The sequence below is a fragment of the Amblyomma americanum genome, chromosome 1 (assembly GCF_052857255.1).
Source record: "Amblyomma americanum isolate KBUSLIRL-KWMA chromosome 1, ASM5285725v1, whole genome shotgun sequence".
In the NCBI taxonomy this organism is placed as follows: domain Eukaryota; kingdom Metazoa; phylum Arthropoda; class Arachnida; order Ixodida; family Ixodidae; genus Amblyomma; species Amblyomma americanum.
In genome coordinates this window covers 190,029,416-190,101,504 of record NC_135497.1, presented here as the reverse complement: position 1 = coordinate 190,101,504, position 72,089 = coordinate 190,029,416, and the positions used below count along the sequence as shown (strand labels likewise).

The 72,089-nt window shown below is 47.1% G+C and overlaps 1 protein-coding gene and 1 pseudogene across 2 annotated transcripts; both read left to right on the top strand.

Moving 5' to 3' along the window:
• Window positions 1-13,850: 13,850 nt before the first annotated feature.
• On the top strand, window positions 13,851-20,930 carry LOC144094210 (uncharacterized). Its single transcript, XM_077628140.1, has 3 exons — window positions 13,851-14,022; window positions 14,723-15,074; window positions 20,688-20,930. Exons 1-2 carry the CDS (start codon window positions 14,011-14,013, stop codon window positions 15,050-15,052), a joined length of 342 nt encoding a protein of 113 aa, XP_077484266.1. The 5' UTR covers window positions 13,851-14,010; the 3' UTR covers window positions 15,053-15,074; window positions 20,688-20,930.
• Window positions 20,931-28,940: 8,010 nt separating this feature from the next.
• LOC144114403 (L-xylulose reductase-like) lies at window positions 28,941-55,314 on the top strand (annotated as a pseudogene). Its single transcript, XR_013311031.1, has 7 exons — window positions 28,941-29,163; window positions 33,034-33,131; window positions 40,045-40,199; window positions 43,179-43,221; window positions 45,468-45,632; window positions 48,278-48,398; window positions 55,144-55,314. The product of XR_013311031.1 is annotated as an L-xylulose reductase-like (transcript).
• Window positions 55,315-72,089: the final 16,775 nt, after the last annotated feature.

Here is a 72,089-nt window from a genome sequence, read left to right as displayed (position 1 = left end):
CACGCAATTTCCCCGGTGGGCAAGACGTTCGACACGTTATCAAGATGAAATGTACGAACCCCTATTGTTCGCTTGCACTGATCTGCGTCGGGCAGAGGCGGTGCCGAACGGCGGGCTCTGGGCAGCGTATTTAGGCCGAACCCGGGGTTGATTTCCCGGCATATACCTTTAACCGCCTTCTTCTCGTGCAAAAATCAGAAAATGCACTATCATTATGCACCCGCCGCGGTGGCTCAGTGGTTATGGCGCTCGACTACTGATCCGGAGTTCCCGGTTTCGAACCCGACCGCGGCGGCTGCGCTTTTATGGAGGAAAAACGCTAAGGCGCCCGTGTGCTGTGCGATGTCAGTGCACGTTAAAGATCCCCAGGTGGTCGAAATTATTCCGGAGCCCTCCACTACGGCACCTCTCTCTTCCTTTCTTCTTTCACTCTCTCCTCTATCCCTTCCCTTACGGCGCGGTTCAGGTGTCCAACGATATATGAGACAGATACTGCGCCATTTCCTTTCCCCAAAAACCATTATTATTATGATTTTTACTATCATTATACGGGACGCAGCTTGAAGTTAGCGATTAACAGTTTGATATTTGTTCTGCACCAAGTAGTAACAACAACAACAACAACAACAACAATAATAATAATAATAATAATAATAATAATAATAATAATAATAATAATAATTGTTCATTTCATGTGCCGCGGGAGCAACCAGGGATAGCACGCAGAGCATGGTAAAAAGTTAAGGGAAAAATTGCACAAAATATGTGATGAAGAAACCAGTATAAAAATCGGGAAAGGTTTAAGAATTTAAGAACGAACAAAAAGTCAATAAATATCCTATACTCACAACTGAAGATTTGAGATGTCAGCCTGTCGTAATAGCTTAATTTTAACGCTGTGCCGTTTTGCCTTTGTTTCGTTGTTTTTTTTATGATACTAATCTGGCCACGTAAAGCCTTATAACTAATCTAATCTATTGAACGTGCTCGTGTTTTCAGATGAATGATGAGTTTTGTGCGCCAATGAAGGACATAGTTAAGTGTGGCGCTATATTCGCTGTCTATTACCTTTCCGTTCTTTCTTGGTATACAGTTCTTGTACCCGACATTTTTTAACGCTGTTGTGCATTTCACCTTCATATGCTTTGCGCCAAATGTGCCGATTGGCAGTATGTCAAACCTCTTACAAGGTTACGCAACGGCAATTTAAGCACAAGGGCTAGACGCCCCGCTTGCCCATCGCCAGGTATTGTGCGCGCTCATATTGTTGCTCCGCGTGTGCTACTCTGGACGATATGCGGCCGGGCGCCCCACCCCGGCCGCTCGGTCAGTGGTCTTTGTGTTTCTTGAGTATAGGCGCAGTGCTCGCTTGCGCGCAGCATTCTTTCGGACAGTGCCTGGACACTCGTGCGCGTGCGGCGCAAGCTTGTTTACTTTTTGACTTTTGTAAAACAGTATACATAGCTCTCTCCTGCCCTTTGTCGATATCGATATCGCTCATCTCTGTACCTCTCCTCGCCATCCTCTCCCTGTCCCTTTCATTTTCGCCGGTCGCAGTTCGGGTGCTTAATAATTGGCAGATATTGCCGCGGCCATCAACATATTTACCTTCTCTTTTGTATTGTTTTTTTTAATAAACTAATACTGTTATCGCTACTAACGGCACTTTACACGGAGGCCGTACAAGAATAACATGGAACAGTGCAGTCTTTACAACACAGATGGAGAAAATAAGCAACAAATTTATGTTATACATTTAAAGATGCCGGGCGATTTAAAAGCACGGTCTCAATAACAAAAGATGAAAAGGCATAGCCAGGACGAGTTCCCACAAAGCAAATTTTACGACAGCGCTTCGGTCCGAGATCACACACAAAACATCAAGAACACGACCCCTACTTAACGTGAAAAAGTTATGTATATACGATCAGAAAAAGCAAACACATATAAGCGTACCGACAGGCAAGTTTGCTGATCAACATTTGAGTGAAAAGAGAAGAAAGGCGCATAGATGAGCAATAGTGTTTGTAAGTGCTGCAGAAACTGGAGAGAAAAAAAAAACAAAGAATACCGCATGTCAAAGCAATTAATGTCAAATGTCAAAGCAATGTAAATGTGCATTGAAGTTGTATGTATTATGTATCTGTCTACTCACAATGATAAGCTGCAAAGGTCAGAAAGAAACACAGAGTTGTGGGTACAGAAAAATACCAAGATAGAAGAAGATACCAAGATAGAAGAAGAAGTGGGCACGACACCACAGTGAACTTGGTCACGAAAATGCCCTTTCTGATGCAGGCTATCCTTTGGAGCATCGCTTTCGTCTGCCACGACAACGTCGGCTATTTCCTGCCGAACCACCACAACGGATCCGCCTGGAACCTACCGGCCAAGCATTATCTTGAAGAAGCCATTGACCGGCCGCCGCTTCCAGCACTTTCCACATCGTTCGTCTGGCAACATCATTCAGCTATCTTCCTGGGAGGTGCTACCCGGTCACTACAAAAGCCACCGACGCCTTGGAACCAGTTGGGGCACGACACCACAGTGAACTTGGTCACGAAAATGCCCTTTCTGATGCAGGCTATCCTTTGGAGCATCACTTTCGTCTGCCACGACAACGTCGGCTATTTCCTGCCGAACCACCACAACGGATCCGCCTGGAACCTACCGGCCAAGCATTATCTTGAAGAAGAAGCCATTGACCGGCCGCCGCTTCCAGCACTTTCCACATCGTTCGTCTGGCAACATCATTCAGCTATCTTCCTGGGAGGTGCTACCCGGTCACTACAAAAGCCACCGACGCCTTGGAACCAGTTGGGGCACGACACCACAGTGAACTTGGTCACGAAAATGCCCTTTCTGATGCAGGTCAGTTACTTACCGCACGCTACTTGCGTTTGCACTAGTGATCCGTTCGTTATAGCGGTGTCGTGCCCCCCTGGCATACGCGACGCCTGTCGTAGGATGTTACGCTGCGCATGCATGTGTTCGCTCAACGCGTGTATTGTCTACTTACAGCTTATTATGTCAGGCGATGTCGAACTCAATCCCGGACCTGTCGACAGTCATGCAGATGTCACACTTGAAACTATTGCCAACGCAATAGCACGATTAGAAGCCACCCAGAACTCCGTACTCGCAGAGCTTACACTCATCCGCACAGCTCAAACGAAATTTGACAAACTTGTAAACGACCTTTCTTTGCGCGTAGACGCACTGGAAAAAAGCGTTGAAAATCCCAAGTCAAGCAGGGCAGACTCAGATTCAATCGTGAAATTGACCACGCACATTAAACAGCTAAACGACAAATGTGATGACGCGGAAAATCGACTTCGCCGATCTAATCTAATATTCTTTGGGATTCCAGATGCCAGTGACGAAACATGGACACAGTCAGAACAGCATATAATATCACTCTGTTCACAGGAACTAGACATCAGTATCAGTGACACCGCGATTGAACGCGCTCACAGACTGGGCCGTTTCAAGCCTGGAAAGAACCGTCCAATTATTGCTAAGTTTTCTCATTTTAAAGATAAGACCAAAATTTTGTCAGCTATACCGCAGCTCAAAACATCAACCTATGCAATACGTGAAGACTACTCTGCCCGAGTCCGATTAGCCCGCCAGAAATTGTACGCTTTTGGCAAGGAATGTAACAGCAAGTTCAAGATGCGTTTCGACAAACTTATCATCGATGAAAAGCAATTTATCTACGATACCGAATCCGATTCTGTTTTAGAGGTCAAATCATAGCGCTCACTGCCGACGGCTACGCTTCCATTTTCCACTCCCCCTCACCAACAGTCTAGCCGGAATAGAATACCTGCTCATAAGGTCATGTCAGTAATGTACACAAACATCTGCAGTTATTTATCCAAAAAAGAGGCCATTGAAACCCTCCTTCATGACAACGACACCGACATTGCCATTTTCACAGAATCGTGGCTGAATTCTGACGTTGATAACAGCGAGTTACTTGACGATGAAAACTTATTCACTATTCATAGGCTTGATAGGGTTGGGCGCAGAGGAGGCGGAGTGCTGGTTTTTGTAAAATCTAGTATACCTTCATTTCCAGTCAAGATTACTTGTAGCCACGAAATAACATGCGTCCGAATATCTCTACCTTCTAGCACTGTTATCCTCACAGCTTGCTACCGTGCGCCTGATTCCGATAGTACCTTTGTTGACGATCTTTGCAGTGTCCTTTCAAACTTGCATTTTCGCTTTCCAAATGCTGAACATGTGGTCTGTGGGGATTTCAACTTCCCAGACATTGACTGGAACAATCTGTATGCACCTTCTCGTCAGTCCAACGAATTTCTTGACATGGTACTCACATTTAACCTCATGCAAACAGTTAAAATAGCAACCCGGGGCACTAATATTCTTGACCTTATCCTGGTATCAAATCCAGATTTTATCCGGTCACTGTCATATGTTGATTTCCTCAGTGATCATAAATTGCTGTTGTGTGATCTTTCTATTCCAATCCCCATGAAACAACCGTCAATAAAATACATCCGTAGTTACAAAAGAGCCGATTTCGCTAAGAATAATTCCGAGCTTAATAAGTATTTTCCGTACTTCCTAAATTCTTCTCCTGCTCGAACAATAGATCAAAACTGGCTACTCTATAAAAATAAAATTTTATCGCTTATTGATGCTTACGTTCCCCTCATACGTATTCGCGGTGATGCTAGGAAACCGTGGTATTCCAACACACTAAGAAGACTATCGAATAAAAAGAAACGCCTCTACCGTGAAGCGAAAAATTCTACTTTCGCTTCTAAATGGCAAAAATACCTGGCATGTCTTCACCAATATACACGGTTATTACGACACAGTAAAAAGAAATTCTTTCATCAGGACTTGAAGAACATTATTCGTAATAATCCAAAGAAATTTTGGTCCATACTGGCACCACACACTCACCGTTCACGAGACATCACCTTGTTTGACGAACGTGGTGCATCTGTTCCCACAGAACTCCGCTCAGATACAATGAATTCATATTTTTCATCGGTGTTCACCCATGAGCCCCCTCAAAATATACCACCAGTTCCCAATTCAAATTTTCCTCAAATGCCCCCCATTCACATTGCAGCGGAAGGCATTGTGAAAATAATTGATGGGCTTAAAACGTCGAAAGCACCAGGCCCTGACGGAATTCCTGCAAAATTTCTTAAGAGCACTAAGGAAAGTTCTAGCCTATTCCTTCAAGTTATTTTCGAGCAGTCATTGACTACGGGTTTGCTTCCGAAAGACTGGAAAATAAGCAAAGTTGTGCCGGTGTTTAAAGCAGGTAACAGATCAGATCCCTCAAATTATCGCCCAATATCTCTTACATGCATTGCCTGTAAGCTTCTAGAGCACGTCATATATTCACATGTTGCATCACACCTCGATCAGAACAATTTCTTTTTTACTAAGCAGCATGGTTTCCGTTCCGGTTTTTCGTGTGAAACTCAGCTATTTGAATTTACCACTGACCTCCACTTAAATATGGACTCTTCATTCCAAACTGACATTATCTTTTTAGATTTTTCTAAAGCCTTCGATCGCGTGCCCCATCTTCGCCTCATGTCTAAACTCTCCGGACTGTCCATTGATCCTCTCGTTTTATCATGGATACATTGCTTTTTAACAGGTCGCTCCCAATACACAGTAATCGACAATCATCCTTCAGGCACTACTAACGTTATCTCTGGCGTTCCCAAAGGTTCCGTTCTTGGCCCACTTCTTTTTCTAATCTTCATTAATGACCTTCCTTCCGGTGTTTCATCCACTATTCGGCTTTTTGCGGATGATTGCATCCTTTATCGTCGCATTGTCACTAACAGGGATCAACTATCGCTTCAGAACGACTTACACATAATAGAACGGTGGTGTTCCGACTGGCTTATGCAGCTGAATGTCTCAAAGTGCCAATTCATGCAAGTATCGCGAAAACGTTCCAACATCAGATCTGCATATTCACTCCTGTCAAACACGGTAACCCAAGTCCAATCATATCGGTACCTTGGAATCACCATCTCCAGCAAATTAACCTGGTCGGAACACATCTTATATCTAGCATCTAGAGCATCAAAATCACTTGGCCTCATCCGAAGATCCCTGTACCTAGCCCCTCCTTCTGTTCGAAAATTAGCATACGAAACATTCACCCGTACCATACTTGATTATGCAGCGGCTATATGGAATCCTCACCAAGCATACTTAATTAACACCTTAGAAGCCGTTCAAAACAGAGCAGCCCGTTTTATATCCTCAAATTACAATAGACACAGCAGTATCACCAGTATTAAATCTTCACTTAACATCCCGCCACTAGAGCTCCGACGGAAAATCGCACGACTCTGCCTCTTTCATAAGTTATATTACAATTTTCCTGATCTTCGTGACACATTATTACTAGCTCCCATCAGAACATCGCGCCGCCTGTTTAACCTCCTCAGCATTCAACGTATACATGGATCGACCTTGGCATTTAATAAATCTTTTCTTCCAACTGCAATAGAAAATTGGAACCTGCTACCCGACTACATTGTTAACGAGCGCGACGCTACTAAATTTCGACAGGCATTAATTAATCACTGTACTGAATAAAAGACACTTCTCAAACTTCACCCAGTTAACTTATTATTTTTCTTGTTGTTGTTGTAGTTGTTACCGCCTAATTCAGCCTTGTGCCCTTCATTATTGACCAACGTTGTATTGTGATGTATCGTTTTTCATTTTATTGTATTGCATTATGTTTTGTTGTATTAACGTATTATTCTTAGTTGCATTTGCTTTGTCCCCCCCCCCCCTTATGTAATGCCTCAACAGAGGCCTTTAAGGGTATAATAAATGATGATGATGATGATGATGATGATGATGAACTCTACGTAGCCTGCGTCGTGTGCAAATACGAGTATGTGGAGTAAAAACGAGGAATGTCAAACCGTCTATGCTTCGTTATAATTTCGTTTCGTGGGCTACGAAAGTGAAGAAATTGGGGGCACATAATTTCCACGTGAAGAAGTTTTGCACAAATCGCGGCCTCAGCTCGAATACGGCAGTATTTAAGCGAGGGCAAACTAAAGTGAGCCAGTCAGGCTGGAAGGAACGAAAACTATAGGGGTCATGCGAGAGAAAAACGTCGAAATATGTGCAACAAATTTTCCAATCTTTTGTCAATGTTCGCTTCACACATGCCGTTCCAGACTACAGATGCATAGCGTAGTTTTGGCAAACATACGAGTGTGCGCAACTCCATAAAAAGTTGTGAACTACATTGGCAGCATATACGAATGAAACCTAGCGTGTGCAGGGCTATATATATAAATGCAGCGCGTTTGTTGTGAGAAGGTGAGCTGTGGGCTATGTGGAAGTGTACACCCTTCCAATCATTTAACATGAACGCGCGATGGTCGACCGCTGAGTGGATAAGCGACGCATCACGAAGCACAGCGTCGAAATGTGCGAGAATACACGCGGACGCGCATTGAACAGTCCGCTGCAAGTGTCCTCTGCTAGGCTGTTTCGGATAACGGAACCAACCCCATTTCATTTTGAGTCCTTTATCGCCTTCTGTGCTGTTTTCTGCAAGCCGCTGTGAAGAGGTTAGAAAAGGCAACGTACGTACGTGGTCGCACCTTCCTTTCTGTAGTGAAGTGTGTAGTGTCAAGCCAAATAATGCGATCAGATGTCGTTGCTACGGCGCTAGCGCGTGGTCTTTTATTTCTAACCTGATGGCAGCGTTCATAAAAAAAAAAAGAATGTAGAAGACGATAACGCGTTCAAAAGAAACGGGTCCGTTTCCTGGAACAGCCTATCAGAGGTCACCTGCACCGGACTGTTCACCGCGCGCACGCGCGTATTTTCGCACATTTCGCCGCGGCGCTCCGTGATACACTTATCGACTAGACGGTCGACGTTCGCACGTTCATGGTCAAAAAATGGAAGAGCGTACATAGATGTTGATTTTCTTAACCCTCGAAAAAAGCAATCATAGGAATAATAATAATAATAACTAACGTCAGTCAGCCGCGTGACTAAATAGTTAATATCCTATTGCGTATTACTTAAACCATTTAAAAAGCAATTACGCATGCATTTCACGCCAGCGCAACCGTATACTACATAACACGTGGTATAGATGGCATTTGCGCAGCTATTGCAGCCTTTTAAGCTAATGTTACGCAGTTTTTTCATGAACAGCCGGCGCAGCCAAATCATAGATGTCATTCACAATTACCCCAAATTAAGCTCCGCCGTAGCGGGCCCGCGGCTGGCTGCGGATGCTCTGGCCAACGATCGGTGACAAATATATGTTTCCTGTGAAAGGATAGAGGGTTAAAGTCTTCGGCATGCGACCGTTTCTGCATGCTTGCAGTCAGGCATAGTAGCGTCATCACGGCTGTACTGAGAATAAGTACAAGCAAGGCCCTTGAATAAACTTCGCGAGCGCCATTAGTTTTCTTACACAAGGGCGAGCGGAGCACTCTCGGCATTCGCAAGATGTAATAGCCCCACTCCACTTCAAACGCCGCTGCGAACACCTGCCTGAATTCGGGGCAGGCTATATATACGGCCCCGGCCGCCGCATCTTCGCTGGCGACGTATTTGGAACGCGATTAGAGAGCGTCGTCTTGTGGAGGAAGTGTCTGGACCGCTTTCCTCACGGCTGCCATGAAAAGGAATTCGGAAAGTATCATCATGACACACAGGGGCGGGGAAAGTTCTGTTGTTCCGGGAGTTTCGGAAGCTCAGTTTTATCCGGATTGAGCAGCCTTTGAACTGATCGGCTTCAGGAAGCATTTAATCACGCAAGGTTGACGAGATCACGTTCCACTCATAAGCCCACAATTAGAATCTCTGTGATACGAATCAAATCTAGAGATGAGTGATAGATTGTTCCAGAGAGAGCATTGATTTACAAGCAAAGCACGTGTGCCAGAAACGGGAACACGCAAACCCCGTAAAACATCCTGGTTTTCAGTTCTCCCAACTGCCGGTGATTCTACTCTCCACTTGTTATGCATTTAGCTTAACTTGCCTAAGGTGTGTATCTAAAGTCAGCCCACAATTTAACAAGGCTACTGTCGAACTAGGTACTTGCGCTCCGGATCCACAATATTTTTTTTCATGGCCATGGCTTCTATACTTTCTCGAACCTTAATATTCTAGATTTAGGGCAGAAAAGGAGCAAAACAAATGAAAATGAATACTCGGGGACAAAACACATCGCTGCTGCATTCACAATTTCGTTCGCAGATGGCGCCCAAGGCGTTGTTAGATCAGCGAAAAAATTCCCCATTATCACTGTTTCAGCGGAAGAGGGGTGAAACGGGCGGAGTGGAATAGCAGGGACCTCTGCGTACGATGCGCTGAACTTGAAAAACAGGCTTATTCAGGCTTATGGGGGGTTTAACTTCCCAAAGCGACTCGGGCTATGAGGGACGCCGTAGTGAAGAGCTCCGGGTAATTTCTACCACCTGGGGTTCTTCAACGTGCACTGGCATCGCATAGTACACGGACCTCTAGGATTTCGCCTCCATCGAAATGCGACCGCGGCGGCCGGGATCGAACCAGCGTCTTTCGGGTCAGCAGCCGAGCGCCATAACCACTGAGCAAGCCACCGCGGCGGCTGAACTTGAAAAACAATCTTTAAATTGCTTTGGTACACTTTTAGCACATTTTAAAGTGGTATGACTGTGTGAAAGCGTATTAGTCCCCGGATGAGCTTTCGGTAAAGGTGATCTTGTGTCTCACCAATTCAGATTTCGTAGAAACACGGAGAGATCAAAGAAAGCTGCACGGCGCTACCTATGGCGAACTCACGTCTCTTCTGAATTTCCTCATCTAGCATTTGCGCAGCGTGGTTTCTTTATCCAGGCGAGGCCACACAGTCACGTGTAAAAAATATATATGTCAGTCTACAGCTAAACGCTTTCGAGCCTCCCCAAGGCGTTACATAGAGCGTGCAGTATTTACAGATATGCCAGGAAGTTCTCTAGCCGTACTGTTCAGCATATGTCCTTTCCAACGTGGCACAATGTGATTCTGTGATAGACATGGCTATTTAAAATTTTAAATGGCGCCAAGGGAGGTGCGAAACAAAAATAGATAGCAACACGCAGCAGCGAACCATTCGCCAGCAGAGGTTAATTCGGTCGTCACTCAAACTTAATTATCAGTGAATAAAACTTAAGGGTAGCACAAGCCTAATATATCTTTAAAACCGGCCGAGTGCCAGTTAGTTGTTGCGCTGAAATATAACGCGAAAGTATTAGCAACAATACGGAATAGATGTTTTTAGCACGTGCTCCACATTCCTTATTTGTATCTGGTCGGCGTGTACCAGATACAGAGATGTCTGATTATGGAACAATGCACAATTACCTTATGAACACTGCAAAGAACAAGCTTTTATCCAATGGCTTTCTCTCCAGCTGCGTGTTTAATTTACACTGACAACACGTTGACTGTCAGAAACAAATTTGAAGTGCAACACGACCTCAATGCCAGTGATAGATAACCATATAACTATCGGTGGTGGTGACGAAACCCATGTAATATCAATCGTATTAATCTCATTAAGCCCAACTACCTTCATGGAAGAAACGTTGGAAAGAAAGTCCCACAGCTCTGAAGATGTTTGCTTTTGCTGAGCCTAACATGTAGCTGGCCACGCAATTCGGCCTGCTGCAAGGGGCAGTGATAGGACAAGAAGCTAGATGGCGCTACTTCTCCAATGTGGCGGCGTCCTAGGAGAAATGATACGCAGCTACACTCAAATTTATGCAAACAGACATTAGAAAAGACTAAAATAAGCACGTTGTTTTCGACAACATGGTCTCAATGGTTTCAAATATGGCTACAACTTGCAAGAGTATGATTCGATAACATGAAAAAACAATCGCATCAAATCGGAGAGAGGGAAAGGGACCCAAATTCTAAACTGACACTTTCAGAGATTCCTGTGTCAATGGCGCGCTCGCTGGCAAAAAAAGAATGGCAGAACATAATTTTATTTCCCCAGAAAACTCGTTCAGCCCCCGAGCGTGTTGATGACAATGGCGAGAGAGCAAGACCTACAGAATTCCTCAGCTTTCTACCTTCTGCCAGGGCGAAGGTATACGCTGGTCTTGGCCACCTGGATGCTTTGGTATACACCGCGTGCTATGAAAGATTGGGTAACAAGTTACTGCAACATGGTACTAACACGAGAGACCTCTGTGTGCCTCTCTCGTGTTCGTCCTATGTTGAGCTAATTTGTTCCTAAGAAAATGCACCAACTAGCCCAGCAGCAAGTTTTACTAGAGCAGTTTGGCACTTTTCAGCGTAATTTCTGTACTGCCTTACATGTGTTATTTACCCCTAGTTCTTCACCTTCATTATTATTTGTACACCGTTATATCCTCCTTCTTGCGCGCCGCAATAACTTCTGTAATGTTTTCCGCCGTTTGCGTATGCCTGCGTGCTGCTTTTTCTGAGTCGCTCAAACGTACTTGTGTCGATGGGTATGCCAGTTTTTGGAAAGACTGTACTGTAAGCCTTCATTCAAGATAATCTGGAGAAAAATTTCAAAGCAAAGACGTTCACTGCCCATCATCCTGAGTAAAGCGACTCACAAGGGACAAGTTTGCCTTCTTGTCCGCACAAGCTGTCATTTACAGAGTTGCGACTATTCCCTCTAACAATGTATCGTTAGAAACTCTCGGTGTCTCAGCTTGCTGTTTCTCTTGAACTCAGTGTAAAGATTTCCTCTCTATCTCGCTTTCTGCCGAACGCGGAGTCCTGCAGCTAGTGCGAGAATAACCGTGCCCGCTACGCGCAAGTTCCAATGTGCTGTCTTGAAGGCACGCTTTCTTGGCAGCTTCAAGCTCCACCTTCTTTTTGTTGTGCATCTGTGCCCATGTTTTGCAAAGTTTTGACGCACGATTTATTCTTTGGCTTCTTTCTTTCAATTCATCAACATATCCTGTAATTAAAGGCGACGCCACACTGTCTCCTAGCTGTGAGCTCTGACGTCCCGACCGTAGTTCCTCGTACATCAATTGGTGGAGCAGCGAAAGAAAGAGTATGGAAAAGTATTGTTTACAGAATAACTTCTCTGGTCTCTTTCAACCTACAGCTGCAATCTCGAAGTATGATTCGGTGATAGAATCATCATCATTTTTCATCCCTTAAAGGACCCAAGTGGGGTATTACATAAGGGGGGGAGGGGAATCGATAACATTTATATCAATGGCCAGTAATAGAAAAACGACAACAGGCAATACAATACAAGAATACACAAGGATACAATAAATTGTAACAAAGCAAAATTCAAAAACTCCTAAAACAGACAATAAGCAGTATAAGAGCAATATTATCCCTCATTCATCCACACAAAAATAAAACACTGAGGTATTTACTGTTGTCTGCACCGCATATGTACTTAAAAACCAACTAATAAAACAGATCGGTACTTCCTTCCTTGAGATTTAAAGTCAGAACATCGTGACAAGTCACGTGGAACGTTCCTCCACGAAGTGGCCCCCACATAGTGTACCTCCGCACAGAGTGGCTCTCATACGAAACATATCCAACCTGACCGCACGATGAAAACGCGTTGCGGGGGGATAGGGGCGGGGCCCCCTGAAATCAAGCTTTTTCTCTCCCCCCCCCTCCCCCTGGTGTAAGATATCACCTTAGTCTGTAAGTGATAGTTTTCCCTGTCCTTCAGGCTAAGCTCTGCCTAACCTCAGGTTTCGTTGTCGCGCGCGAATTTTTCCGCCTGTATGAGGAGGAGGTGGAGGTGGAATTAATTTATTTCAACGCAGTCTAAATGCCTTCGATGATGGGGTCAGCCGAAACGGGGATTTCCGCTTTACCACGCACGTCCCCAGACCCCGAACTTCCCCTTGTTCATGTAGAAGTCGGCAGCCTACTGTAAGCCCGGCCTTTGCATGAATTACTGGCCGATTGGCAAGTGCGTGGAGTAAAACACTTGCGTCAGTAGGAAGCGGGTCCGAGATGGCGCGTAGCATCCCGCGCCTCATTAGGCGCACATTTGAGCCCGCAGTCGTGCCGCGGTCACGGCTGAGAGAGCCTGCAGGGACGACGCTCGTGCCGCGCTTTAATCGCGCTCTTCCTGGGATCTTCATTCCCGTGGGCCGCCACGCATGCCGTCTCCGGGGGGCCCAACAATGGAGGACTTCCCGTCGCGCGTCCGCAGTGCATCCGCACACTGTCCGTGGCAAGTTCCTGTGCTCGCGGCCAGGGAAGCCGCAGTCGGCCCACGCTTGGCCTGCATTAGCATGCGCAGTGCACTGAACAACAATCGCGCGCGCTTTTCCTCGGGCTCCAAAAATATACGCAGCGCGGTCTCTCCAAGGAAACGGCGGCGCCACGCGGGCCAATGTGTCTGCGGCTCGCGCGGCTTTCCCGGGAAGCCAAACTGGCCGCGCGGCAAAACGAATCAGTGCGCCTCAATAGCGCAAGCAACGCCCATCGCACGCAGGCCTGATACGGCCGTCGGGATGTAGGGCAATGCCCGGCGGTTCTTCGCTTTTGCTTTCCCCTCCTCCGAGTCTGGTCTCGATAACCGGAGACAGGCGCGCCTGCTTAAAAATAGGGCTCTGGGCGGCCGTCTCCCGCGCCTTCTTCCCCGTTCATTCCGTTTAATGAAGGCCCCGCTCGTCTTTCGCACTTTCTCTTTCAGTGTCCGCTCTCCCGCTCCGCTGCACGTGCTGTTCACGGCCAACGCACGGCGCCGGTCAAGGCAACGCGGCCTTCCCTTTCTTCTGCTCTGCAGACGGAGCGGCGGCGGCGATTCAGGCCAGGAAGGCCGGTGCAACAGGGAAAAAATGCCCGCGAATCAAAGAGCCGGCCAAAAACAAAACAAGCCCCGCAGTCAATCCGCGTCGAGTCCCTCTTTGCAAACGAGGAGGGGGAAGGGAGACGTCTATAAAAGAGCGATCGGCCCCAGCTGGCTGCTGGAGATTCTCCGTCGTTTCTCAGGGACGAGCCATGAAGGTCCTGGTACGTCCCCGTGACCTTGAACAATTACGCAGTCGTTGTTTTTTTCTCTTCTTTCTCTCTTCTTACCTCGATATGCCTTCCACTCGCGGGTGAATTATGACTATTGAGTTCAGTCCTTTTTTTCAATGCCACCTTTATGGGAGAAGATGACGCCTAGCGAACGGAAGAAGCTCTTACACTTCCTGCCTGACCATTTAAGTGCTTCTTCCCTGCTAGTTGTGATCTCTACCTTGTGGGCGGCTGCCACGTGTGAGCCCAAAGACTTTTCTCCTGCTGTGCTCCACTGCAAATGCTCCCCCGACACCAGTTACTTCTGGTAAAAGTTTAATGGGCATCTGAGTCGAGCGCGAGTGGGCAATTTCTTGCCTAAAACAGATTGCATTAGTCACCCAATCCACACTTCCTTCTTCCAGCTGTGCCATTATATCTAGAGAAATTATAGATGGCGCTGGAGCTACTTCGTTAGTGCTTAGAAATGGCTCTCCAGACGTAATGAGTCATCTACTTCCTCCTTTGATACATTTAACGCTGGCAGTGGCTAAGCAACCCGAAACAGCGTCACTAAATAGTTTCTCATCCGTACCGTCACTTGAAATAGACAGATTCCTTTGTGAAGTGTCTTTAAAAGCCAATGCAGTCGATACGAGCTTGTTTGCCGCGGCCGAGACAGGGAGTGCAGGAACCTCTTGCCGCGACCCAGGTACTCGCTGTGGCGCTCTCCTGCCTAGTCGTCACCGTCCTGGCCGGCGGTTTCTACCACTTCGGAGGTGGGCATGGAGGCGGCTTCGGAGGAGGCTACGGAGGCGGCTTCGGAGGTGGCTATGGAGGTGGCCACGGGGGTGGCCACGGGGGTGGCCACGGAGGCCACGGCTTCGGTTCAAGCGGCCTCTTCTTCGTGAAGGGACCAGGAGGATATGGCCACGGCTTCCACGGTCTCGAAGCTGTCAAGGGTCCCACATATTTTGTGAGCACGGAACAGTACGTTAAGAAGATTTCCCCAGGATTCGTTGGCAAGCACTACCATCATTAGCATCACCAAGTCTTTTCTCGCGGTAAGTGATGCACCTGATGCTACTTCGCCGCAGCTGCAGAGACCACATTTATTAAATTCACTTGGCTTACTTGCGGCGGGCTACAACCTGACCGCAGGGCAGGTTTTTCCTGCCACGTTCGTCTATGCGTGTAGAAAAAGAAGCAGTAGTTAAGAGAAAAAAAAGCAAAGTGCGCGAGGCATAGAAGGATGGGTAGGGAAGGCTGCGTGTGTCACTCATTCTTGCGGCTAGAACCGATCTCTCCAATGTGATCATTTTCACAGCTTTTCCTGTTCATAGGATGAGCTATTATATAAATATAAGAAGCATGATTGCGTGGAAGTGTCTTTTCGCTTTCGACGGATGCTAGCAACCTGTGCTTATAATGCTTTCAGACCAACGAGCTGCTCCCTGCTGTAGATGCTGTTATTTATTATTTGTTCTTCAATGTGTCTTTAACGTAGTAATTTTTCATTGTAGATATCCCATCGTTTACTTTTCTTTTCCTCATATTCAATAGTGAGATGCGTTCTATAAACCAAGAACCATAGATTTCATGCACTTAGCGATTTCTAGATTATGTTGGACCATCTCGTGCCTAGACGACAGCGCAATATTTATTTCTTGGCTAGGCTGCTTGGGTGCAGGATTAACATCGTGCTTTCAGGGGGGTAAATTCCTGTCTTCGCACTTCACACGTACGCAAGGGTACACAAAAAGCAGCGTCAACCTCTTATCGCGCGTTCATTCGTTCCAACGGCCAGTTTTAAATAGTCCCTTCCACTTCCAATGCTTGCATTTAAGAACTTTAAGTCAGCCATCGGTGGTATTTCCCGTCACGAAAGTTAAAATTGGTTCTTGAGGAGCCCCGCCGCGGTGGCTCAGTGGTTAGGGCGCTCGACTACTGATCCGGAGTTCCCGGGTTCGAACCCGACCGCGGCGGCTGCGTTTTTATGGAGGAAAAACGCTAAGGCGCCCGTGTGCTGTGCGATGTCAGTGCACGTTAAAGATCCCCAGGTGGTCGAAATTATTCCGGTGCCCTCCACTACAGCACCTCTTCCTTCCTTTCTTCTTTCACTCTCTCCTTTATCCCTTCCCTTGCGGCGCGGTTCAGGTGTCCAACGATATATGAGACAGATACTGCGCCATTTCCTTTCCCCAAAAACCAATTATTATTATTATTATTCTTGAGGAAAGGAAATGGCGCAGTAATTGTCTCACTTCTCGGTGGACACCTCCACCACGCCGTGAGGGAAGGGAGGAAGGAGAGAGCGAAAGAAGAAAGGAAGAAAGAGGTGTCGTATGGAGGGCTCCGGAATAATTTCGACCACCCGGGGACCTTTCACGTGCACTGACATTGCACAGCACAAGAGCACCTTTTTGCGTTTCGCCTCCATCGAAACGCGGCCGCCGCGCCCGGTACGAACCCGGCATCTCCGGCTAACCACTGAGCCATCACGGCGGGTCCCTCAGGAAAGTTTTGAAGCGAAAGCTTTACTGACCGCAGGTTGAGCAGTTTCGCGTGATTCCTGGAGAGCCGTGCTGCGCATGCGCTAGGAGCAGTGAGGGGACACGGCGCATTTCTCTCTCACGCTCCCTAGTCACAACTGCGCATGCGCCACTAGTAGCGCCGAGCCACAGGTGTTCCGCCGCTGCGCAGCGCCGCGCCTTTCCTTAAAATGCAACTTTCAATTTTCAGTTTCCTCTTTCTTCTTTCCCTCACTTCTTTATCTCTTCCTTTACGGCGCGGTTCGGGTGTCCACCGTGATATGTGAGACGGTTACTGTGCCATTTCTTTTCCTAAAAAAAACAAACAAAACAAGTGAGTCGACGGCGTTCTTAGAGTTCATTGGCGTTGACAACTTTGCAAAGGCCGTTATTTTCACGAAAGGAAAGGCGCATAACCGGCTCCGTGGGTCAGTGGAGACCTCAATCTCGCTTTCGCTTTGTATATCATGGATCAGCTGGGCTAATCCACATACATTTTTTAACCTTTTATACCTTTTTGATCATTTACACATTCGTCTCTTGCCTTGGATCGCCTGAGATTTCGAGTTAATGCAAAGCATTACGGGTTACTCTGTTCGGATTTTATGCACGAAACACTCGGCTATTTAAATAAACTAGACGCGACGCACACACCATGGTTACTGATGCTGTGGTCGTTCCAGTTCACCAATGGTATACTAAGCTGCAGTTTGCTTTGAATCCTCTCTTTCCTTTTTTCATTTATTTTCCCCTTCGGCCATTGAAAATACTCATTGCCATCCCTCGGACCCTTCTATTTAGAGGTATGATTGGGTTATCCCTTTAATACACCAAGTGGTGTAGGCAGAGTCACTCCTCTTTTCTTATTAATATTAGCATACTTAATGAATATTTTTGAAAATTGAAAATTGGTTGTTTGGGAAAGGAAATTGCGCAGTATCTATCTGATATCTCGGTGGACACCTGAACCGCTCCGCATGGGAAGGGATGAAGGAGGTACTGAAAGAAGAAAGGAATAAAGAGGTGCCGTAGTGGAGGGCTCCGGATTAATTTCGACCACCTAGAGATCTTTAACGTGCACTGACATCGCACAATACACGGGCGCCATTGTGTTTCGCCTCCATCGAAACGCAGCCGCCGCGGTCGGGTTCGAACCCGGGAACTCCGGCTTGGTAGCCAAGTGCCCTAACCACTGAGCCACCGCGGCGGTTATGAATATTTTTCCTTCCTGACATTGCGACGCATTTCTCGGCCCACGCGGGGGATACATATGAAGGAAGACAACATCCACCGAGACGAAGGAAAGCATAGGGGAATGCTCTTTCTTTAATCTGTGGTGTTTATCAATGGAAAATCATAGTGTAACCGTTTTTTATCTTAAATATCATTGATTAAGAAGTAGAAGAAAAAACAATCACGTGCCGCCAGTGCGACACGAACGCATCGTGAGAGCCACTGCTGCAAGAAAAAGAAAAGACTTTCAGACTTCTGGCCCTATTCAGTACTCAGGGGTGAATAAATGACAATAATAAATGTACACCCCCACCCCCCCCCCCCACACACACACACACCGCAATCAAGAGCCCCCTGCAATTCTCACAACGGCCAAGCCCACTTGAATCACAGGGTCACGTGATACATTCTGACCAGCAGGCAGGTACACGCAATATATTTCGGTCACAACATATGCTAAGCTGGCGACGTTTTAACAAACAAAAAAGTCATAATGCGCCTGTCGCTGTAAAAGGCGAAGGACTGAGAAGAGGCCTGAGCGATAAAAAAATGTAGCAGGCCAACAAATTTAACGATGGCAGCGCAGTGTAGCGCAAGGGGAATTCTGGAACTCGAGATAGTTGTTTTCCTGCTGTGAAGCGTGTATGAAAAGACGCAGTGCTGTTGTTGACCGATACAGGTTGAAGTAAGCCGATACAGACTGAAATAGTGCTATTGTCCACGATACGAGTGAAGGCAGTCGTACTTGTGACGTCCTGCCGATGCGCAGGACCAGCCGTTATGTAGAAACACAAGCGTATTACATGACGACAAAACCAAAGAATTATTTATGGAGGCCGTCTAATGTACGCAACATTTCTTTATTTCAACGTTAATAATAATAATAATAATTGTTTTTTTTTTGGCGGGGGGAAGGACATGGCGCAGTATCTGTCTCATATATCATTGGACACCTGAACCGCACCATAAGGGAGGGGGAAAGGAGGGAGTGAAAGAAGAAAGGAAGAAGGAGGTGCCGTAGTGGAGGGCTCCGGAATAATTTCGACCACCTGGGGATCTTTAACGTGCACTGACATCGCACAGCACACGGGCGCCTTAGCGTTTTTCCTCCATAAAAACGCCGCCGTAGCGGTCGGGTTCGAACCCGGGAACTCCGGATCAGTAGTCGAGCGCCCTAACCACTGAGCCACCGCGGCGGGTCAACGTTAAGGTTTAATTAGAATCGGAATGGAACAGCTCGTGTTGTCGTGTTCTTTTCTTTGTCCTTGTCTCATCAGCGCTGGTTCATCCCGATGAACTGCCAATAAGCCCGCTCATTCATCTTAATCAATCAATTTCATCTCAATTAATCAATTTTGCTATCACTGTAGACACGGGAAGCTCTCGGTTAGGAAATTATGAGGGTTCGAAACAAGTGTGGACAGTCTGAGCGCCTCGCTTGAGCATCTGACGCGCGGCGGAACCAGCCGTTAGATGTTACCACGGTGTGTGCAACTTAACACAGCCTATTTTGGACGTGGCGCACTCAGTCCTTTGGCTACTCTGTTCTAGGTGAGAGAGAAAAACTATAAAAATAATAATGTATTTTCGTGTGCTGAGCAACTGCATCCTTTGTCTTTCTTACACTTTTCACACCATTCGAATAGGATATTTTTGCGTGTTCTCATTGGCTAAAATCTTCCCCACTTAATGCCACGTACTTGAGTAGTTATAAAGTAATAAACAGCGATCATCTCCAGACATTCTCAGAAAAAATGAGTTAGTCTCATAGTGACGGTAGTTATTCTACCTTTGTTTTGTTTTTTCTTTAATGTCGGTGCTACACAGCTAGGAAACCCTGCATGTAAACGCTTGCAGAGAGCAGGTGCTCGCCGGTGGTTAATTGCAGCTCTAAAGCCTTGAAGATGTTTCACTTCACCCGCCGCGGTGGCTCAGTGGTTAGGGCGCTCGACTACTGATCCGGAGTTCCCGGGTTCAAACCCGACCGCGACGGCTGCGTTTTTATGCAGGAAAAACGCTAAGGCGCCCGTTCGCTGTGCGATGTCAGTGCTTGTTAAAGATCCCCAGGTGGTCGAAATTATTCCGGAGCCCTCCACTACGGCACCTCTTCTTCCTTTCTTCTTTCACTCCTTCCTTTATCCCTTCCCTTACGGCGTGGTTCAGGTGTCCAACGATATATGAGACAGATACTGCGCCATTTCCTTTCCCCAAAAAAACCAATTATTATTATTATGTTTCACTTCACAGTGACTCAGATGCCATGTCATAAATAGATACCATTATCCGCAGCATGATCAAAATTCTTAAATTTGTACGGCGATATCAGCACCACAAATATTTGCCCTAGACAGTAGGAAAATTGCGTTTACAGTGTTAACTACGCCAACAAAAAAATAAAAAGATTTTGGGTGGACATGAGGTAAAGAAATCAACAACGGTGGTAAAAACCAGCTAGTTTTCTCTTATTTTTCAAATACCTGTTCCTATTATATTTACTTCAGTAATCTAAGCCGCGGTGAATGACCAAAGCGTGTACGCCGTCATATCTCTTACAGGTGTCCCCATGATCGTAGTGTTTTTTTCAGTCAACGTCACCGCTGTGTTCGAAATGAGAGCTCTGTAAACATAACCACCACCTGCGCTTCATATAGTACTCGTACACGCAGCGTGCCATTCGGTCCATGGCTGAGTACATTGGCGGCTTTTGTCGTAACTTAAACCGTACATTACTTGACCCGGCCAATAACGGCCAGTAATCAATGTGGACGTCCGTTATGACCCTTATTTTATTGTGCACTGCAGTTGACGAGCTAACTTGCGTGAATGAGTGAGCGCACTGGATCGACCTGGTGACCTATGAGGGCTAGCAAGGTTCTTGCGTTCCTTACTTTCATGCTTCCTTTTCCCTTTCAGACCTTGAAAGTCAGCATGCCCAACATCACATGAGTGAATCTTGTTGAAAGAATGGAGCACGTGACTGGAGACTGAGGCTGCAATATCTCGCTTGTTTATTGTTAACACCTAAACCAAAGCTTGGCGTGGCTTCTCACGTCGGCGCCTTCACCTAATCATTGTTTCACGTTCATTATCTCTCACAGTCCTGAACTGCTTTACCCTGTTGTAAATAATTTCGTTAATAAAAAAGAAACTTTTGTTGCAGCAACCACTGTCGCGATTCAGGGCCTCAAAAGATGGGGGATGGACACAGGTCCACTGCCTCTCGAATAAAAAGGAGGGAAAGAAACGCTTTACTCACACCCTTGCGACATTGTGCAATACTCGAATCCGCATCGTCCGCTCACTAGAAACGCCTTCGCTTTGGACCGCACCTCGTGAATAAAGTAAGTGTTTTCATGGCTTATCGCAGTTATAGTAAAGCAAAAAGTACGAAACACCTACTCTGCCAAATATCAATGCTCAATCCGCGTCGTAGTGGGCTCAGCCAGTGAACATTGGGTCATGCTGTCTCCCTCGATGTCTTCAAAAACTGTTAACACGAGACTGCATTAATAGTTGTGCATAGCAGTCGCAGCTCTACAGCAAAATTCACACCATCTATGGACGATTCTAGCCCGTTAGTATCCACCAGACTAAGCGAACGCACAGAGCGTCTGTTTCTGAGAATGCAAAGCAACGCAGGCTAAACCGACGACACTTGTTTTACTTCGGTTTGTTGCTTTCATTTGCTCCTGATACAAATGAAATGAGCAGTAAGCAGCTTTTATTGCGTTGCGCAAAACGCCATGAGCGAACATCCCCACGAGCTTCAGTTCACGGATAACTCCGCCAACGCGGACGTAAGTGGCACCAGTAATTTAAACAGTATTACTGAGAATCTGTTCCCCCCTTTACAGGATGACTGGTACGATTACTGAGAAATTCAGGCTCACAGCGGTTATTTTTTTTCTACCGCAGTTAAACGTATAGGCAACCTGCTTAGAAATGGAAGCAATGCGAGCATGCCGCGACACCTAATAAGCAAAAATGTCTACACATACAAATGAGGGTAGAGTCAACGGGCGAATGCTGCCGCACTGAAACTGCATCTGCCTTAAGGCTGGATGCGATGTGGTTTTGAGCAGACTGAAAGAAGCCTCGGATGCGAGTAGCAGCGAAGGCCGCAACGCGTCCGAACTGAAGTAGGGAGGGCCCCTCGATGGAAAAGCCACCGTTCAGAATGATGACACTCGTGGCACACTCCACAGGGTCGCAATTTTGGTTCACACCGCACAGTGCCTGGTACACGGAATAAAGTTGCTCAGTTTTCACGCGAAAGAATAATTCGACGCCTAGCAACAATTTTGCACTACTTCAGGAGAGCAAGCTGCCGGGCTAGTTGGTGATGCATGTTGTAAACTAGGAAGCGCAAAATACCGGACGAGGGACAGAGTAAGGGACCTGAACCTGTTTTTGTGTCCCTTACTCTGTCTCTCGTCCGGTATGTTGCGCTTCCTAGTTTACAACTTGCGCTACTTCTTGGTCCTCGCAGACAGCCTGTGTCTACCGCTGTGATAGCGCAAAGCCAGGTCCCTAAACCAGAACCGGATCTCATCGCACTGAGCGGTGGCGTCGGTCACCGAGGTGTCCGTTCAGCCCAAGACTGATGGGTGCCCACCGCACAGGCAAGCGCTCACATCAGTCAGTAATAGTTGCTCTGCTACCCAGTGGTCAATTCTTGCGCCCAACTGCAGAAAATACGCGCTAACGGACAAACGCTCTCCTCATGAAGAACAATGGAGCATCAAAAAAAAGCGTCAAAAAAAAAAGGAAGGAAAAATCGGAAACGCAGAAAGGGCACGATTTGTGCGTTACAGCAGACATAATTATAATACCCTCGTGATATTCGTATTCAGGAGGACAGGTTGGGAAGAACCAGGTGATAAGAGCATACACTGGCGGACACAGCGCCAACGAGCCCCCATGCTTGATTACGAGGAATTTTATTGTGCGGGGATGGCTTGAGGTCGCATGGAGTTAACGGAAGGAGGGAAAACGAGCCACTATGAACAACTAGTTCGGCTAGTTGGTGGTATTCCTTGGTGGCAGCAACGCAGAAATACGACGCACACGAGAGCTGTGTTGTCGCACTACCTATAACCGCATTTTCGCTGGGTTGCCGTCAAGTAGCCATAAATGAACCTAAAGCTGCTGTCGCCTACAAGAGATACAGGCATGCCCAGTAAATCTCACCTGCACCAAAAGACACAAGTGGTGAATAACTAAAGTAATCAGTGAATTTATCTCAGACTGCCAAATGGCGGAACGAGAGAACAAGAGTCCTCTGCGAAGCCTACACTTTGCCCGTGAAAAGCGCACACAGGTGGGCGTGAGTTCCGTTGCCAAGCACACATTGGCAGCACAGCCTTGTGACGACAGGAGAATTTAGCTCTGCGTACAGAAAACTGTTGCCTTCTAGTGGCGTATTTAGAATTGATTTTCTGCTTTTATTTTACTTCCTTTAAAATAAACGGAGGTGCTTCTACTGCTTCGGTGGCGACAGGCTCATGTTTGTTAGCTTGGAAGAAAGCTAACCCAAAATATCAACTAGAAAAACACAAAACATAATTTAAAAAATAAAATTTTAAGGATGCATGCGCGGTTCTATCGGTACATCTTGTCTACGTAACTGTAATGGGCTGTTTTTCCCGACGAGTCGGCCATAGGCGCTGTGTGGAGTCCGCTGACCTTTCCGCGAACTCGTTGGCCTTGTGTTCGCAAGGACGGCTGCTCCAGCGGGGTCGGAAGTCCCCAACAAAGGGGCCCGTCCCGTCCCTGCCTCCCCTTTGTGCAGCGGACGTCCTCGTTTACGCCGCGCCGTCACGGGGATGACCCGCCGGGAAAAACGCGAACCAAGTACAGCTGACGACATGTGGTTGTTAAGGGGTGGACGAGGTTTCGGGGGCGCACGAGATACGGCTGAGTATTAGCCGAGTGACCGGAAACCCACTATTCCTGTAACGACTGTCTACTTCCCTTAACGACTGTGTTCTCTTTGTTGCTGTCAACAACCTGAGTCATCACCTCGTCGGCACATGTTTCTAGCGTCTGTGGTGCCGTGGGTGGCGTGGGAAACGGAAGTCGCATTTGTGTTGTTTGTCTATTTGATTGCAACCTCTCCTTTCCCAAATGTTTAATCAGTACTTTTCCCCAATCTCTGATCAGTGGGCGGACCTTGTTTTCCTTTCCCTAACCACTGATTGGCGAGATGGGTCGTTTGTTATCTTATTGGTTGCTGTCCCCGCTAAGGGCGGAGACAGAGGGTTTAAAACCAAGCGCTCTGGGTTGAACGGGGGCTGAATTCGTCTGATCCACGATTTAGTCATGTAAATAGTTTTCTCCTTGCTTTGTTTCTTCTCGTTTTTTTACCTATGTTGTAAATAAATAGTTAACCTTCTCCTTTCCTTGAGTAATGTGAATGTTTGCGAGTAGAACCACCGGGTCATCAAGAAACCCCGATTTCATCATCAAGTAGTTTCCTCTCATCGCCACCAGAAAGGGGAACTCAACTCGCTGACTGCAGGGGGGGGGGGGGGGGGTCACCATATCCATTTCTCCAGCGTAACTAGCTACCAGGCGCCATCTTTCATATGTTAGGCAATATTAGCTATGCCAGATTGTTACACACTATCTTAAACACCATGTTTATGGTACCTAAAACCGGGAATCATTTTCGATGTCAATCCGTGTTACGACGCTATACAGTTTTAACATAAGAAAAAAAAAGGTAAATTTTTTTGCTCTTAAAAATATCCTCGCAAACAGGAAAGACCATGCCTTTAAACAGTAAAATGACCAGAACGCTTGAAATAGATATATGCATAATGTCAGAACTTGTAACCTGCCCTGCTATCATTACTCTATACTTTAGGCGGATTATGAGCATCAGCTTTTGGATACAGATACCAGGTAGCATCTCTCCAGACCTCTTCATAATAAAATTTAAGGTGCCGTTGCAGCGACCACGAATTCGCAGATCACACCTTGAAACTGCACGCTCAGCTGAAAGCAGCCGTCGTAACCCGTGGTTGATACCAGGAGAGACTAACGACGAGACGAGCAGTATTTGAACAAAAATTCAAAATTAACGAATTCATTTAAACTACAGCGCCTATGCAGCACGAACATGTATGCAAACAATATTCAGTGGAACGAAGTGGAGCACTATGCTTACCTGTTCACCTTGCCTGATGCATGGCTGCCAGCGCTCGCATCGCTAGAGGAGTGTTCCACCTTTCACATCAACACGGTGTTCGGTTGGCTTCTGTCAAAGGGGAAAAAAAAACAACCACAACAACAAAGAGACGAGTCAAGGTATTGCAGCAAATACGTCACCTCGAGAAGCAGACCAGAGAAAGTGTTTTACTGGTGGCCACGCCATCGCCAAAAAGGTCAGATCTAGAAAACGAATGTGTAAGCTCAGAAAAAGCTTCATTTATTGGCTCCACAATCAACTGCCGTGTCAAAAAAGCTTCAGCAAAGATATGCCGTGAATTTAGTGATGCATCTAACTGTATTCTGCACTGCAGAGGGAGGTTGCAAGATTGCAGTGGGAATCTGCGTTAATTCGCAAATAGTAAGAGAGAAAGAGAGAAACTCTATTATTAGAAACGGTTGGAGGGAGGAGAGTGGAATCCTTAGTTCAGAGACCCAATCCGCCTTTTTCACGACGCGACTGCGCATGCGCCCATCCCCTGGCAGCGGTGTCGCGAAACATATTGGAAGGGTCGCTCGCTCCACTCGAGACCGGTCGTGGAAGTGTAAACAAACCGGCTTCCTACGCGGGGGGCGTTGCTGCAGCCGTCGGGCGTTCAACCGACGCATTTGGCGATGCCTGCGACATGTGTTGCATACGGCTTCAATGCCCAATATGTAAAAGGAAGCAAACTCGGATTTTTTTCGCTTTCCGAACGCTTCCCGGGACCGCCTTCGACGCGAAGCGTGGATAAAAGCAGTTCGCCGGCTCGACGATGGTGGCCGCCCTTGGGCACCGCCGAGCACGTCAATTAGACTGTGCGAGAATCACTTTGTGACAGGTACGGTCAAGGTACTGTGTCTAAATGCGTGTGCAGTCTATCACGAAATGTTTTATTCATGGGCAGGAAGGCCTCGAATGTCACCGTGGCACCCAGACTTCGTTCTGACGCTTTTTGCTTTCTCAAGCAAGAATGCCAAATGGGCGAGTGCTGTGAGCCGCTTTCAACGCGCGATGGAGCGGACAACGAAAAAGAAGCTACGAGAGCATTCACGCATGGTGCTAAAATTTTATTGTAATCTCCTATGGAAATTTCTTTGTTTATGCCACTACACCTTGGCCAATCCACCCGTGTGTGTATGTGCCATGTATTAAGAGGCAGAAGAAGAAGAAGGTACGTTATGCGTGTGTTCGCATCACAACCATGATGAATAGCTCTGCGTGGTACCGCCGGAATGGCTGAATGTGCGCCTCTCGCGCTCGTCCTTATGGACGCGCATGCTTGTTTACCCTCCGCAGCGGTGTGCTGTGGGAAAATAAGGTGAAATGCTAGCAGAGCTGCCATGTTGCGAGTATGTTTGTGCTTTTATAGCTCGTGTAGCTATTCGGCAGCGCTTGAGCACAACGATTGCTTGTGAAAACTGTTGTCCCCAGTTGTTTTCTGTGCTACGGCGTGCACGATGTAGTATCCACCTTTCATGGATGGCAGGCATATACAGCGGAAAACGCCAACCTCACTGATCGGGGATATTTCATTGAACATTATGTTCCGAATGTAGCCTTCATCTCTGAAGCGGCGGCCCTTGCTCAGCTGGCGATCGCATTGCATGCCGGATGATCAGATATACTGATGAATTTGCTCTTCGGTGGACACAGCAGCCTGCCCCGGACTTCACACCCAGCCATCAGTCAATCCTAGAAATCCTCCAGGCACCAGGTGCTGCCCAGGACACGCCATCGTTGACAGATTCCAACAAAACTTGCTCCGCAGCGGCACTCAGTCCGGCCGGGTTGGGCGCGCAGTACCCTACCAGTGAGCTTCCAGCATTGTACGCGAGGTGGCTGCACAGGAAAATGAATAAGGCGGATTGCCATAGCTATCCGGATGTTTCGGGACGCACTGGTCGTTCAGGGCGGCTTCCAACTAGGACGGGGAGGTGCGTAGTATGGAGGGTACTGACGGAGGATGGGGTCATTTCCATGTGGTATTGTAGAAGGTGGGATGTGCGCCGCAAAAAGAAAGGCGGTTTGCGTGGTCAGTATGTTCAGCAGGAAATACTGTGATCGTGTGCTAAGTACGGGCTCCGCCTCCTCCGGGCGCCAATGGAAGGCCATCTTCGTAAATTATAGACATAAAATTACTTAAAATTTGATCTATTAGTCTTAATTTCAATGCCTTTTTGGAAAACATGCGTCTGAACACTCGCTGCCGTTAAATACAGCGTCACGTCAGCAAACTTAGCGTAAGGCGCTCAATATTTCGTTCAGATAGTAACTAACAACACATTACTACGAGAACAGGGCTGAAAGAATGTACGCTGATGATAGGTATCGCATGTTGTCATTTCGGCGAGCACCCACAAATAATAATGAATAATAATTAATAATTGGTTTGGGGGAAGTAAATGGCGCAGTATCTGTCTCATATATCGTTGGACACCTGAACCGCGCCGTAAGGGAAGGGACAAAGGAGCGAGTGAAAGAAGAAAGGAAGAAGAGGTGCCGTAGTGGAGTGCTCCGGAATAATTTCGACCACCTGGGGATCTTTAACGTGAACTGACATCGCACAGCACACGGGCGCCTTAGCGTTTTTCCTCCATAAAAACGCAGCCAAAAATGCCTTCGCTCCGGTTTCGAGTACATCGAAAAAAGGCTATTTGCTAAGTAGCGAGCTTCGACATTACTAACAGATCCAGCAGGCGCTTTGCGGTAAGAACTAGCGCCCATAAAGCCTTCTAGCATCTACACTACTCAGCCGCCACAGTGACGCTGCACGGCGATATGCATGCCCGCACATTTTTATCAGGCTCGGCGAGAAGGTTTTCTTTCACTACGCGTGCGTTGATAAGCACGTCCAAAACAACAAGATTATCTTCTTCGGTGAAAACAATGTCAATAGCCGCGCATGTCCATGAGCGTATCGCCACAATGTGCTGATTACCTTTCCAACGCCGCCCGATATTTGGATCATCCTCTTTTGCGGATATGCGCCACCAGATGCATTAAAAAAAACCACTACTCCTCACTTCAGTCTCAGGGCGTGTTTTACACGCCACTGTAAGTATACCATAGTCTGAACTGGGCGACGGCATAAGGCAAGAGGTGACTGCCCGTCTGCACTAGCCAAACTGGCCCTGAAAACAAAACCAAAGAAAAAAACACACGCAACCAAAAGTGTCCGTGCTTGTGTCATGAGCACCGCAATCGCACGGACAAGGAACACGACCATTGGTAATGCGAACTCGTTGCTCCCTTGCTAAGATCAAAGAGTCCCTCGTTTGAGAATGCTTAAGGCTTATTCGCATTAGTTGTAGTGTCTGTATTTCACAATAATTAATATTAAGCAAGTTACTCAGACAACGTATCTATAGGGCGTACGCTTGAAAACGTATATATTTTTTTTCGCCTCGAGTAGCATTACACCACGAGACACAACCGGCCTGCAGGGAAGCAGCCAAAACTGCGTTCAACTGTGCCTGCTAAAGAAGCCACGTGCTCAGATTATTGAGCATTTTTCTTAATTGCTCCATTTTTTCCTCGTTCCTTTCTCGTCCTTTTTATTTTATTTAGCGATACACGCAAGACTGCGTACGGCTGTAGCGCACAGCAATCCGTGTTTTCCTGCCGTCTGTATCAGTGAAGAACGCCGCGAGTGGCAGCTGGTGTTCTCGGCATCGCGTTCCATAAACAGAGCTCTCTTTTCTGATTTCATTCCTTTGGAAAGCCTGTAGCCTTGCTGCTCGCGCTTCCTCGCAGCTAGGCCCCCGATCTGGCACGCTTGCGCCCATCGTACATGCGTACTGTCGCCAGTCCCAGCTAGCGCATTGGACGCCGACGCCCGTGCGTTATCGTCAGCCGACGCTCCATTTCCGCGTGCCCCGCCGGTTTCAACAAGTGCTCGTCGCGTACGTTTAAAAACAAGCGCCCAAGATAGCTCCGGCGCGTCTCTCGTATGTGAGCACGTGGGCCTGGAGCAATCGTTCGACCTCGGATAACATAAAGCCGAGTCCACGTTGCGTGCGGCAAGTAGAGAGTGGTCTTCATCCGAGCCGCTCGCTCTTGCCGGTCCGGGGTTGTTGTTTTCTTCGGCTTGAGCGAAGTTAAAACGAGGAGGGAAGCAGTTTAACGGCAGCACCTCGACTGGCATGGAGACCTTCTTCTCAGGCAAGCGAGCAGTGGTCACGGGCGCCGCGCAAGGTGGGTGACGTCTATACGACGACTTTTATTATTTTTTTTTTTTGGGGGGGGGGGGGGGAGCGTTTTCGTTTTTCACTCTGTCTTTTTGGTCTGGCTTCTGCGGCAGCTGCGATCCGGTCCAAGAATACCGTGCTGCACTCGGTGGAAGGGGAAGAAAAGTCCCCGCTATTCCTTCTCTTTCTTTTCCTCTTCAAGTGAATTGAAAAGAGGAAGGAACCATAGGCGCGGCGTTTGGCATAAGTTATGGGTCGTGAATATTACGCGGAAGTAAACAGAAGAGGAAGCAAGAACACACGCATCCCTCCTGATCTTGCAGATTTATGCGGAGGATCGGTGCAGGCTGCATTTAAAGATAACTTATTCATAGCGTACCAACACTACGAATTTCGCTTAACTATGGCCGGGCGGCTGTATTCCTCCGACGCGTTGAGAGAAGCGGGTATACGGCTGAAAAACCGTGGGTTATGAGCATGAAGCAATAGAGTATCTTTCACGTTCTGAGTGTGGTGAGGGCTTTACCTTTGCTGTCTCATTTCTCCTTTTGCCCGCATACCGCTGCACATAACGTCCTTCGGTACAAGGTTTAGCTGTTTTTTTACCACTGCTCTTCCTTGCTCAGACTTCCCGAAGTTCTTTGACGTTGTTGATACCTGTTTCAATGGCACTTCTTATAGTCCTGCCTGTCCTTGCATTTTCCCCCCGGTCTTACGTCTGCAGAACCTTGGTGCCAAATAATAGCAGATTCTCACGTGTTTACGGCAAATAACCGTTATGACTGGCTGTAGCGTGAAAGCCTACCTGAGTTCTACGCGTCCATTGTAAGATGTTACTACACACATATTGTTTCGTTTGTTTATGGGGGTTTAACGTCCCATAGCGACTGAGGATATGAGGGACGCCGTAGTGAAGGGCTCCGAATAACTTCGACCACATTGGGTTCTTTAACGTGCACTGACATCGCACAGTACACGGGCCTCTAGAATTTCGCCCCCAATCGAAATGCAACCGCCGCGACCGGGATCGAACACGCGTCTTTGGGGTCAGCAGCCGAACACTAAGCCACCGCAGTGGCCTCGTCATGTATATGAAGGAAGCCAACAGAGGGATCTGCCAGAGAATGTATTATTTTTTTTGCATTTATTATGCGGTGTTTGTCAATGGGAAATTAGTAATATAATAATTTTTTACCTGAAGAATCATTGATTAGAAAGTACAAGAAAAGAAACCGCATGCCAAAGGAGGGATCCGAACCCACAACCTCAGCAATTTCGCGTAGGGTGCTCCACTAACTGAGCCGCGGCGACTGTCCAACCTTATACTTTCGACTGTATTGATGTTGCTTTTACCCTGACCTTGAGAGTGTTCGTCAGAGGTGACGTGCATAGTCACTTCTGGCATCACAAATAATAAAGACTACAACGCACCCATCACCTCGTGAATCGGTGCGCTAAGCCCCTTTTGGAAACCGCGCACGCCGGACTTCGCAAGCGAGCCTGAATTTATCGGCCGAATCATCATCCTCTCGGCAGCGAGTTTAGTTTTAAAATTTTACTGTAAACATGACACCCTCTCACTTTCAACTGCGGAATTCTCCCGTCACCTTCCTCCGCATTTTGTCACGTCATTTTCTCGCGCCTACCGTTGGTCTACCGTTCCGTTGTCACAAGCGAACAAGCCGGGGCCAGACGTGCGAATCGGAATGGTTTGAGGTCGAAAATGTCGCAGAAAATTCAGAGATGAAAGCAAATAGGCGCTTCTGTGAGGTATCTGTCGAGAGGGCTTAACCTGAATGTTGCAGTACCATTTAAAACGTACCTCATAGGTGTGGCGAGGAACACCTCATCACCACTGTCCCAACGAGTCGTCCCAAATATATGCGGTGATAGAAGATTTCAACGGCAGTAAAGCCGAACAATGTTATAGCGACTGCGAATGAAGGCCCGTTTCCTGTGATTAGCGACATTGTAGTAGTAGTAGCAGCAGCAGTCGGCGTAACCGGAGCGTGGTAACCACGAGGAAGGAGGGCGAGGAGGGTTACCGTGGAAGGGCACGGCGAGAGTGGAAGATGGGCAACCAGAGGGTGGTAACCACGGGAATCGCTCGGAAGGTGGTTACCGCGGGAGAAGGAGGGTGTAGTGACAGCGGAGGAGAAGGAGGAGGTTAACTGTGGAGGGAGGATGGCATGGAGAGAGCGAATAAATGAGAAAACGGAGGGCGGATGCCACGGTAACCACTCAGAAGGTAACCATAGTGGGAGGAGGAGAGTGAATCAAGAGCGAAGAAGGAGGAGGTTAACCGTGGAGGGAGATGGTTCAACGCGGAAGGAGGAGGATATGGGGAGAGTACAGAAATGAGCAACCAGAGGGTGTCTCCCATTAGAATAACCCGGAGGGTGGTTACCATCGGAGGAGGAGGTGTGTGGTGAGAGCGAAAGAACGCGTAACGGGAAGGTTGTTACTACGGAAATGTTGCTACCGCGAAAGCGTTGAGGCTCGAGTATCTTTACGCGGTTTGTTGGAGCCGAGAGTGTTCAGTTTTTTTCATCTTAGTGTCCTGGCATTTCGATTGTTATTGGCAGAACAGCCAAGATCCCTTTGATCATTGTGTGAATGTAGCTGCGTCGTTAGCAGTGTCTCCTGCACCGCGGCTAGCGGAATGAAGCATTTCGTTGCTGGAACCGCCGTAATTTCCCTTCTGTTGCAACGCTGAGGAGCTCGGACGATATTGTGGCGTTGCGCTGTATGTACTTTGTTTGAACCGCGTCGATGGTGCATTGTATTTGTTGTATATTTTAGTGTTCTTTTGTTAACCCGTAAGAAACGCTGTTGTTTGCTGCTTGAGGTGCGCTACTCGATCGTCGGACGATACCATGGCTCTAGAATCGCCCCCCCCCCTCCCACTTCCCTCAGTGCAAAACTAAATAGAGTGGTCTATAGCCATACATATATGCATGTCGCTCTCAAATTCTTGATCCCAATACATCGCGAAATGAAAATACTTCAACGCCTATCACTGAACCTCGCTTTACAAAGTGGTAACCGCCCTGGGAGATTTGTTTTTTTTTTGGCACATAGATGGTGACAGCGTCTAAGTCATACTTACTTCTTTTTCGATAAACTTGGCTGATCGGAGTGTTATGCTCATGCTGAAAGGAATGTTTTCATCGCTCTAAGATGTTAAGCTATCCTGTAACAATATATTCGGATCAATTTATTATGAAAGATTCATGGATCTCCTAAAACCACGAAATTTCTAAAACTCAAATAGTGATGCCGAAAACCTGTTCTCACCTTATTATTCACGAACAAACTTTATCAAATAAGTAGCTTGTCTCTACACTTGGCAAAATACGTAATTGGCATTCTATAAAAATAAGAATTTCATGGGATGTCGGTGTAGTATTCCCTGGTATGGTTGTCATCCATTGTTCTATTTACGGCCGCAGCAGTGGTTCATTGGTTATCGTGCTCCGCTGCTGACCCGAACGACGCGGGTTCGATCCCGGACTCCGCGGTAACATTTCGATGGAGGCGAAATGCTAGAAACCTGTGTGCTGCTCGATGTCCGTGAACGTTGTGAACTCAGCTGGTCGAAATTATTCGAAGCACTTCACTACGGAGTCCCTCAAAGCCTGAATCGCTTTGGGATGTTGAAATCCCGTAAGCAAAGTCAAACCATTGTTCTATTTAATGTTGTGTTGTGTTTAATGGCACATAGGCAACTAAAGCCATCATGCGCCAAGCACAAGGTATGGCATTGTTCTATTTAACTAATTCTGTAAACTATTAGAGGCCAAGACCTGTATGTATGTCTTATTGTTGTTCATGCCTTCTTTTCCCTGTGACTGTTTTTTACTTTTACCACTTTCAGGTATGGGCGCTCGCATCGCCACTGACTTGGCGAAGTATGGCGCTACTGTCATCGCCGTAGACCTTCTCGCTGCAAAGTTGAGCGAGCTGCAGAAACAGGCACGTTTATCAACTAACCAGTATAAGCGGAGCGCGACTGCGGATAGTAAACCTCAGCACCACAGCGAGCGAGGCAGCACACAGTGTGTAATTATGCATAGTTGAAAACGCGCGACGACGAAGGAATAACCCTGCACAAGAGCTGGAATCACCCTGCACGCTGTTATAACCAGTACTGAATGAATTCCCTCAGAGATCGTTGGCGAGTGCCCACGGCACACTCCGAACAGCACATTGTAACCAGTGAATATGGCGTGACTAAGTTGACGGGCCTAAATGCAATGAAGGCTGAGAATCTCAAGTTGTGTCAACCTTGCGACACCTGGTGTGCCGACCGTTTACGTGCAGGGTCTTCACCAGTATATACGGTTAGCGCACCGTTCCTTCGCGTCTGCACTCAGCGAGATCACCGCGAAATATCGGTGCGCCGAGAAGCTTTGTGTGAGGCAGTTTTCATTATGAGGTAGTTGCGCCGCATACTCGTCCAGGAGTATGCGGCACGTCATTCCTGCGAAGAAGCGTTGTCGTAACAGTGACGGCGATGGCGACCGCGTGGTTCGGAACTCTTTCTTGACGACCCACGTGTCTGCAAAGGCTTTACTTTAAAGGGACACTTAGGAAAACTCCATCAAATCATTCTTTTCAGCAAAAAGTTGATCCCCTGGCTCTTTCCAGCATTGCTGACGTTTGTCCGGCTACGAAAGACACATTTATCTGCAAGAAAACTGGATTATTAAAATCTTCCCGTCAGTCGATTCAAACTCGTGACGTCTACACCGAAAAGGACGGGTTGTCACCGTTGTGAAGTGAAGGGCAGTGTAGCGTAGCCTCTGAGATTGGCGCTCGCATTTTATTTGCAAAATCTGCCGGTGATGGCGACACCTGTATTTTGTTTTTCTGAGGGGGTCTTTTCTAGCTTATAAAAGCTCCGTCTTCAGTGAAAGTGGGCTCTTGGTATGCTATTAGAACGCGGTACGCTATCACTGCGCGCCAACTTCTATGTATCCTCATTTATAAAGTGGAGTGCGCCGCATCGTGCGGGCCTCTTTGCGCGCGAGCTCGCCGCCTTACACGAAGCTCACGTGCTCGTAAAAAAATTCGTCATGCTATTCGGAGGGCGAAAGAAACATCCACGGCCGTAATTATCTGCATCATCTTCAGGATGATGATAGTATAGCGTTTAAAAAATGGTTGGATATTTTACAAGCATACAAAATTCCACTGAAAAGAACAAAATGTTTTTCGAGATTGCTCAAAGCATAGTACCAATAAGTTATCTTGTGCACCGTAAATCCGTTTTTCTTGTTTTTAGTGGGAAAAAAATGGCCTGGCTTAGCTAAGGTTAAGCCTAGGATGCGAAGCATAATAGATTTGTGTAAGGGATTCGGTATCGCCTGCCCGTAAGTCAGGCTAGTCTCTTCGTTGTTTAGCAAAATCCTGGAGGAGCGGGAGTTAGCCTTGGTGGTCGCGGCCGCGCGGCGACCGCGCGAGTTGAGCCCCGTCTCTCCTCAGCTGGCGTGACGTCAGACCACGTGCTCGGCTGCAGCGCCCCTAGCGGGAGTAGCCGGAGTTAGCCTTGGTGGTCGCGGCCGCGCCAGGCTGGGCTATGGTTGAGCTAAGTAGTGTCCCTATTATGCTTCGCATAAAGCAGCCGCAAACCACCGGCACTCAAGCCCAGCAGTATTAAGCGTGCTAACACGGAAACAGCGCCCGTTACGCACTATGAAATCACTGGAACAGTTTTCCACAGACATCAAAAAAAGTCCAGCTCTTTCTGTACGACAACCACTGCATTGCACAAGTGCGCTGCCTGACGAACTATGGTGGGAATAGGCCCGGTTCCCGTTAGGAAAGAGCTATAATAGAGCGTCGATGGCCTTTGTTCCACTGATTGCGAAAATGCCGCCTCAATGTTCAGGGTGCATAGGCTGTGATACTGGCCCCGTGCAGGCTCCCTTGAGCTCATAATAACGGCGCAGACAGACAACCAACACAATGGCCACGCGAGCTTTCGTATGCCAAAGAGCGAGCCGCACTTTGCGCAGGAAAAAAAATACAGCAGAGTTTCAGTAGGTGAAATCGTTTGTTTCCCTTTTTTTTGGCGGGTATTGAGCAGACAAGGGAAGGCAAAAGAGGGGCTCGTTATGACATACATGATGGAAGCCAACAGACAACGAATCCAAGGAGCATAGAGGACGTTTTTTTTTTTTTTAATGTGTGCTGTTGAGCAATGGGAGATTAATATTGTAATTATTTTACCGATTAAAGAAAATTTATTAGAAAGCAGCAGAAGAAACAATCACATGCCGCCGGTGAGACCCGAATCCGCGACCTCCGAATTTCGACCGTGGAATGGCCTTCGTCAGTATTTCCAATGTCAAAACGTCAATAAATCTTTTCAAACGTTGGTCCACGTTTACACTACTACTGACCGCGCCAAGACATTTCGATATATATATATATATATATATATATATATATATATATATATATATATATATATATATATATATATATATATATATATATATATATATATATATATATATATATATATATATATATATATATATATATATATATATATAGGAGACAAGTTAAATGAAATGAGGGGCCCGTTTGACAAATTTATGAAGGGAGCCAACAGTCACCGAAACCAAGGTGCATAGGGGAACGTTAATTTTTTTTTTATGTGTTATGCTTATCATTGGGATAATAATACTTAGATTAATAAATCGCATAAAGAAAATTACTTATAAAGCAGCAGAAAAAACAACCATGCCGCCGGTGGGATCCGAACCCACGACCTCCGAATATCGCGTCCGGTGCTCTTACCAACTGAGCTACGGCGACGGCTGTCCAATCTGCTGCTCTCGTGGGTATTTATGTTTACTGGGTGTAAGCGAGCCTTGAGAGTGTTCACCAGCGCCACCCTCGATAGATTATCTAAGTATTATTATCCCACTGTTAAGCACTATACATAAGAAAAATTAATTAAACTTCCCCTATGCACCTTGGTTTCGGTGACTGTTAGCTCCCTTCATAAGTTTGTAAACGAGCCCCTCATTTCCTTTACCTTGTCTGCTAATACCTTAACGAGGGTCTCGGTTCTGGCAGCCTTGATGCCATGGGTAGTATAAGAGGGCTCTCGCACAGTTTCCGCCCTCGCCGTTAGATGACGTTCTACGTCACACTTGCGGTATTACAGGACGTGCTACGTCCACCGCTATGGACGAGGGTGGCGCTGGTGAACACTCTCAAGGTTCGCTTACACCCAAAAAACATAAATACCCACGAGAGCAGCAGATTGGACAGCCGTCGCCGTAGCTCAGTTGGTAAGAGCACCGGACGCGATATTCGGAGGTCGTGGGTTCGGATCCCACCGGCGGCATGGTTGTTTTTTCTGCTGCTTTATAAGTAATTTCCTTTATGCGATAAATTAATCTAAGTATTGTTATCCCACTTTTAAGCACTATACAAAAGAAAAATTGACCAAACTTCACCTATGCACCTTGGTTTCGGTGACTGTTAGCTCCCTTCATAAGTTTGTAAACGAGCTCCTCATTTCCTTTACCTTGTCTGCTAATTGTGTATATATATATATATATATATATATATATATATATATATATATATATATATATATATATATATATATATATATATATATATATATATATGCAGATTGTTCAGAATTACATTTCCCAATTTAAAAAAATAATCAGTAGCAGTACACGAAAAATGTTTGTACACGTAGGACAGGCAGTTCAATGATTATTGTCTCTCTCTAGCTCCCAAATAAATATAACCAATTAATGAACCCTTTCGTCATCTCAGTTATCGCGCCTGTTTGTACAAGAAACATACCTGAATTTGAATTTATTTAAAACAAGCATGTTTACCTACATGTTTGAGGTGAATGGGAGTAAAAGCCGCTCAAGAGCAGCTTGACAAAGCTTCCATATCCCTTCTATACTGGGCAGTGCAGGACAGAAAACACAGATTGCACTAAAAAGATAACAGATAACAAAAATCAGCCAGAAGCAGTACAGTACAGCAAACACTGTGCAAATACAACAATACAAGACATTATTATATGCTCACTTTAAAATGGTTAACCCTTGCAATCAATATACGGATGCATTAGAAAAAAACTTATTTTATGCTTTTAAAAGAAAAAAAAAGAGCAGGTAATATTTTGTTGCGTAACTTCAAATTTATTTAATGTGTATCGCAAAGCATAGTTAAGTGTTTGAAAGCCATAGTTTGTGCGCAGATGTTGAACATGTCATTGTTCGCGGCATCGTGTTGTGTAATTTGTGGGATTTTCATGTAATTTATCGATGTCTCTAAATAACATATTGTTTTGTTTAACCTGAACTTATAGCATCTAAGAATGCGAAATTCATATTTTTTTCGATTTCCATGGTGTGGTATGTTTAGAAATGGGACCTAACGCGTGACATAAAAGATACATTCACTATGGCTCTCATGGCAGCCTTCTGCAATTTCAGAAGTTTATTTTTACAAGTAGACGTTGTGATTCCCCACACCAAATTACGGTAGTTAGTATAAGACTCGAATAAAGCATGATATATTGCGATCTTTGTTTTAGTTGGTAATGTGTGCAGAAATTTTCTTAGTACTCCTACAACACGAGCTAGCTTAGTGGCTATCAGGTCCACATGATTGTTCCACAACATGAATTCGTTAAAATAAACGCCTAGTGTTTTTACAGCACTCACTATTGCTATTGTGTTACTACCAAGGGTTAAGGTGAGGCTAGTCGCAAGATACACATTTTTAGCTCTGAATATGACGGCTTTAGATTTGCCTGTGTTAATGAGCAACGCATTTCTTTTGAATTCCTAGACTATTCTTTTTAGTAGAGCTCTCACTGCACCCCTGTGTCCCCTATAACCGCTTTCAAATTCTTAATTGAGTACGGGCAATTACGCTCGCAAGGCGGTGGATGCCAGTTGAAAACATCTACCCGCGGTGTAGCGCAGCTGTTGCATAGGGCGTGTCGCCTGGCAACGGCGTGGTATATGAAGTGAAGCTGGTAATCGTTGTTCCTTCACTTTCGGCTAACGAAATCGTAAAAATGCCGTAGCCAACATCTACATCGCACTACAGATAAATTTCGTGCCACTCGTCACTGTGCGTAATTTTCCCGACTGGGTAAGAGATTTAGATATCTCGGAGCACGGGCGCGCTTCGAAAATTCTACCCTGCAGTACGAACGCCTCTAAGCTTGCAACATGAGCATGCACGCCACTGTAGCGACTAAAATTGCGCTAATCCATTTTTGTTAACGTTATTTCCGCTATAGAGCCTACGGACTGCACATTCAACTACATGAGTTGAAATTTTGTGTTCTGCGGACTATCCATATGTGCGGACTATACAGTATCTTTTTTTTTCAGTATCGCCTAATATAGCACGAAATGCCCAACGCGATTCTATCACGAAGTTTTTCCGACACTTACGCTTTGCTTCTGTTGTCATCACTTGGCTGACTATAAATGTACGCGTGCTCACTGACACTAGTTGCTGCCTCAGTTTCGAAAACCATGAACGTGCTCATAGGTGTGCAAGTGGTTGGTGGAATAGTGGAAAACGATTCCTTGTCAAGTTATCGTCAATAGCTTCTCCAAAGCAAGCTTGTGGACGTCTGCGTCCAGTGACGACAGTGACAGCGAAGATACAAAACACAGTGACGGATTTTCTTTCTACTTGCAGACTTTACTTTTGCTCCGACAGCCCGGATCACAGTAATCTGCGCATGCACGTACAATTTTCTGCGCGGATTGTTCCCCTCTCCCGCGCCTGCGTACCTCGTGCGGGGATGAAGTAAAAAAAAATTTCTCAGCCGAAGCTGAGCCCTGCTGACATACACCGGGTGCGGACTATACAGGCAGTTTCACCCAAGACTTTACACAACTTAAAAAATATGCTTTTTTAGTTAGATGAGCGCTTTTTTTCAGTAGCATTGTCAGCGGTGCAGTACCTCAGAATAAAGCTAAGGTGTGCTAACTAGCAGGCTGATTGACTAATAATGAATAGTTAACTTTTTAACTATTACCGTTAGGCTCCTTAATTACTGAAAGGCGTGTAGGGTAACCGCGTTTTCGAAATTCTAAAAAACTGATACAGATATTACTCAGGGTGGGCTACACGCCTCTCAATATTTAAGGAGTCTAGCAGTAATAGTTAAAAAGTTAACTATTTAATATTAGTTAACCAGCCTGCTAGTTAGCATGTCTTAGCTGTGTTCTGATGTACAGCGCCGCTGACAATGCTGTTCCGAAAAAAAAGCGCTCTTCTGACTCAAAAAGCCTATTTTTAAAAATTGTGTGAATTCTTAGGTTAAACACCTTGTATACCGGAAATTAAGGTAATTAAAATATTGGGGGCGACAATTCATTTAACACTTTGTGCTCAGCTGGTCGCATAAATTACACGCAAAAACTACTTTCGCATTCACCTCATGCCTTCTTTAAAAAAAAACTGTTAAAGCTTAACTGCTCAATCGATACGGAGAGTATAGCTTCGTGAGAAAAATAAGACTAGTAGTACTCCGTTGCTCCGGTGCGGACTTCACACCTCGGTAGATGCATCTGCACCCTGTCCATCTTCGCTGGATGAATGCAAGGTGTTGCAAAGCTCTCTACCGTCCTGAGTTCGTTGACTTCTTGCTCCGATTACGTAAAAGCGTCCTCGCTCGAAGTAATCGGGCACATCGCAACAGCCGCGATCCTCGCGCTTCTGGTCGTACACGTCGTTAATTCTCGTCGTGCGCGTTCGGTGGATTATTGTACGATAACGTACCGCTTTCGATGCTCACCGCGACACGGCTCATGCACTTTGTCGCAGCGCTGGCAAGTTAGCGCATTCTCATCATTGCACTCAGGTGCCCAACATCATCCCGGTGGCCGTGGACCTGTCCGATTGGGACGCCACACAGCGGGCCCTGGCTGACGTGGGAGACGTCGACTTTCTCGTGAACAACGCTGGCATTACTAAGCTGGACTCATTCGGGGACATCGACCAGGCGACCATCGACAAGTAAGTCATTTCGCGCTGCAGACCGAACCGCGCACGAAGGATGGCCCCTTAGAGAGTTGAACTGAGGAAGAGTGGAGACTTGGGCTAGTTGGTCTGTTATGAAGAGACAAAACGGCGCAATGAACACGGACGACTGAAGAAAGACAAACACACGCGCTGACTATGCTACCAACTGAAAACGGTTTTATTTGCGAGCACAATAAATACCGTCGAGAAGCAACACAAAGATTAAAGACACCATATGGTCTTTCCGTTTTCAGTTGGGAGTAGTCAGCGCGTGCATTTGTCTTTCTTCAGTGTGCGTGTTCTTTGCGCAGCTGTGCCTGTTCCCTAGAGAGTCACCATTCGTTTATCTACAGACTGCCAACATTTGCGATCTAGTTTCCTTCAACACCCTCTACGCACTTATGTGAGCTCATTTTTTTAGTAATCGACCGAAAGGGAGATGCAGTCCTCATGCGGCGATCAATCTAGCTGTAGTTTCGTGCCCAGTTTGCTCCGTTCTTGCACAGCCATAGGCATCCCCACAGTTGAGCCACCGTCGTCTCAGCCAAAAGTAACCAGGCAACAAGATTTGCTTCTCGGCCGTATAGTGGAGCCCTTACGGCAACCTCAAAGACCAAAGGTCTCGAAAGGTGAGGACGAGGGTTCTCCTCACCTTACACAGAATTAGAGCTCAATTAGGGGTTATGATAACTGCTCCACTACAAGGCTAAGAAAAAAAAACCCTTTCCTCGTTACTTTTGGAAATACCGAACGAGATAGGCAGTGCACAACAACATTACTGCGCAGAAAAATAGTCACTATTAACCGAAACCATAACGGAATAATTATATATAATTGGTTTTTGGTGGAAAGGAAATGGCGCAGTATCTGTCTCATATATCGTTGGACACCTGAACCGCGCCTTAAGGGAAGGAATAAAGGAGGGAGTGAAAGAAGAGAGGAACAAGTAGGTCCGTAGTGGAGGGCTCCGGAATAATTTCGACCACCTGGGGATCTTTAACGTGCACTGACATCGCACAGCACACGGGCGCCTTAGCGTTTTTCCTCCATAAAAACGCAGCCGCCGCGGTCGGGTTCGAACCCGGGAACTCCGGATCAGTAGTCGAGCGCCCTAGCCACTGAGCCACCGCGGCGGGGCATAACGGAAACACAAGAAGCACAGTTTGAATCCCGTGGCGGCGAGCGTTTTCAGTGCACGTATAGCCCTTCCCTCACAAAGTGGACGACTTCGACCTCAAAAACCGTTGCAAAGCACGGCCTTCAACGCGTGGTTCCAAGGTGCAAATGTTTGGAATCCGTAGGTGGGCAGCACGTTAAACAGCTGTCAACTTTTTAATCTCTCTCACAGGTTACTCCGACAGCACAACTCTATGTGCCGCCGCGTTTCTTTGCGTTTCTTTTGTGGAATACTTATTTGATGCCTTAACAAAGTTGTCTGCTTTGCTAGTTGGTATAGCATACTGAATTTTCAAAGCGCAGGCAAAGACAAAGGACAAGAGAACAGGATGGGGCACGCGCTACTCGCCATTGCATCCGTCATCGAAAATATAACCCATCAAAAGGAAACACTATTAGCCGTAACGTTCCTACAGTGCACGATTCCTCGCTACGTTTAATCGTTCTCCGAAAAAACAGAAGAGCAGTTTGGCTCGGGTGTGAGTCTCTTCACTTTCCCCCCCAACCGCTCACAACCCTTCTCCAAAGCGCGATGCTCTCAGACAGCAGAGCTGTGCGTGGAAAGTATTAAGGCTGACAACCGCCAGGGCCACCCACCTATCTCTCTCTCTCTCTTTTTCTCTCAGTAGAATGCTCAAAGTAGCTTAAAGTGTCATGTGTGCCTTGTTCCTGCGGCCAGATCAAATGGCAGCCAAGATAAGCACGGCGTTCTCTAGTAGGCCAATAGCGCTACCAGATTATGGGCTCTGTTCAGCAAGGCGGAAATTTGGGCGAGTTGGTAAGTGTTCATTTTCGCTCTCAGCGCAACACGAACGAGACACAAGACGTTATCCGAGACGTTATACGAGAGGGAATTGAGCTATCTGACCTCCCACGTGCCTTCCAGATAACTTTTGTTGATTGATAAGTAGTTCGCTGTTTGTATTTATCCGCTTTTCGTTCTTCAATAAAAAACAACTTGATAGTCAGCGCCTGTTTGTGCTAGTCCTTCGTCTTGTGTCCCGTTCGTGTTGCGCTGAGAGCGAAAATGGGCTCTGTAATTTGCGTGGCGAGTGCATGTTAACTGCGATTCTTGCACTCACATTGGGCAATTTTATATTACGGGCGTTTAGCTTGAGCGACTGTTTCCGATTGCACGCATCTAGTAAAGGTAACAATAGGACTTTGTATGGCTACAGCACAGGGTATACGAAACGCCAATAATGCAAGCAATTTAGATGCTCGACGGAGCAGACATGAAAGAAATTAAGAGACCTATGTTGACAACACAAAAAAAATTGAACAATAGTTGAGGGGGAGCCTCAGTTCGCTAGCCAACGTTTCGACAAGAGTCGTTTTCGTCTATGCAAAGTTGTTTTTTGCTGTTTTAAATAATCACTTTTTAAGACCAATTCATTTTTTCACCGAAAAAGGTGGCGCGCTGAACTCCAGCGCCTTGCTTTTTTTTTTCTTCCTGGTTAGTCATGACTCTGGTACCACGCTTAATTTCGCGCAAAACACCACTCGGTGTAAAAACAGAAGAAAACTGCGCGAAAACAATTCTCGCGCACAGAAAATATTAACCCGCTTTTGATTCTGCTTAACGTCTGAGGGTCCCTAGTCACATATGTTGCAAATACGCTTACAATGAAAGATCCAGAAGCAGGAAACTTCAAAATAAATGTGCATAAATCCATTAAAAAAAATCAAGTATGGCGGACATCCCGAAACTTCGTTCGTACAACGTAATGCCTGCTGTTGAAATTTCGAACGTGTAGTGGCACTCATGTTTGACATGACTGCCTTTCTATATTGCAGGATCTTTGCCGTGAACTTCAAGGCTGCACTGAACGTTTCTCAGGTGCGTTGTATTTATGCGTCTGGCGTATTTTCCTGGTACCATGACCGTTCTGGCATCGCTGTTTCTCTGTGTGTCATTAAATGAGGTTGAAAAAAAAAAGCTTAAAAGCACGCGCTCAGTTACCAGAACTGTCGTCACCGCCACAAACTGCCACATCTTTAACTTTTTCATAAGTTTTGCCATCACTGATCGCTTCAGGACGATTTCTTTTAAAAACCCGCCACCAATTTTCCACGCCTTGATCATCCTTGTAAAGTTAAGCGCCACATGCCGCACATCCCTTTTCGCAAAGTCATTCATTCTACGTATGATCATCGACTGGAACCATCATCAAGTATCGCTACCGAATCTGACACAACTAAATTTCAAGAGCTGATCCGAGGTTTGAATGACGTGTAACTTAACCCACAGTCCTAATAGTACCACCCTTTCTTTCTTACGTCCTTTTTTTTTTCCGATATGAAGATGAGCCTTCTGATGATTTATTATGCACCCTAAAATTTTATTGCCATGCATTTCTTAGTTTTAGCCATTTACCTGCAATTATCATTGTATCTTCTTGTCATAATGCTCGCGTTGTAACCTGAATTTTTTTGCAACATTCTAAAGAAAGGTAAACCGACGCAAAACACGGGACGAAAAGAGAAAATGACGTTTTCTTCAACGTGTGTCGTTCTCTTCCTTCGTCCCGCATTTTGCACTGGCTTACCTTTCTTTAGAATGTTGTACCAACTTGCCCCAGCTTCTGCCCTGACGCAAAATTAAGTAGAATACTGTGCGTTTATTTTTGTCTATTTATTCTTGTTATTGTTCGCTGTTTTTCACTGCTATGTTGTGACTATTATTTTTAGTGCCCCATCCCCCTCTTATTTAGTACCCTCGAAAAAGGGCATTTAAGGGTATTTTTGAATAAATAAATGAGTTTCGGGATTTCGGAGGGCTCTTAACTCGAATAAATGAATATTGGGAAGCTTTAAAAGTTCTACAATGAATTCGACGCATATACTTATCCTGTCTGCGACGGAAAGAACTGCTACGGCAACGAATTATGTAAATCGGTTTGTGTTGGTGATATGCTTCTTCTTCACTTAGCGTATCATCAAAAATACCTTTTTTGTTTTTTCTGCTTTTTTACGGCAATGCTGGTTCATGTTCATTCATATCACGTGTCAGGAGTGATGTCGGTTCGCACTCGACATTTGAGCTATTAATTGGTTCAAAAAAAAAAGTTTAGGTGACTTAAGCAGACTATACTAGAGCAACATATCACACTGTCATCTCCGATTATATGCCCTGGGAACGGTTGCACGCTAAACTGTAACCAATACAGCGCGTACTTCAAACATTCACCACGACATCACTCGCTCTCAGGATTTTTGTAAGCATACTCAATATCTTGAGAGGGCGAGCGCAAATTTAGGCACACGGTAATTATGCCATTTTTGTAAAGCCGGTTCACTGGCAAAGAGAATATTATACCATCTGAACTCCAATGGTTCCAAGCAGTACTCTATACTTGGAATTGCAGCTTTGAATTTATTGCGAATTCAGAGCGATAGTTCCGCCGTTCACGGCACATCTACTTCGATCGTCATGCGTTTAGACACATGGCAGGCTTCTAATTATTATATTCTCGAATGCTTGCAAAAAGGCGGTTGCACATGCAAAAAAAATATTTATGCATGAAATTTTAACGTAGCGTAACCGAATACCTTTACCATTACCACTACCATCGGAGGCGCGTGTACTGCGTCCATAGGTGGTCAGCAGAACGTTGGCTTACGATTGCCACTCGAGCTGACGTTAGAGAGCACCCAAGGAACAGCTCATGCGCGTTGCGCACGTGCTTAGCTAGCCAACGACGGTAGCAGCAAAAATAGCTGTATACTGTGAAGGTATACATTAAAACGTGTTTTTGAAAACGAACCGCACATGTATGTTAACTTCCAGCAACCAACACCTCTTTTTATGTGCGTGAGTTTTATCTGTCGCGTTCGCTTTATGTTTATGCAAGATGGTAGATTCCAGTGGTTTCAAGTGTAACGTTAGCCCGCACATTCCATTCTAGCGCTTTTTTTAAGGCATTCAACATTCTAGAAAAGAGAAATGTCTTTACCTTCCCGTCTCTAACGTTTGTAGCAGTGCTGTGTTGGGCTATAACGTATCCTGACGTGACTCAAAAGTGCAAAGCCTTCTTCGGTTTTCGAGCGGCGACAATGCCGACAGATTCTGCGTTCTATTCGCAGATATGCGTGCAGTCCATGAAGTCGCGCGGCGTGCCGGGAGCCGTGGTGAATGTCTCCAGCCAGTCGGGCCTGGTGGCGCTGCCGGAGCACGCCGTGTACTGCGGCAGTAAGGCTGCCCTCGACATGCTCACCAGGGTCATGGCGCTCGAGCTGGGCCCCTACAACGTGCGTCCCTCTCGTTGCATTGCTCGAGCAGGCGGCCAGCCTCCCGTGGCTTGATTGGTTGGTTCAGGAGTAAAACGCACAGGCGTAGGCCTGACCTTCCGGAAAAGTTCAGTCCTTCGGGGATTCTCAGCTGGAGGACGCTGAAGAACCCCGTGTAGTCCTACTTTATTCCGGAACCGTCCGCTATACTAGGTGTTTCAGGGAAGCTGGCCACTACTATTTAAAAATAGGGTTTTTGAGGTAAGGATAATCTTTTCCAGTAATATGCGTTGTGGGGCTAATTGGTCCATTCTGAGAGTTCTTTTTTTGCGCACACAAAGACGACATAAAAAGGGCCAGGAAGACAGGGCAGGGCGCAACTTGCAACTGATCTAATCATAAAAAACAAATGACTTATATACCTAAAAAGGGAAGGGATGGCCAGATAGATTGGCACGTGCAGGGCAAAAAAACGGATAAGGCACAAAGGAAGGGCACAGGTGACTCGGCTCTTACCTAACATATCTAGAAAGGCAAAATCTTTTGTCATACAATGTCACAGACGGCGCACTAACACATTCACTGCCACACTTCCTAATATGGTAGGCTTTAACCAGTTCCCGCGCAAGCTTGTGAGTGCTCCTGTACAAGATGCTAGTGCAGTGGAGCCTTGCATCGCACATTTGCTTTTTTTTTGCTTTCTGTTTTATGTCATTTTCTTTTCCACATTCATTAATGTGTACCGGTAGGAGTGAACCGGTACCGTTCCACACGGACAAATTGCGTTCCCTTAGGCGCTCACTGACACATCGGCCTGATTTCCCAATGTACGCCTCTCCACATTTGAACGGAATTTTATACGTTACCCCTTTTTCACATTTCACTGACTGATTCACTTTCTGAGTTGTTGCTACTACCGTGTGAAATCAGACGACACAGTGAAGAGAGTTTCCTTGGGGCCGAAAGAACCACGGGTACCTTGAACTTGTTAGCCACGCGCTTGAGGTTATGTGCCACTTTATTCCGATAGGGGATTACTACACGTTTACTCTCTTTTGAGGAACTGCGACTATAGAATCGCTCCTTTTCATTTGTCGTTTAATCTTCAGGAAAGCTTCGGCAAAAGAAAGTGAAACCTGTATCGGCATAAAGTTGCACATAACCTCAAGCGCGTGGCTCACAAGTTCAAGGTGCCCGTGGTTTTTCGGCCCCAAGGAAACTCTCTTCACTGTGTAGTCTGGTTTCACACGATGGTATCAACAACTCAGACTGCACAATTAAGCATGCGAACCAATTTGTGAAGTGTTAAAAAGGGGTAATGTATAAAATTCTGTTGAAATGTGGGAAGGAGTACATTGGGCAATCGGGCCGATGTGTCAGTGAGCGCATATAAGGGAACGCAATTTGTCCGTGCGGAACGGTGCCAGTTCAGTCCTGCCGGCACCTATTAATGAATGTGGAAAAGAAAATGACGTAAAACAGAAAGCAAAAAAAGTAAATGTGCGATGCAAGGCTCCACGGCACTAGCAACTCGTGCAGGAGCACTCACAAGCTTCCGCGGAAACTGGTTGAGGCCTACGATATTGGAGGTGTGGTAATGCATGTGTTAGTACGCCATCTGTGACATTGTATGACAAAAGATTTTGCCTTTCTAGATATGTTAGGTAAGAGCCGAGTCACCTGTGCCCTTCCTTTGTGCCTTTTCCGTTTGTTTTTTTTTGCCCAGCATGCGACAATCTATCTGATCATCCCTTCCCCTTTTTGGTTACATAAGTCATCTGCTGTTTTCTAAATAAAATAGTTGCAAGTTTGCGCCCCGTCCTGTCGTCCCCGTCCTTATTGTGCCGTCTTTGTGTACGCAAAAAAAAAAACTCTGTAAAGAGCTTTTTGCGGCATAGCAATACCATGTGTTGGTGGACGTCAAAAACAGGCGTATCATATTACCTAGTAAAGTGATTTACTAAATTTTAATAGTTAACTTTCTAACTTTTACCGATAGCCATCTTATTGCAATTAGAGATTTGTAGCTGGCCGTTAGTAATAACCATATCAGCTTTTAGAGTTTGGAAAATGCGATTACCCTCGCCGCTGTGGCACGACTAATTTGGGCCATTTCTGAAACCTAGCTTTGTTGGGAAGAGGAGCATGTGATAGTACACATTCAAAACAAAATTACATCACTTCGGCTGATAACATTTGTGTACGTGACTGTGTTCGAAGACGTAATGCCAGACTTAGTTCTGAGAAATGTTATTTGCTGCTTTCGCTAGCTAACATTAAAACGCATCTAAGTTGCGGTGTAAACAGTTGTTAATTCGTCTTAAACAAGGAGAAGAGCTGCGAATTCAATAAGTGCACAATTTTCTGCACACCGTTTCAGAGGGTTAAATATTTCCTGCCATTTCACATATTCTCTTTCTTAGATGCTGTGAGTATAAGTCATTCGCCACTTATGATATCAGATGTGCGCGGACTTCCATGGCTAGGGCAGTTCTGACATTTTCGAGGATGCTGCAACTAAGTTATGTCTCTAAAAATGACTTGTGATGTATGCACATGCGCACACGGGCGGCGCCCGGCTACCGACCGGGCTATGCGACCTCGGCGAGGCATGAATCTTTTCTCAGGTAATGTTGTGCAAAGCTGTGCGTTTTTCGTCGCTGCAGATCCGGGTTAACTCGGTGAACCCGACCGTGACCAACACCGCCATGGGCGCGGCCGTCTGGGAGCAAGAGCCGGGTAAAGCGGTAGCCATGAAGGCCAAGATTCCCCTGGGACGCTTCGCAGGTGGGTACAGCCACTCTTGGCCTCTTTCCCGCCACTGCACCACTATTCATTCAGGCCGCCGCCGACTGCTGATGCAGGAAGGGGGGGGGGGGGGGAGGCAGCTTGGATGTGCTGATACAGATTATTGTGGTGTAGCTGACACTTAACCACTTGGGTGTGCAGTCTTAACTTTTTCTTTTTTCTTTTTGACATAGTGTGCTCATCAGTCGTAGCTAATGATGTACAGTCGAGCCCACTTGTAACGGGGTCGCAGTTATAACAAACGCAAAAAGGGCGGTGCTACCGTCAAAATATACATTACCGCACTGGGACTGCGCCTCATACAACGGGCAACGGCCGAACGGAGATGAAAAAGCGCCTCCGGACGTCCGTGACAGCCTGCCCCGAAAAGTACGTGAGGACCCCCCCCCCCCCCAAAAAAAAAAAGCACCCGCCGCGGTGGCTTAGTGGTTAGCGTGCTCGGCTACTGATCCGGAGTTCCCGGGTTCGAACCCGACCGCGGCGGCTGCGTTTTTATGGAGGAAAAACGCTAAGGCGACCGTATGCTGTGCGAGGTCACTGCACGTTTAAGATCCCCAGGTGGTCGAAACTATTCCGGAGCCCTCCACTACGGCACCCATTTCTTCCTTTCTTCTATCACTCCCTCCTTTATCATTTTCCTTGCGGCGTGGTTCAGGTGTCCGCCGATGTGAGACAGATACTGCGACATTTCCTTTCGCCAAAAACCAACGTTCCCATTTTTTTCCAAGAAATCAATAAAGAAAGGCGAGACATTGCCGACACAACGGCAGTTTTTCCTAATGCTGCTATCGAGAATGTATGCCTTGGAAGGCGACACCTGCACTGGTGAAAGACACGGCGAGCTTTTTAACGTCCTACGGTGCACGAGGAGGAACGGCACCGACCGGCGGCGGCCCTTTGTCCTCGCCAAGTATGGAGGGCTGCGGTGCTTTCGGGGGTACGTTTTCATGCGCTACAGGCCGAACACAATGGCCTACATAACGCGTGACTGATTGTTTTCATGCGACGAGCGTGCAACCAGGCATAAGTTCCGATGGCCTACGATTTGCTCGCCGAGTGCCTTGTTGAGCTCGACCATGACAAAACGAAAAGAATGCGAGCTCCAACTCGTGCTTGATAGCATTGCAACACACCACGTGCTGCCTTCTCTAGCAACGAAGGTAGGCGAAAAAGTCCAATGAGAAAGTTGTAGAACGGCCCGCGAAATGTCCAATTGAACAGTGTCTAACTGTCCATCTTTTACGTATCGGCTTTTTTTCGCTCACTGCAGATGCCCGCGAAATACACACACACACAAAAAAAAACACGTAACGTGCCCGCTTGCGCACCGCGATTGCAGTGCTCTCAAACGTTCCGCCGAACAAACAAGCAGCTAATTTAGCCGGGTGTGCTGCTGCTTAAAAGGTGACAGGGCTGCGACGCACGCCCTGACTGTGCGATTACGGGAGCGCAAGCGATAAGGACTGTGTATGCTTGTCGCTATCATCAAGCGCCGCGAAGGAAGCATACCGCTTGCCTATATCGCACAGCCAGCTGCTGCGTCGCAGTCCTGTCACCTTTTTAAGCAGCAGCACTCCGGCCTAATGATCTGTTCGTTCCTACACGGAACGTTTGAGAGCACTGCAATCGCGGTGCGCAAGCGGGCATGTCACGTGCTTTTTTTTTTGTATTTCGCGGGCATCTGCAGTCAGCTAAAAAAAGCCGGTACGTAATAGATGGAAAGTTAGAAACTGCTGAGTTGGACGCTTCGCGGACCGTTCTACAACTTTCTCATTGGACTTTCGTCAATCTTCGTTGCTTTCGAAGTTAGTTAATAAAGCTTAACTAATTATGCAATTAAGCACAACACAAAAATAGTGTGAGTTGCTCCATACAACGGCCAGCAATATGCATTTGGTCCCGTCGTCTTGGATTCCCGCGGCATATTTTAAATGTCTGGCTAAAGTTAGCTGGGACACCTGTATACCGACCGGGTGCTTCAGTGAACACGTTCGAAAATAGGGTGGTTGAAGAAGAAAAAGAGCCCTTTTCAGGTACAAACTGTCAGCCGTAGCGGACGTCAGTTATTTTTAAAATTACAAAATTAGCCTGCTATTAACTAAAATATGTAAATTACTTTTATGCTTAGTACAGTATGATGGTTAGGGGGCCAATAGCGAGTTCGTGCCACAGACAAGACGATGCCATATCAGTTTTTGAAATTAAAAGATGTTCCCTAAAGCCTTTCAGTGCGAGGGAATCGTTTTTTTCTTGCCGCACAAACCCGAAACTGAGTGCATGAATTGCACAGGAAGTTAATTCCGTGCAAAAGTATACGTCCGCAGGAGATGGTTTGCAGTGTCCACGACGCCCAATTAGAGATCGCTGTGCTATTGCTCCTCAGGGCGCACTTTATTTTGATTCGTCGCTGGATGCAGGAAAAGGGGCAGTTATGGCCAAGTACGGTGCTGTCATTTTTTAGAGAAACGAGACAAAAAAGATTATACGAGTTCACGGGGATTTAACGTCCCAGAGCGACTCAGGCTGTGAGAACCGCCGTAGAGAAGGGCTGCGGAAATTTCTACCACCTGGGGTTCTTTAACGCGCACTGACATCGCACAGTACACGGGCCTCTAGAATTTCGCCTCCAACGAAATGCGACCGCCGCGGCCGGGATCGAACCCGCGTCTTTCGGGTCAGCAGCCGAGCGCCATAACCACTGAGCCACCGCGGCGGTGACTTCACGCTTACAATTCCATCACGACATGACATTTGCGAATTTTTGAAAGCGTTATCCTTGCGCCTGGAGACATGATGAGGCTATTTCAGATGTCTGCTTTTTAATACCGGTTCATTAAATATTGGACATGAAAGTTTATGCCTTAATTTCTTGATTTAACTGTCCAAGTTCCCCATTTCTTCATCAGAGCAAGGCTTCCTGTCCTAGTGATACGCTGCTAAGAAGGGGGTTACTATAAAACTGTGCGAATAACCGTGAATTTTAATACCAGTGGAACTATGTTTTTCTTGTTGGATCAGTGCGCACTGGAAATATTGGTGACTCGGTGTAGTCTGTTCTCCTCACGAGCAGTGATGTCATTCGGAGCGCAAGCACAAACGACGTCTTTATTCGGAAGGAATGCAAGGGAAGATTGTTTCTGGAAGTATTGACATGTCATGAAATGTTCTTTACTCAGTGGCTTGCGGAGTGAAAAAAGTAAGATCTCTAGCACGTGCGCTCTGCCTGAGCGCAAGCACCATGACTGCTGGGCTTCGGCATCGCTGCTCCTGTGCTTCTTCAGTATCTCCAGTGTGTTATTCAAAGTGGAAAGCATTATAGAAACGAATAATTACAGCATCGTTCCGTAATTTTCACAGTTCTGTGTTTGCCGGATGCTTGCAATTGCTATAGGCAAGCGTGATGACACCGAAGACACCAAGCACCGTCTTCAGCATAAAGGAATTGACCACTGAAGCTGACATCTAAACATAGATCCACTCGTTCCCAAATTTTTGTTTCCCATCTGAAAATAGAAAACGAGAAAGAGCTCCCGCTCAATCTTTCGCACCGACCTTACATGGCGGGCGGCATATCTGTTACAGCTTGCTGTTCTATCGCATACTGTGCTGATGGGTAGAGGCTGACGTCAAAGACTAGCAGTTCAAGCATATGAATGACGTGATGCAGTGAAATATACGACGAAATCGCCTCTGTTTCACCACTATTGGCAGTGTTTCCAAAGACGTCGCTGTGAGGAGGGAAAATGATAGCAGTAACGAGGGAAACATGCTCAATTATACCTCCATAATAACCTAGGGTTGGGGTTCGTGTGAAGCCGAGCGCCATAATCACTGAGCCACTGCGGCAGCGGGCATAACAACTTGGTCTGAACATGCTACTACGTGTAATGCGTGGAAGTAATAAGCAGCGCTCTCTTGTGAGTTATGAAGTGGAGACGAAGAAAAGGGAAACGTTTGTGGGCAGCAGAGAGTGGTGAGGCTAGGAAGGTTGACAGGATACGGGGGCTGAAGGCAATGAATCATTATTATGAAACATGGTACCAGCGCAAGAGACAAGGGCGAAGGAAGAAGACAACACGAACGCCGGACTCTCAACTGGAATTTATTGCACACTTGCGGGACTTTTATATACAGAGAAGCGCCGCTATCGCCACGAACCGTTCAAAGCTATCAACACACGCCGGTCCACAAATGACGAATGCATCTAAACTAAACAAAGACAAATCAACCAACTGCGTACAAGAGCACATCGCAGACTTTTTTCTCCTTTTCTCTTTTTTACTTTTTTATCTGCATGAAGCTACAGTCACATTTGCCTGAAAATAATCAATTTCGTTTTTTTTTCCCAGCGCGACAGATGGGGCACTGACACACTTATCTTTTTCATTCAAGATACATAGGGCTTCGAAAATTTCCCGGCTTCGCTGTGTGCCGAACTTGCGCAGAACACGTGTATCCTTCAGAAACGCTTTGCATGCCGGCTTGTGCAAGCAACGACGGATGTGGGCAGCTAAATGGCGTTGCTGACAAAAACGTCCAGGATGTTGCCCACCCCAATACCTCTATCCTGAGCCTGAGAAGCGTTCATTACCACGAGGAAGTCGTCAACGTGCCTAAAAACTTTCTGCGCGCTGGCGTTGTAAAGGAACGCCTCAATGCGCTTGTCAAAAGTAGATAAAAATATGTCACTTAAAAGAGGTGCCAGGCAAGAGCCTATGCACACTCCTTCTTTTTGAATGAATTGGCAATTGTTGAAAGTAACGATGGTGGATGAAAGGTAAAACCGCAAAAGCTCTAAAAAATTGTCAGTAGATATCCCCGTCAGGATAGAGGCTCAGGATAGAGGTATTGGGGGGGGGGGGGGGGGGGGGGGCGACATCCTGGACGTTTTTTTCAGCAACGCCTCTGGCATGAGGTTTACGCACGAACTACCGCAGGATGGTAGCATCCAATACCGTCATGTGTGCCTTATTTTCTATGAAACGCACGCGTGCTGGAAGTACAAACCACGGTCGAAAAAACAAATTCTTAACTATCATTCGGCTCATTCCAAGCTCGTAAAAAGAGTTATTGCAAAAAAATTGCATCCGCTCTGCTCTGGACAAGTCTTGCGAACATCAAGTTCGTGACAGCGTTGGTGCCCAGTAAAGGCGTCTGGAGAAGGCTGATTTCCCGAAAGAAATTGTAGTCTCTGTAGTGTAAAGGCTGACTCATGGGGTAAAGTCTCGTGGGCAGCGCAGGCTAGAAGAAAAATCACGCCCCCAAAAGCAGCCTGCACACTAAACAATTTCTCGCCCTTTAGGGTGTAAATCAGCTGTCCCCAGACGAACACCCTTTTCCAATTGTTCGGCGCTAAAAAAGGGTGCTAATGAAGGTGCTAATGAAGGGTGCACTTCGTGATACTTTAGAGGACGTAATGGTTGCACCCTCATTAAAGGGTACTATTTTTCACAACATCTCTACGAATGCATGTTGGAAGGGTGCTCCACATTGATTCACCCATGAAGCAAAAGCCTTGGATCGATGCGCGCCATCGAAACTTTCATGCTTTGCAGCCTTCCTGAAGGGTGCTGATCTTTGCACCCTTTTTAGCACCCAAAAGGGTGTTCGTCTGGGAACAGCTGATTTGCACCCTTAAGGGTGAGAATTTGTTTAGTGTGTGTCGTGGAGCCATACAGGCATCAGTTCTCTCATCGCATCAAAAAGGTCGGCGACAAGTGCGGAGCACGTGTGGTGTTTTCGGTCCCGGAAAAACTGGGGCAGATGTGCCGCCGTGTAAATGACGACAAGAGGAGGCCAGCCTGCAGAATAAAGCACACCCAAAGCACTTGTTAAATTGGAGGTTGGCGTGGTGTATAGAATTCCCCTCTCCTGCGGGAAAAGTTACATCGGCCAAACTGGGCGCTGTCTTAACGAGCGCTTGCTAGAGCATCGCCGGAATATCGATTCGGTAAGCGGCGGGGGCCATTTCGCTGCCCACATTCGTCGTTGCTTGCACAAGCCGGCATGCAAAGCGTTTTTGAAGGATACACGTGTTGTGCGCAGGTTCGGCACACAGCAAAGCCGGGAAATTTTCGAAGCCCTATGTATCTTTAATGAAAAAGATAAGTGTTCCAGTGCCCCATCTGTGGCGCTCGGAAAAACGGAAATAGATTATTTACAGGCAAATGTGATTGTAGGTTAAGGCAGGTAAAAAAGAAAAAAAAGAGAAAAAAGTGTGCGATGTGCTCTTGTACGCAGTTGGTTTATTTGTCTTTGTTTAGTTTAGATGCATTCGTCATTTGTGAACCGGCGTGTGTTGATAGCTTTGAACGGTTGGTGGCGATAGCGGCGCTTCTCTGTACATAAAAGTCCCGCTAGTGCGCAATAAATTTCAGTTGAGAGTCCGGCGTTCGTGTTGTCTTCTTCCTTCGTCCTTGTCTCTTGCGCTGGTACCATGTTCCATAATAATGCAAACAACTAGCACTGCTGTCTACCCTTAGCGGCAATGTATCGTGGCGTGGTAGTTTTCAAGCCCATACGAATGCGCATTTGCATGAAAACTGTCATATAGTGATTGATGCATACCGTGGGAGAGCGAACCGAATACATAACTCGTTGGCGTGCAGTCTTGCATTCACCGATGTTGGTTCTGGAAGTGTTTCGCAAGCTGTGCCATATTCAATTTTAAAAGTTCATTCGTGTAAAGAAGGTTAACATAGATACGTTCTTCTTCTATTTACAGAGACACGAGAAATATCAGATGTGGTGCTCTTTCTACTCAGCGACATGGCATCTATGGTAACGGGAGTCATTCTGCAATCGACGGTGGTTACACAGCTGTCTGAGATGTGTTTTGTACTGGGCGCGCACAGTGTTCTGTTCTTTTGGAATAAAAATTATTCAGAAAAATGAATGTCCTTCGTACGCTGGCATCAGTGCAAGTCCGCAGCCGTATACGGCGTTGCTGCGCTGCCGCTGCTACAGCACTATACAGCTGCCTGTCGTACTATCCGTAAGCCACATTTGCCGTACGCTTGTATACTTATTACCGGGTGGCTTCAACTCCACGCAAGAATTCTGCGAGGGGCGGAGCTTCGCCTTGCCACGTGGCCTGGCCGGCGGCGCGCGTAGTGTGTGTGCGTGGATTTCTTCTTAATGAGAATGTTGATCTTGCGTTGCAGTTATGTCTGAAGTATGCAACTCCCAAGTATGCTCGTTTTACAGCGCTGCTCGAAGCAGATTCTTTGGTTTTAGCAATAGATAGCAGTAGATATCAACAATGACTACTTTTGCACCTTGCATCAGTGCGGAACAACTATATAGCGACGGAAAATCGACGATCCAGCACCGAGAAGCACCGATCCGGCATTTCACCACTTCAATTCCAAACGTAATTTATATACTCCCCTTAGCATGTGATCACTGGCATCCAGATTACTATATTAGGGCGTAAACCCTACTTCGCGACCAGAGCTGCAAAGCTGATTCATCGCTGAAGCCTTGTTCCTGACCATGATCTTGAAGAAATAAATAAGTAAAATAAATATGGCCGCGACTGATATTCCAACCCGCAGTGGTGTGAACAGACCAGCTTCGCTGGCCACTGAGTGAGATCACTATGCTATCGCCGTAGTTTTTTTTTTCTTTATTGCATGGAAGTCAATCCCGCTGAGCTACCAAATTATTTACATACACACGTACTATTCCGCAATGCGGACACATATGTTCTCATGACTTCGCACACTGCACTCCACTTACACATTAAAATTGGGGGAGACGTACACATGCGTCAAGAGCCGGCAACCATTCAGGCGGCCGGTCCTACGCAACATAACCCCCCCCCCCCCCCCCCCCCAAGGCGCACTGGTCACTGTACAGTGAACACAGACTGAGATGAACGAGGTGGTTCTGAGTGAGGATCCATTAAGCGGCTCTTCCACAAGCTAAAAGTCCAATCAGCATTAACAGATCACACGCAATCCTGGAGTCTTTCAGGATAAGTGTACGGCGATATCTCAGTGTCCTTTTTGATTGTCCGCTGAAGTATGTCCCAGAAAAACTCTGCATCACGGCACCACACAAAACAATGATCGATCGTCTCTGGTTGGCCGCACAGGCGACAGTTCACCGACCATGGCACAAAAGTCCCCTTGGCGCGCAGCCAGGCCTTGACGTGTAGAGTCGAAGTGTGGAGTTAAAAAAAAGATTTTGTGGAGCTGATTGAATGTACATTCGCTGAACTCGCTTCAATACACAAGAATCCAAAAAACCAAGGTAAGGCTGCAGATATACGGGCATAGGGAATAGAGATTGTATTAGTAATTTTGTTATCTGCTTTCTTGGCAGGTGAATAAATATTGCAACGAGAAGCGAACAGTCAGGAAGTCAAATGTGTCAGCAATTAACCTCCTTCAGCAAACCCCACAAAGCTATCACGGCGATGACCAGTCAAATCAAACAAAGAAATTAACAGAGGTGATAATGGTCAACCCTGCCTGGCCGACAGGATAAGTGGAATCGGTTTGGTGAGTTCGTGATTTACGATCAACCTGGTATAGGACTGTTTGTAGCATAGTCTAATGCCTTCAAGCAATGTATCCCCAATGTTTGCGCGTTCCAAGACTGCAACAAAAATCATGACGCACAGCCGATCACGCCTCGTGTTAAACTGCAGCACACTCTCGTGCTGTGCATTGCGCATTGACGTCTTCATCATCTCGGTTTCACCAACTCGATCAGATCGGCTTAACCTCGATCATAGGTCGGCGAACTCACTCATGAGTGGACTCACCCGGGCTCACTCACGCTCATTCCAGACCATGATCTGAGTCGTGAGTGAGTCCTGACTCACGTTAAGATCATGATCTGAGTCGTGAGTGAGTCTGGACTCACGTTCAGATCATGATCTGAGTCATCAGTGAGTCCGGACTCACATTGAGATCATGATCTGAGTCGTGAGCGAGCCCGGACTCATTCACATCATGATCTGAGTTGTGAGTGAGTCCGAACTCATATTCAGATCGTGATCTGAGTCATGAGTCCGGGCTCACGTTCAGATCTTGATCTGAATCATTGTGAGTCCGGGCTCACATTCAGATCATGATCTGAGTCGTGAGTCCGGGCTCACATTCAGATCGCAATCTGAGTCATGAGTCCGGGCTCACATTGAAATCATGATCTGAGTTTCGGTGAGTCCGGAGTCACATTCAGATCATAAACAGTCGTGGTCAGTCCGGTCGAGTTTCCTGTGCACTCGTAATACTTATTAACCTTCTAATCCAGATGATGATGCAAAGCAATTTTATTGCTTCCTGATATGTAATTTCTGTGGCTGTTGCACTCTAGGTTATTAAAACACGAGAAATGTTTATTGGCCGCCGCGCTTGGCCTCGGTGGATATTACCTGTGTCTGGCTGTAACGCGCTTGCTGTGGTTCTTCTTTTGCTGTTTCTTAATTATTTGCAAAACGCATGAAGCGGCCCCTTAGGGGCAGCTACTGGCCTCTAGGCCTCTCAGGGAGGCCTCCCTACAGGCTAGCTGCAGTTAAGAGCTCATGGAATCACAGTGCTAGCATTTTTGTTTTGCATTTTAACTTTAAGCAAGTCAAATTAGGTCTTATTTTTACCCAGTTTTGTTACCCATAGCACATTTTTGACCATTAATTCTTTCTTTTTTATACATACAACGTCGCAAAACATACTCCGTCTGGACGCACGGTCGGAAGGCTAGACCTTATCTAGAAAAAAAAGAATTCATACATGCGAATGTCAAGACTAAATGCCGATCTCTTTTTTGTTTAATTATTCCGCGCCATACCGTAGTAATGGAAAAGCGAAAATTAGCCTTACGTTTACAGAGCGACACGGAATCGACCAAACGCTGCACCAAACGGAGAGAGACGACATGGAGACAAGCACGCGCAAATATTTCTTGCGAACCATTTATTCGCTCACTTGTCCTGTTTCTCAGTGACTGGCATATCTTAAAATTTTCATGGTAGGGCGCAAAGTGGCCGAAAGAAGGAAAGCGATGATGTGAAAGGTGCGGGTCGATGGCAGGTTTTTTTTTTATTCTGGTTAGGGGTCGTTTGAATGTGCCAAGATTCGAGTAAGAGGCTTGTTTTTGGTAATTTGCTACGGTCCCGAGGATGATGCTTTCCTCAAAGTTGATTTTGTGGTCTGAGTCCTCGGAATGTTCTGCTATCCGACTGCGCTCCCTTGTGGAGTCGCGAACGTCGTTTTTCTGTTGCCGCATGGATAAGTCGCAGACTATTGAGCGCGCTCCAAATGAAAACCCTTGTTCGCAAACGAAATGTTCACAGTCTTGTTCGAAAAGAAAGTGGGGAGGTGCCTCTTTAGCTCTTCAAAAGGGGAGTTGTTGAAAGTACACAGGAGAAAAACCCAGAAATATTTCCAGTGAATATCACTTTACGGGGTCCAGTGATATTCAACACACGAACCGCGTCTTGCGAGAGAGATCACAGCAATGTTGCGTGGAGCTCTCCTACGGCGGCGTCGCTGTCCATGTCACCCTGAGCGCGCCGTGGCGCCTTGCTTGATACGCGTCCCCGGAACAGGGTGATTGCCTGTTTCGCTCGACTGCAATAAACGTGTCTTTTGAAGCTAGAGCATTACTTCGCTTGTGCGAAAACCAGGTCGTAGCCAGAAAGCCGTGGCTGGCACACGTGGCAGAAATTCGTGGCAAAGACGCCGCACGTGCGCGAGTGACGTCACCATCATTATTGCGACTTTCTCCTCCCGAGAAGCGGAAGACGACTTCCGCGATGAATGGAAACAGGTCTGGAGGCGCCCCTCCTCCCGCCTGGGGTACAATACTCCCTCACTCAGATAACAAAACAGACCAAGCTCAAGCAAAGTTCTCCAGAGGGTGTTGGCTCAAGATGGGAGCGGCTGACCCCTCCGCCGCATGGGTGAAATACCACTGTCGCGCATGACTTAATATACATGAAAGCAGTGGCGTGTCGCCTCCGCGAGATACGATGCGCCCCTGTCATAAGCATGTATTCATGTAAACATGGCTAGAGATTACACAAAAGTGAAAGTATACTCGCCGCCGCGGTGATTTGGCCTTCAGCTGAATAGCTCAGCCTACACCATCAGGCGGGGCAGCAAAGCGTGACCGGAGGCAGCAGTTCATTGCCGATTAAGTACGCGACGAACGCAGCGAAAGTGCGAAGTGAGCCGCTGCAGCGAAACAACGTTCACCTCCCAAGTCCCCGACAAAAACTCGGAGACAAGCAGTGCTCTCGCTTTTACGCATCGTAAGAATTGCTTAGGTGCCCGCATAACTTTTGTGAACTAGGGGGCCTGTTTTCGGAAGCGAGCCTCGCCTCTCTCCTACGTGCAGATGTGTGCGAGCCGCACCGCTGCACAAGCGTTGTGTGTCCGTGGTGAATCGGTGAAGCTTGGACCCAAGGTGTTTGGTGGGCTGATCACTCCCTAGAATGCACAATTTTTATTCACCTACATGAAGTGCGGATAAGAAAGAAAACGGCAGAGGACGCAACCATGACAATGAGGCTAAACAATATACTCCAGATGGGATCGTGAAGGGATAATAAGGGAGAAGGGTGCTGAGGAGAAAAGCTGTATAAAAGGAAAACTAGTTTATAACAAGTATATAGCAGTAATGTAAATAACAATAATGTAGCACTTCTAAAGTCCTTACGGGAGGCTCTCGCTGCTCTTGAGAGGGGGCGTAATATATGGTTCAAACAGAGAAACAGCCCGATTTAAAGGCTTGATAATAGGATTAATTCTGGAGAAAGGGTAGCACAACATAGAAACAAAAAAAAATATAGGCAAAAATATTGAAACACCAAAAGCAGTGTTTATCTAAGTTCTAAAATTTGCCCAAATTCGTCAGTGAACTCTAGAGCACAAAACCATAAAAATGGTTGTGGCTTAGCTCTGGATAAACCTGGAGTGACGCGATAGCTACAGCTGGCCGAGTGGAACTCGCTCAGTAGAATTGCAGTCAGTCTTTCGCCGCTCTCTTTCGCTGGGCGTTCCTTCTTCGACCCTGGACGTGCATTCTCACCCCCCCCCCCCCCCCCCCCCCACTTGGTTTCGCGCCGTGTCGGTTTCGAATGGCGGCGGTGTGGCGGTCGTTTCTAGTCGGTGGCGGCGCCTGGTATTCATCGGCGGCGGCGGCGCCAACGGCGTGGAAAGCTAAACCACAAATTTAAAAAGCTATTTCGCTACAGCCTTCTTTGCTAAACTGATTCAAATTTTAGGGCTTTTCGTGCTAAGTGCTGAGAGGACAGAATACAGGGGGGTTGGAGGGCGAGAGAAATGCAAAATGATCTGTAAGTGATTTGCTTTTTTATTAGAAAAAAATTATTTACCTATGTACACATGCCAAGGTTACCGGATACATTGACATTCACAAGTAGACATGACGTTAAGCATGTAAGGCAGGCTAATTAAAGAGGTACCACAAGCATATTTGAGAAACTAACAGGAATTGCTTGTGGGCGATGTAAAACGGCATAGCATAGCTACTGACTGAAGAGTGAAACAGCAATAATCTGACACGGAAAAAAAGTCCTTAGCGCCAGTTAGGTCTAAAGACCAGATCAAGACGATCGTCGTTAACAGAAATGAATGGGCACGACCACTGCCGTAGAAACTCTTCCTCTCCCAAGAAAAAGCGTTCCTCCGAAAAGAAACTGCTCAGCTCCCTTCGAAGACGACCAAGCATTGGACACACAGCGCGGCGTCGAAAGCCACCAACGACCGCAGTGCATAAACTAAAAAATAAATGTGGATTAGCTCAGCTAATCCAGGATATACAAAGCGAAAAATGTTGGCGTTCAACGTGTTCATTGGCGTTAGCGTTGACAATGTTCTAGACGGCGATGGACTTGAGCAAAGGAAGGGCGCATAACTGGCTCTCTGGATATGCTTTGACACATGTGGCGGTAGTGAGAGAGAGATGTGGCCTGAATGCATTAGCGATGACAGCGTTGTGGCTGACACGCGGCACTGCAGCGTTCATTTGGTGATCTGTCTCTTGCGATCAAGCATTAACTGCATGCCACCTCCCAGGGTGGCAGGGAGGGAGCCCTAACCCACGGAGCCGTTTGTGCGCCTTTCCTTTCGTGAAAGCGAACGGCCTTTGAAAGTTGTCAACGCCAATGAACACAATGAACGCGGTCGGCTCACTTCTTTTGTTGGGTTTTTTTAGGAAAGGAAATGGCACAGTAACCGTCTCACATATCTCGGTGGACACCCGAACCGCGCAGTAAAGGAAGGGATAAAGGAGGGAGGGAAATAAGAAAGAAAAGTTTAAAGTTGGATTTTGAGGAACGGCGCGGCGTTGCGCATCGGCGGAACACCTGTGGCTCGGTGCTACTAGTGGCGCATGCGCAGTAGTGACTAGGGAGCAGGAGAGAGAGAGAAATATCCGCGGCGAGGCGCGCGTTGTGACGTCATGTGCCTCCTCGGAGTACCGCCACGGCGAAATCGCAAGTTCGCGGCCAGTAAAACTTTCGCTTTAAAAGACCAGCAACAATTAACAGGCGAGGAAAACGGCCGCTGGGGAAGCGGCCGCGGGAGACAAAGCTTGAAACGCCCTGCCCACGGAATCCCTGCATGAACCGCCCGCCAAAAGACCCGCGCTACCACGCAGGTGACTAGCGTGGCGCTCAGACTCTGGAAGCGGGCAATTCGGACAGGTACTGGAGCCTGAAACACCCGACCGCACTAGCTGATCATCAGTATGCAGCACTGCCCAACCAAGTTTCCAAACAAAGTCACGTAGATGGTCTGGGACCCACCGCGGCTGCTGATTCGGAGTTCCCGGGTTCGAACCCGACCTCGGCTGCTGCGTTTTTATGGAGGCAAAACACAAAAGGCGCCCGTGTGTTGTGCGATGTCAGTGCATGTTAAAGATCCCCAGGTGGTCGAAATTATTCTGGAGCCCTCCACTAAGGCACCTCTTCCTTCCTTTCTTCTTTCACTCCCTCTTTTATTTCCATTTCATATCTCGAAAAAAACAATTTTCATTTTCAAAAAAAAACTAACAATCCACCAGATGGCGATCCGAAGCTGATGGTGCAGCTCTTCATTGCTAAGAGATTCTCCGTTTGCGATAACGCCTTGCTCAAGTAAAAAACATACGTTTGAAAGGGACTGCAAACACCTCAGACCTAAGAATATTTAATTTACTGAATCATTAAAATGAGGCAACGCAGTGCATAATCAACGCCTTAAATAGGCAACTTTGAAACATTAGGTTCTTTTAAAAGTAAATATTTCAGTATCGCAATGCATTTCAAAAAATGAGAAATAAAAAATATATACAACATTTGTCAAATACTCAAACTATTTTTAACACCTAAACAGTCATTGGTGGATGAAGTGCAGCGCCGCCAGATCTCATACTCTATGGACGCCATTCGTTGGGGGCGCCCGAAGCGCATTTCAAATTGCTCCTGCAGCTTTGTTCTACGAGGAACAAGTTCCACAAGCACGGTGCTGTTGCGGTTCACGGTTTCGCGGAGCTTTTCGGAAGCATTCAGGAGAAAGGTCCCTACGTGCGTCCTGCATCTACGAAGTCTGCGGCGCTCCATGCAAGCCAAGACGCCCTTCCAGGCGTAAGCTGTCAAGGCTCCCATGGACAACAGGAACGCCATGGCTCGTGCCCAGGCTGGGTCCATCACGACGGTCGCATTCACGCCGCTCCTCGACGGTGCCTCACCTGACTTTTCCTGTCAGCCGGAACAGGTGCTCGTAGTCGTTATTCCACTTCGGACGTGCCAGCTGGCCATCCAGACAGCCGAATGCGCTGGCAAGTGTAGCCACGACTCCATCCTGAAGACTGCTGCGCTCGTCTGCGACGGCCCAACGGTAGAACACCACCAGGCACTGCAAGGACGGTTCTGGCCAAGCAGCTGCTCGCGCCGGTATGACCGAGAATTGCATGGTGTTCTCCGTTGTTGCCTTGCGCCTAGCCGCCGTGCAACCGCCGTTCCGTGACCCAGTCTAGGCGGCTGGGCATAGCGACCGAAGACGGTGGTGCAAGATCGCGGCCTACAACGTTTCTAGCGTCGCTCATGTCGGTGATAGTGGACGGTGCGGAGGCTGCTCGACACTCGGTCATCAAGGACGTCGAGCACAACACGCGCCCTGCAAAACGACATTTCGCGATTTACTGGAGACGATGTCTGTGCACTGTTAGTGCCCCACCCGTCGTCCGGAAGACATTGGCAAAGCTTAACAATTTCGGTGCTTAAATTCGATTGCACTGTAGTATATGTATTTGTCTGCTGTTCTTTACTCTTGTCCTTCGGTGTTTCGCATAATTGTGTTAATGGTTGTAGGTATACATTGTATTATTCGATAAACGTTCAATTTGTAGTGAAAATCTTTGTGTCTGGGTTTCTTTCTTTCTCTTTTACTTTTCAGCAGCAATAGTTCAGTCCTGTACTGATTTTGTGGTAGAGCACCTGCGTCGCATTCGAGAAGTGCTGGATCCGATCGTCGGTGCCCGGGTAGTGTACCCACCGGGTATCTCGTGGGTACTATATTTCTCCCGGCCGAGTGCTCGGCTTTTCTGGGCTGAAAGGTCTAGGAAAAGGGTTTTCGACATTGGCCTTAAGTTCTAGCACTCGCCTAGGCTGCGGGAAGTGCTAATTGCGGCTTCCATTGCCTCCCGGCTTCCCACTGCTTTCTTCAAATGGGTATAAACTTATCCCTGGGCCTGGTTCTCGGCTCTCCAGTGTGGACGGCTATGGAAAGGAGCCTGCACCTTACAATCCCGAAAAGGGCTACAATTGGCCTTTACCGCTTGAGACGGGTGTCACTTGTTTGACAGCGGAACGTTGTTGCTGTTGTTAGCCAATCAAAAGATGGCACATACCCACACTGGGGGATCGGCCAAGAATCGGATGGCTATTCACCTGAACGCAGTTAATAAAAAGGAAAAGCACGTGGGAGCGCAACACCGGTGAATTCTTCGTCATGAACAGAAAAAGGATGACAGTTTTGATTTCAAAATTATAAGAATAATAAAGAGAGTGATTAAATAATAATGACAATCACTGACCCGGCAACGGAACTGTTTCGTCGTCGTCATGATTTTTCTGTTGGCAAAACAAGGAAAGTGAGATTGAGGATGCGTGAGGGAGAGCGTGTGAATTACTGTGAGTGTGTCTGAGAGAGAGTGTCGACGTGTTCTGTGTCCGCATGCACGTATGCTTGTAGACGTATGTGTTACTGCTTGTCTTACAGGTGCGGACAAGCACGTACTTGGAGACGTAAAAAAAAATGTACGCCGATTAGACGCAGTACACAACAGTAACGGCGGAGTGATTGGTTCCCGGCCACAAATCGGTCGCACCAAGGGCGACAGCAGATTTCCAAGTACGTGAGACGCGCGCCTAGGTAGAGCGTTCCTTGTTTTTGTGTTCCCTGCACGACATAGTGCTTACGGCTGCATATACTTTCGGCATATATGCACGTGCAGTGACCTCGCGAAACCGCTACATGTGCTTGTTCCTGGCACTGTGTGTCCTCTTCGATTATCTTTCTTTTTTCGCTTCCTCCTTTATCCCTTCCCTTACCGCGCGGTTCGGGTGTGCACCTAGATATGTGAGACAGTTACTGCAGCATTTCCTTCCCTCAAGAGCAATTCTAAAAACCAATTTTTCGATCATCCGCCTCTGGATGACCGCGGGTTTCCAAAGTGCGGTGCCTGATGCTCTATTTTCTCGGGATACTCCGCGCACTTCCAATGGCTGCCTAGAACGCATTCGTTTTTCTCTGGCTGGGCAGCTTGGCAGTGCTCGGTAACTAGCAGACGACGCAGAGGTGGTATGGTAGCGGGAAGCGCGCGCGGCTATTTATATATGGACTAGAAGGAACGCGGTTCTTCATGCGATGTTTTGTTGGATCTCTAGCTAGATGCAGGCGCTTGTTTCGACTATACCACGGTGAATATCGTCTGCGCCGCCTACAATAACGCATTTTCCGGTAGTTATCGTTGCTTATTTGTAAGTTTTGCGTACGTGAGTGTCCACAGTTCGACCTTCTCACGACCTGGCAAGCACAAATGCTCGCTTTATACCTGATTCATTAATTTCGTTCGCCCGGCTGAGCTGATTTGCGATGGCATTCGAGGGTATTCACGAAAGCAGCCGCAGATTCCAGCTCCGAGTACGCGCTCAGAAGCGCGCATACATGCATGTGTTGAACGTGCATGGCAAGGAGTGATTGAGCGCGTTACGAGACCCTGGTCTTCATTGCTTTCTGCGCAGTGGAAAAGCGGATGTCCTTTGAGAAATGCTTGATTGATTGAAACCTTTCCTTTATTAAAAGCCCTCACGAACACACTGCTCGAGATATCTGTGCGGGCACATATGTGGCCACACAGCCGTAGCACACGGCTCTTGAGGCGAATGCCGAGCCGGTCGTCGCCGACTGCCGTACAGCTTGATGCTCGGGGCTTCTGCCACAAATGCTTCAAATATCTGAGAAGTACCTTACGCACGCATCAGCTCGCGTTCGAATAAGTAAAGACAAATTCCCCAGCGCGGATCAACACGTAAGCCCACGCGGTACGTGCCAGTCCTCTGCGGTAAAGCTGTAGCATTAAAGATACGATAAGCAGCTAGTACTGCACACCCACTTGTTCTAGATGAACGTTCAAATCAGCTAATAGCTTTTGTCGAGATTACACGTTCATTCCTTGCCGGCATGCGCGGGCGACAGACTACAGTTGAGCGGAACGTATCCCGAATCTTTTCCGCATACAGCCCACAGGACGCAGTTGACGAACATAGAAAGCGCAACGACCACAGCAGAGTGAGTCACCATGCATGCAGGGTCGATCTTCTGTGGTCTATCCAGTCATACTTACTGCGCAGTAAACAAACACGCGATAATCCGAGAGTATGGCGTGTCGTTTGATGAGCAACGCACGGGCAATTTTTCCCTCCGATGCGGTGGCTACTGAAGACGTTAGATTGCGATAGCTCGGCACATGCTTTTGGGGATTTTTCCAAGCTTACAAAGCACACGGTGCACTGAAGGCACACGCTCGCGTTGTCGTCGCCGATGTTATAAGAGTGCGAGAATGATCAACTGTCTGTTCTGCAGTCTGCGGCAGACCTCAATAACTTCAGGTCGTTAATTGTTCTCGGTCCCAAGCAGTCTGTTTGTGCCGTACACGTGCGCAGCAACGAGACGCAGGAGAACGCGAAGCTAAACGGAGAGCATCTGCCCTCCGGGATCCGTCGCTGTGATTGCCGCCTGGCAGGTTCCGTTGGCCGCCACACATTGTGAACGCGATACGCTTTCCTGTCAGGGGCGAACTTGTTGGCAGCCAGCGGGCTGTCTGAGCCCGGTAAATCGAAGAGGACCTGTGTTAGGACGCTAAGGTTCATATACGAACCGCATCCATATATGGATAACTCCAGCGCAGGTTCCTAACCACGCCCTCTCAGAGATCTGCGCGTAGGGCAAAAATAGAAATGCAAACCTTCGCGATTTTAAAAGCGGCGAAACTGCTTCCATCTTAGAGGACACCTCAACTGCGCCGTTAAGGAAGACGGTGATTGAGGAATCAAGTCAAAGCAAGAAAGATAGAGACGAAGAGACGCCGCAGTGGAAAGCTCCAGATTATTTCAGGGATTTTTAACGTGCTTGTTTTGTTTTTCTTTTATACAGTTTTAACGTCCCAAAGCGGCTCAGGCTGTGAGAGTCGCCGTAGTGAAGGGCTCCGGAAATTTCGACCCCCTGAGGTTTTTTAGGGAGCTCTGACAACGCACCGTACACGGGCCTTTAGAATTTCGCCTTCATGGAAATTCGACCGCCGCGACCGGAACCGAGCCCACGTCCTTCGGACCAGCAGCCGAACACCATAACCACTGAGTCACCGCGGCGGCCTTTTAACGTGCCCTGACATCACAAAGCACACGGGACGGCGATTTTTGTATTTCGCTTCCCTGGAAATGCGGCCGCCACATCGAAGAATCAGTCCCCAGACCTCGCGCTGAGCAGCCGAATCCCATGGCCAGTGAACCATGGTGGCCTCCTCATAAAGCGCACTCCTGCACACTTTTCGAAAACACTTCGAGATAAATTTGAATGCCCTGAAGGTAAGGTGCACAGGTGACAGGTGCATATCCGCATTATAAAGAGGGGGAGAGAATGAAGTTCGCCTGAATCGATTGATTGCTTCGTTCTAATGACTAAGAAGGCGCACTCAATGAAAACGAATCTTTCATAAGTCATCAAAAGCCAAAAAAATGAAATACAGGCATCGCGGCCACAGCAAGCAAAAGAAAGTACTGACAAGTCAATGCCTGAAGCTGCGGATATCTCTGAGGTGAGGCCACACTGCCACTCACCTCCAAAGCTGATCACGGACCTGTGTTCATAACTGACCTCTCGAATTTCAGTCGAGCCGCGGAAAAAAAGGTTCCATCCTTAAATCCTATTTTCTAAGCAGCAGATATTTCTTTGGCTCCCGAACAAACATCATTATGCAAACAAGAAAGTAAACGTTCCGTTTTTACTAAGAATATAAAACTGAATTTAAATGTCTGCATGTCCCATTAATGTCTCTTATTTCAAAAGCAGCCATGGTAGAAGTCAATACCTCCTCCATCTCTGCTTGCCAGATCCGCTGACTGGCCTATCAGCTAGAGCATGCTAGCGTTCCTCTGAATAGCTCCCGTCCGCCACGTTTGAGAAGGCTGGGAATACGCTGGCGTACGAATCCCGTTCTACCGCCTTCAGATACAGTGTTTCCTGGTGTCTCCAGTGCAATGACAGATACGAAGCCTTAGGTACACAAACATATATAGACGAAAAAAGGTGGATGAAGAGATGGTCCACAGAATGGTCCACAGGATGTGAGAGAAACAAATTTTTGTGCGCTTACCTGAACGTATTCAAATTTGCTCAATAAAAAGACGTACTTATTAAAAAATAATTTTCACAACGTCTATTTCGTACAGTGTTTACACACGTATCTAGGATTCACACTTAATTGCACTCGCATTACCAAATCAGTCGAAAAGCTTCTAATGCTGGATAACTTCAAACCCCTGACCCTACTTGTGTGGCAGGAAGTCAGCACTGCGCACAGGCAGCAAGGATAGCAAGAAAACTGGAGCACACAGACTTATCCTTTTTCAAACGGTTATCGGGGCTGCGAAACTAAATGGCTCTTGTAAAGAAGAGAGGTTTGTATGGCTTCCGAGCTGCGCGCCGGCGTCTCTTCGCTCCTGTGTTATTCTCTGGCGATAGGGTGCTTTTTAATATTCGTTCGTTATTTATTCGGGTTACAGAAAAATTACAGTAAAACTGTAAACAGAGAATTGGCAGATCGGTATTCACGTCTGGGCGTCTGACAAGGCGTTGGCCTCCGGAGGGGCGCCGCTAATCCTTCATCTCCGTGTTTTTGGGGAGAGCTCGCCCTTTGTCTGATAATTAAGGTCGTTAAGATATCGCAATTTTCGGTCGGGGCAGCGGGAAGTGACGCAATCGGCTCAGGTTATAGAGGTCCTTCGCTGCTGGGTGTTCTCTTTTCGCTCCCCGCTTGAAGGCGATTTCATGCTTTTTTGTGCTCCCGAGAAATTTCTTTGGAATAGTGGCGGACGCCTGGTAGCGGCAGCGTCGGTGGACACCATGCCGCACATGACTGACTGGCAGCGGCACTGACTTATATTTTGAGCAAGTGCTTCGGCGTCTGGGAAGACAATGCTTCCCGTTCAACAGCAGCGACGAAAGCTTAGAAGACAGGAAGAACTCTTATGGGAATATCCAGGGGGTTTGGGGAGCGGTGTAAAGGGACCAGGTGAGGGGGGGCAGTGCAGCATACCGGCGGATGAAGCAAGTAAAAGCACCAGGACACTCCATGAGTAAAAAAATGGCCAGGCTTAGCTTGGTTAAGCCAAGAATGCGTTGCATATTGCGCGGTCTTTTTTTTTTTTAGGGCGAGGTATTGCCCTCGAAATGCCCGTGTGACAGGGGTATAAGACTGTCCCGGCGAAGGAGCGCAGCTCTTTTATACATATGCCGTGACGTCAATCATAGCGCAGCGCCCCTAGAGGGAGGCGCGGGAGTCAGGTGGTGGCTGCGGCCGCGCGCGACCGCGCGAGTTGGGGCCCAGCTATAGTGTTATAGAAGGGGGTATTGGGTTCAGGGAGAGCCCGCGGATGCACCATCTCACGTCGATAGCGCGAGATGGCGCCACCGGAGCACCGGCTGTAAAGAACCCGCGATACGCGCTGCATTCGCAGCGCCGAGAAACTGTGTGCATCTGGTGTAACGCCGAAAATCGGACGTCTGCAGCTCCAATGCATTTTTCTTAAAACCTAACTCTCAAGGCAAAGAGCCCGGAAAAGGTGGAAAGGCAGACATGCCTTAAGTTTGTGCGAAGATAAAGCCGACCCGACGAGTGCAGAGACAGAGCCACCGTACGACGATCCGGTTGCATTTCTGAACGCAGACCTCAAAAACAGGGCAGAAGTAAAATTGTGGTTGAGCAAATCGCTTAATTTTCAATCAAAATTTTCGATGCACGTCCAGACGCAATCACATTCACTGTTAAAGTTAGCTAAACAATTGCGGCACGCGTACTTACGCATCCTGAACAGAGATCCCGAATCGACGAAGCTTTAATTCATCAAGTTCAGCTTTTATTTTCCAAAGTACACATTCACTTAAATCTAGAGAGATAATTCTTGCTACGGTGATGCCATTAGTAGGCGGTCACGGCGGTTCCTGCAATGCGCGAAATTTCGTAATAAACATGTAAAAAAGAAAGTAGGGGAAATAATGGTAGCAAACAAGTTTATTGGTACCATAAACGGGCAGCCACCTCTTTTTTAAGGCACTGCTTACGGCTGCTACGAGAGAGGCACTATAGACAACGCTTATCTTCGTGAACAATTTCTTTTTCCGCCGTTCCTGTTGCGATTGGTTCAGCCCTTTTACATAAAAGTGCTGCCTTGTCAGCACATAGAACTTCGTCAAACCTGTTGTGAACGCATCTGCCTGCTGGCTGCAACCTAAGGCATAACGAAAATTTGTCTTCACAAGCAGCATTAAATCTACTATGCTGTCACTGCAGAGTTATTGCGACTGAAGAAAACAAGGTATATATGCTCTCTAACTTCTTCACTGCCCGGAAAAATTCTTGCGAAGGATACAACTCTCCCTTGTCACATATCACTGTGAACTCAGAATTCCTGCCTTCCTTATTGGAGCTTTCCCACAGAAAGGCTTTGCAGTGCTTGCAGTCATAACGTTTAAGAAACTTTCGGGCAACATACCCTGCCATATAATGTATAAGCCGGTCGTCGATCTTCTGCCTACATACTCTCTGCGCTCAGCAGAAATACTCTGAAGCATGCGCTCGGATGAAGCTAGGTTGCCTTTCTCGATGAGCTGGTCGATCGCAGCAACCCTGTCTTTAGCAGGAGCATCGCATACACACTGGAGGTAACTTATTTCTCCACTACCTCTATTAAGGTCAGCATTTCCTGAGCGCACTGTCTTGGCAAGATTGTAAAACGACAAGCTGTTGACGACAATTAGAAACTGTGTGGGGGTTGGGTGGTCGCTGGACCCGCAGGATTGCCTGATCATGATAAATTTTCCAGTGGATCCTGGCTCAATCTGGATGTCATGATGTACTGGCAAATTCGGCGTCTTTCCTCATCTTTCGGCCCGGTAAAAAACGACGGCTGCTTTCCTCTAGTCCACTTGTAGCCGGTTTGACACCCGGGAGCAAAGAAGTGTCGTTGCTGTTGACGATTCAGCATTACTACGCTTCACGAATGAAGAAGGCAGCCGGCGAAGCAAACTAAAACGATGCGCTGAAAAAAACGGAGAACAGCCAAAGCCGCAAACCATGCGTGAACAAACGTGCGAGAGGCAGCACATGGGCACCACCAACAGCCAGCCCACGCGACTACAGCGCCGCTGCTAACATCCGGGTCCCGTCCGCACTCGCGGCCTCGCCGCAATGCATGGGGCGCGCCGCGCCGGCTGCTGAACCCACTACCCCCTTCTAGAACACTATACCCGGACAATTTAACGAAAGGAAACATATCTTTGTGGTGGCTGAGTGGTTAGCGGGCTCGGCTACTCATACGGAGTTTCCGGGTTCGAGGCCGACCGCGGCGGCGGCGTTTCGATGGAAGCGAAACGGTAAAGCGCCCGTGTGCTGTCCGATGTCAGTGCACGTTAAAGATCCCCAGGTGGTCGAAATTATTCCGGAGCGCTACACTACGGCACCTCTTCCTTCCTTTTTTCTTTCCCTCCTTTACCGCTTCCCTTACGGCGCGGTTCACGCGTCAGCTGATACGTGAGACAGTACTCCACCATTTCCTTTAAATAATAATAATTGCTTTTGGGGGAAAGGAAATGGCGCAGTATCTGTCTCATATATCGTTGGACACCTGAACCGCGCCGTAAGGGAAGGGATAAAGGAGAGAGTGAAAGAAGAAAGGAAGAAAGGGGTGCCGTCATGGAGGGCTCCGGAATAATTTCGACCACCTGGGGATCTGTAACGTGCTCTGACATCGCATACCACACGGGCGCCTTTAGCGTTTTGCCTCTGTGAAAACGCAGCCGCTGCAGTCGGGTTCGAACCAGCTGCGTTTTTATGGAGGCAAAACGCTAAAGGCGCCCCTGTGCTGTGCGATGT